Source organism: Cornus florida, unplaced genomic scaffold, assembly GCF_030987335.1.
Source record: "Cornus florida cultivar Cherokee Brave unplaced genomic scaffold, ASM3098733v1 CherokeeBrave_3.0.0_Hap2_Chr01, whole genome shotgun sequence".
Taxonomy (NCBI): domain Eukaryota; kingdom Viridiplantae; phylum Streptophyta; class Magnoliopsida; order Cornales; family Cornaceae; genus Cornus; species Cornus florida.
In genome coordinates, this window is record NW_026775571.1 from 28,176,648 (window position 1) to 28,248,736 (window position 72,089).

At 38.1% G+C, this 72,089-nt stretch overlaps 1 non-coding gene across 1 annotated transcript; it reads right to left on the bottom strand.

Annotated features, from left to right (window-relative positions):
• Positions 1–8,862: 8,862 nt before the first annotated feature.
• LOC132283750 (small nucleolar RNA R71) lies at positions 8,863–8,968 on the bottom strand. The gene has a single exon (XR_009472126.1). It is a non-coding gene; the product is annotated as a small nucleolar RNA R71 (small nucleolar RNA).
• Positions 8,969–72,089: the final 63,121 nt, after the last annotated feature.

Below are 72,089 nucleotides of genomic sequence, written 5' to 3' on the forward strand. Positions count from 1 at the left end.
ATTGAATAAACCTTCCATAGCACAATGCAGCTTCAACTGAAGTACACACTAGGTTCCCGCAACCTTTTTCATAGCACAATAAACTTACTCAAAACATTAGTAGACAGTGAATAGCAAGCTCACATCAGATTTCTTCAAATAAGGCTTCAAACCCTAAAGAAGGGTATTTTAGTCAAATTACTCTGTAGCTTTACCACTGACTGATCCACAGCCTTGAAATCACACTAATCACTTGCTCAATAGGTTACAGCAATAATTAGAGCAAGGAATGACAAATTCAGCTCACAATAGGCTTGAACAACAATAAGCCCTAAACTTCAGCTCTCAAGGGCAATTCTGTCATAACACCTGAACCTTGAGCAACTGTAGGTTCTCACAGCTTCATATGATCATTAGACACTTGCATAAATAATGTTATTGAATAGCAAAGCAAGTTAAGTACACTTCAACACAAAATCAGTGACAAAACAGCACACCTCAAGTTCAGTTTTGCAGCTACTGTGAAGCCTCTGAATTACGGACATAAATGGTATTCTATAAGGTCTCAGGCCTAGAATACACTCTCACATACTTGGTTCTTCTTCTCACAAAAGCTCAGAGGTTAAGCAATTCATTTCACAATTTAATTTCAGCCTCAAAATCAGTTATAGACCAGTTTCTGTAAAAACTCTGCACTCAGGGACAAAACTATAAAATCACTGCACCACTGCCTTGAATTCGAAGCCCTTAGTTATATTTCATGTTAATACACTTGCTCAGATAGTAATTACATCAAGATAAGCATGGTATACAATTTTCGCAGTTTAATTCTTAGATTTTCAAGCCTTAAACCTTAACAACTTAGGCTTACTAGACCAAACTTCAAGTTGGTTAGTTTTATTGTAACTTCTGGACTTCACTAGCCTCTATTCAACTATAGAAACTTGCTAGAATGATTGAAAGATGAATCCCAGCAAGATGTTAACACTTCCTTACACAAATCAGAGGCTGAACCAGAAAATAAGCTTAAATGAGGGTTAGGGATATGAAAAACTTACTTCAGCTCAACTTTGTTCAAGTGAGCACCTCCTGCAAATGTAAACATGATATAAGAGCTTGTTTAAACCTTCTTCAAGCTAAGATAGTGATTCCATCATATTTAAGTCCTTCCAGTCACCTTTTGCACCAGATTTTCAATCCATTAGGCCTCCATCATCACTTCAATGTATTTTATACTTGGTCACTGATTTCTGAGAATGTATTCAGCTTTCATTCTTGATTAAGAACTCAGGAAATCATGTGTTCATATGGCCTCTCGAGACACTCTCATTTAGCTTTCTTTTCTAGGGTTTTCTTTTTACTTTGAGGCTTACCCTTTTAATTTACTATAACAGCCTTTATATAGACCACACACTTCCAACCCTACTATGGATAATGCTGAGCTATATTCCATTTATCACAGTGAGGAAATACACATGATCTTCCAGTATGAGAAAGGACTACAATATCCTTGTATATTTCAGCTGAAAGCACCTCATTTAGTAGCCTTTGATAGATATTGTATACACATAAATGTATATATGTGTAAATAAGAAATGCCTTGCAAACTTTAGGCTAATGAATGGTATTCTGTCCATATCTTATCTTGGCAGGACCACTGTCCACGTGTCAGCATTTGTAGCTACAGAGAATTACAAAAATATCCCTGTAGATTCCCCTTTTTGATATGCCAGCAAAAATACTGTTGTCACATTTGATTGAGCTGGTATATAAATAATTCTAGCTCAGCTGAACAATGTAGCTTCATGGACATATATAATATGAATATAGTGATATGTACAAAGACAAAAATGCCCTTAATAAGGGTTGTAGGCCAATTGAGTGTGCTGTCACAGCTTTACAAAACTGAGTATAACTGAGTACAATGTGCCTTTAACAACATGAGATTCAACCTCCAGTACAATGTGCCTACAATGTGCCTTTAATGACATGGGATTCAACCTCCAACATATCAATGTACCAATGTCAATTTGCTAACACATCAATGCACCAATGTCAAATTGCTTTGAACCTTGTTACTTGCATTTTGTCATTAAAAGAGCAAACTTCAAGATAAGCATCCAACAGAAGATGCAGATTAGGCGAAGATCAACTTGAAGGCAATGAGTGCAATTCGATTAACATTGGCGGATGATATTATGTATGATGTGATAAAAGAAGATTCAGCAGCGGACATATGGAAGAAGTTGGAGAATCTGTATATAGGAAAGAATCTCACCAACAGGTTAGTTTTAAAGCAAGAGTTGTATTCCTTCAAGAGAAAAGATGGGGTAAGCCTTTAAGAACATCTTGGTGAGTTCAAAAAAATTATTTGTGATTTGTCTAACATTGATGTCAAGTTAAGTGATGAGGATAAAGCAATTATTTTGTTGACATTAGTACGCTCTAACCATAAGCATTTATTTAATACTTTGCTTTATGGGAGAGACACCATCTCGGTGGAACAAGTTAAGAGTGCTTTGTTCTCTAATGAAAAGTTGAATGATGAAGAGAATCATGATGATCAGGCTCAAGTTCTTATTGCTCAAGAGAAGAAGAGATTTGGAGCTTTAAGAAACCTTGTGCCATTATCAGAGAAAAGATGTTATAAGTGTGGAAGAAAGGGGCATATTCAGTGGTATTGTCCAGAAAGAAAGGAAAGTGCATCCGCTGCCATTATTGTATCTGAAGATACAAAAGAAGAGAGTGATAATGATGAAGCATTATCAATCATTGATAATAAGGGAGAAGTTAAGGAATGGATACTTGATTCTGCTTGTTACTTTTATGTGTGTCCTCATAAAGAATGGTTTGGTACCTACAAACCTATAGGTGGTAAGGTATTTATGGGGAATAATGCCTCTTGCGATATTATCGGAATTTGAACAATTAAAATCAAGACAATGAATGGTTTGGTAAGAACCCTAACGAATGTACGCCATATTCTAACTATTAGAAGGAATGTGATCTCTGTGGGAGCATTAGATTCCAAAGGTTGCGGGTGTGAAGTGAAAAATGGATTGATGAAGATTAGAAGAGGGTCACGTGTCTTGCTTTTGGGAAGGAAGGTCAACAATCTCTATAAGGTGGAGCAATTGCAAAGACGGAATGGAAGCCTATTTTGAGATCTACTAGAATAAAGAATCAAGAATAACAAGAGAAGGAAGAAGTCTTGACAATTGCAAGAGTACTAGCCTTTATTCTAAAAGCAAGAAGAGTTCAATTTGGTGATGCGAAAGTAGATTCCAAGTTTAATTATTTGAGCTTGGAATTTGCTAAGAATAGATGAGTATAGTGGTGCAGCGAAGAACGACAAGAAGAAGAGTGATGAATTTGAGAAAAGGTGAAGATTGTTAGTTAGTTTCTCAATTTCATCATAGTGATTTATTTGAGGTGGAAAAATCTTTGTTCAATGTGGAGCGATCTTCATTCAAGGTGGAGCTGTAGAGGAGCGTGTGAAGACCAATTTCAAGCCAAGGTGGAGAATGTTGGGTTTGTGGCTCAAAATTGTCTTCAGAAATTAATTTCCTTTTCTGTTTTGGAATATTGAAATTAATTTCCTTTTTTTTCTGTTTTGGAATGTTGAAGTTTGTTAAGGAAATTGTGTCCCATAAAGTTCCTATTTTAGAGTTGGGATTGATATGGTAACTCCTTATAGGCAAGTTGGGGAATACTTGTCCAACAAGAATTTGGGTTTGAAGACTTTTTAAATAGATATGGGTATGAGAAGAGTAAATTGTAGAGAGAAAAAGAGAGTTGAGATTGTGAGAGAGAGAGAATAGTGTGTAACCAAGTTTTTGAAGTAAAGTTAGTCGTTCTTCGCCCGTGGACTAGGCAATTTTCCAAACCACGTAAATCTCATTTTTGTTTGTGTGTGATTTTTTATCTGTTATATTTGCCAATTGTGTGTGTGAAACCCTAACACTAAGGCAGATGCAGGTTTTAGGTTAATTAAGGAAGGTTGCTCAAAATGATAAAGCTGCAAAATGTTGTTTGTCTTGGGAGTTCATTCAACGAAAAAAAAATAGGTTATTGGTGTCTTGGCTAAACATCTTGTGAAAGATAAAAACTTTATAACCCTTGCTTTGTTTCAAATTTTGGATGGTAGATCCTTGAAGTGATTTCTTGATCCTTAGTGGTTCATCCTTGCACCAATCCTTTTGTCATAGGATTATTAGAGTTTGATTTTCCATGGGTTGCTAAATATCATTGAGGTTTAATGTTATAAGTGGAACTTGTCCCACATCGGATTTGGATGGGAGTTGAAGTATGTATAAATGGGTGGGTATGTAGCACTATTCAGTAACTTGAGTTTTATGGTAAATGGGCAAAATCCCACCCGTTACATTTAGCATAATGGTAGTTTGAAAGACCTAACTTCTTGGCTGATGCTGAAAACATAGACATAGGGAACACCGTCTTCATCATCATCATTATCCTTTTCTTTATCCCATATGGATGGGGTCTGCCTTATGAATTCTCCTTTTTCATTCTTTTATATTATGGACTATGTCTTCCCTTAAATTTAAGTTTTTTAAGTCCTAAAATTGGTTTGAAATGGATGAAGACGCATCAAGTTATGCACCATGTTTTATCATAAAAGCAAAATGATTAGACCGATTTTACTTGTGTCATTTGACAACTATGGAGGACTAGAAAGTCCTCATGATGTCAACTATGGTGGACTAGAAAGTCTTCATGATGGTGCATCTTTTATAGTTCCTCAGGTTGCTAGGCAAGGTACATGAAATGGTGTTGATACTTTGGGTGTCCAGTTGAATGATTTGGTTGAAATGTTCCTCATAGTAGCATTACTCTTGGTTGAAATGTTCTGTTGATGATCCAAGACTTATGCCTGTGCATTTTCTTTGGTATAGTATTTTTCTCCTTTGTATAGTTTTGGTGGTTATACTAGAGAGCTGTGACTCTGTGTTCTGTTTTGCTAGTTTGTTGCCTGTTTGTAATAAAGTGCTACTTGGGGGTGAAAAGGATCATCATGTCTATGAACATCTCCAAGTATAAATAAACAGTTATCACTTTTTTTAAATGCAATCGACGCAAACTAAAGATGTAATAAAATTATAACCCACATGATTGAGTTAAACTCAAATAATATATATCTCTAATCAGCACCCTCTGGAAAAGACTATTTTGCAACATAATATAATTCTGACCCCTTAGAAAATCAAAGTCTCGTTAGGACCGGAAATGAACCAAATGTTCAACGAATTCAACGAATTCGTGTTCGTTTGATTAATAAACAAACCAAGCTCAAACAAAAATTTTAGACTCGTTTATTAAATGAGCCAATGTAATGACCTAAATCCGGAGATTCGGCACGATTTTGAAGTGCTTGTTGTTCTTTGTTGAATTTTAAGAAGAATGACACGACTTTAGATATGCTTGTTGTTCTTCGTCTTTAGAGAATTTGTTGAAGAATAGCACGACTTTGGATGTGCTTGTTGCTCGTCTTCTTCAAGGCTTAAATGTTGGGGATGAATTTCGGTAGAGTTTATTAAAATTCTGGACTTCTGAGTTTCTGAATTTTTGCACTTTCTGGATTTCTGAGTCTCTGGGCTCTAGATTTTTGAGTCTATTAATTTCTGCCCCCTTCCTCCTTCCTCCTTGCCTCTATTTATAGGCTTCTTAGATTAATAGGATGATGACATGTGTCCTTTCTTGATAAGGACATAACTATAATTGGGTCAGGCCGGTTCTATTGTCATAATTATCTATAAAAATAATTATTTCAAATATATTTTTGTAACGACCTGAACCCGGGGGTCCGGATCATTATTCGGGTCTTTAACCGAACCCGAGGTTAACTAAGGGCTAATGAACGCTGAATATTACATATTCGAGCCCCTAAATATGCATATGTTAAGACCTAAAGTGATATATCTATCCTATTTTCTACCAATTTATGTTTATTTCATGTTTTTAGGTGTTTTCCAAAAGAAACAGTTAAAACCAAGATTTTATGATGAAAAGAATGATAATGAAGTTTACCGCGTCGTTGCCGGTCATTCAGAGCAAATTGAGAGCTTAAATGGTGAAGTTTGGAGGAATTCAGAATCCAAAGATCGAGCATAAAACATTGAAGCTCGAGCATTGTACCTTGATGCTCCAGCATTACCATAAGGATGCTCGAGCATAACCATAGGGTGCTCGAGCCTTGACCCTCAAGCTAGAGCAGTTGATGCGTCAGAATTGACCCAAGCTCCCAGACCTCATGCCTCACCTCCATGATTGAGCACTATCAACAAAGGATGGAGCATCAGTTCCTTAAAGCTCGAGCAATGAGCCCCAAATGCTCGAGCATGGTACCTAGTGATCGAGCGATGTTAAAGCAAAAAGACGCTTCAGAAAAATAGTCCAAAGAAATTGGCTAAGTGTTAATATGGTGATCGAGCACCATCCACTGAAGCTTGAGCATCCATCCAGTATTGTTCGAGCATTTGTTCCTAAAGCTCGAGCATGAGTACTAAATCTCTAAACCTGCTTCAGTATTTTTGCCATAAGTTTTGACTCGGAAGTCCAAATTGAGTAAACTCAGTGGCTCTGGAAAGAAGACTCGAAGCTTAACGTTTTTATCTATAATAGCCATCTCCAAATTTGCACTTTAAATGGGTCAACATTGCATTGCAAAGCCGGATAAAGTTGCTGGCAAGTGATGCTCGAGCCTGAACTATTGATGCTCGAGCATCGGACCCTGATGCTCCAGCCTGGACGTCCTGGAAGTCGTAAAAACATGCGGGAATGAACAAAAATCATTATTCTTTATTTCCTTATGGGCCTAGATGACCCTAGAAGACCTAAAAGCCCGTCCAACCCTTATTAGAAGTTAATTCTTCTATAAAAAGAGGTACAAGGCCATCATATCGGGGATCGATAATCCATCCATCTCTCATATCTCTCTCTCACGGCGGCTTTTAAGGTTTAGAAGAAGAAGATCCAAAAGGAGTTTTGGCGGTCCATGGAGATGAAGACCACAACAACGAAGATGATATCTTGCATTGTCATGAGTAGCTAAATCCTGTCTTAGGGCATTGATGTAGCCCGAATCCGAATACTATGGTTTGATTGTTCTGTACTTTGGGAATTTAATATATTATGTATTTTGATTGCATGATTATGAACAATTGGTTTTTAATGATTAATAGTTTTTGAATGATTAATACCTTGTCTTAGATTTAATTATTCTTAAATTATATTAAACCCATTCTTATGGACGATATCTGGCGGAGCCCTGTCGGAAATAAGAATGGAGATCATGCAATGGTGTTCAAACTTTTTTCATGAATGAATATTTTCATAGTCTATGCCTAGGGAAGATGAGTTATACTGCAAAATTAGTTAGAAGTAGGTAGGTAGATAATTCGTGCCAACCGAAAATATGTTATTATTAATTGTAATTTATGGAACATCTTTCTTTAAATCTGAATTAAATGAATGTTATTGAGTTTAATTCAGATTTAAAGAAAGATGTTCCATGAATTTCAATTAATAATAACCTATCTTCGGTTAGCACGAATTATCTACCTACCTACTTCTAACTAATTTTGAATGATAATACCTTGTCTTAGATTTAATTATTCTTAAATTATATTCAACCCATTCTTATGGACGATATCTGGCGAAGCCCTGTTGGACATAAGAATGGAGGTCATGCAATGGTGTTCAAACATTTTTCATGAATGAATGTTTTCATAGTCTATGCCTAGGGAAGACGAGTTATACTGCAAAATTAGTTAGAAGTAGGTAGGTAGATAATTCATGCCAACCGAAGATAGGTTATTATTAATTGAAATTCATGGAACATCTTTCTTTAAATCTGAATTAAATGAATGTTATTGAGTTTAATTCCATATGATATATAATTATTGAAATTCCAAGGTTGAACAGTTGACCATAGTATGAGGTTCGTGGTGAAGTCAATCCTGAAGTATTTCTTCTCTTGATCTCAATCCTTTTATTCCGTTTATTTTATTTTATTTTATTTATTTTCTGTTTATATTATTACACAACACACAAATCAAATGCTTTTTTTCTAAATTAAAATAGTATTAATTAAAGATTCAATAAACCACCACAGTCCTTGAGGTTTGACACCCTCAACATAGCCTTATCTTACACAGATTCGTTCTATTGCGAGTGGTATTTTATTATTGATAAATAAAAACTGACATCAATTTTTGACACCGTTGTTGGGAATTGTGTCACGATTTTGTTGAGTTTGAGATTAGTTTTATTTTAATTTATAGTTTTAGGACTTTTTGATATCTCACCTTATTTCTTTTTCTTTTCAAGTACAGGAATCAAGGAGAAAGGGCGACGAAGCTTAAGGAGAAGAAGCTACGGTTTTATGACCTTTTGTGAGTTCTTTTTAATTTATTTCTTTGCTTAAAATTTTTCTTTTTATTTGTTACCATTGAAATTAGCTTAAATTGATAGGGTATTCTCTAAATCAAATATGGCCACCATAACCCCAATTGAGGGATCACTTCATTCCCACGTCATATATATCCCCTTGTTGCTTTCAATTTCCACAATCTGATGCAACCCACTTTGAGATCAAGCCAGCTATGATCCAAATGCTTCCAACTTTCCATGTGTTTGCTACTGAAGATCCCTATAAGCACATAGATGAATTTCTAGAATTGTGTTCAATTACCAAATTGTCCACTCTTTCTGATGATGCTTTTAGGATGAGACTCTTCCAATTTTCTCTCAAGGAAAAAGCTAGAACTTGGTTGCACTCCCTACCTCATAATTCCATAAACACATGGGATAAGTTGCAACAAGAGTTCTTAAAAAAATATTACACTGTGGGTAAAACCACACAAATGAGAAAAGAAATTATGGCGTTCTCCCAAATCTCGGGTGAACAACTCCATGATACTTGGGAGAGATACAATGATCTTCTGAGAAAGTGTCCACATCATGATATTCCTAAATGGCATTTGGTGCAAATCTTCTATGATGGATTACATGATCCACATAGGAATATGGTAGATGCTTCTAGTAATGATGGTTTCCTTCATAAGAGTCCAGATGACGCTTGGGAACTGTTTGAGGCCCTAAGTGAAAATTCTGTTTAACATGCTTCTCCTCTAGGTCTAGGTCCACTCTTGGTATCCATCAGGTTAAAAGTTTGTATGAAGCAGAAAAATCTAGAGAGCTTGCCACTCAAATGGAAGTGTTGAATCGAAAGTTTGACCAAGTTTTATCAGTTGTCAGTACTACTAGTTCTTCTCAGTACTCCTTTTTGCTAAAGGAGGTGTGTTCTGTCTGTGCTAATCCATCTCATTATACTAATAGTTGTCCTTTCTTGGGTCAATCTTTTGAAAATCCACAAGCACAAACTAATGCTGCATTCTCCAGTTCGGGTTACAATCCAAGTTCTAATACTTATAACCCTGGCTGGAGAGATCATTCCAATTTATCATGGCAGAATCAAAGCCAAGGCAATACTGTTCCCCAATTTCAGGGACAGTACCACAATTCATCCAATCCTCTGCAAAATAATTCTTTCAATCAATTTTCCATCTGTTCTCCTCCTCAATTTAGGAACCAAGCTAATCCTGATCCTCCTCCTCCTAGGTACTCGTCTAAATTTGAAGAGAAGGTTTTGGCTGCAATTAATGATTTCAAGTCCACCACTCAATTGGTACATTCCCATTCCCAATCTATAGTGAAGATAGAGATTCAAGTTGGGCAAATAGTTAAAGTGTTGACTCAAAGAGAGAAAGAAAAATTGCCTAGTCAGCCAATTGCAAATCAAGTTAGGCAAACTTACATGATTGATGAGACTATTCCTTCAAGTTCTTGTCATGAGCAAGTTAATGCCATCACTACTTTGAGGAGTGGAAAAATCATTGATAATCAAGTTGAGGAAAAAGAGGTAGAAAAAGAGAGGCATAGGATTCCTATTAATCCCAATTTTCCAATTCCACATCCCACAGATGTTCCCTCACATCCTATTCCATCAAGTTCCAAAGAAGTTGAAGGTGAAGTCACTTTTTCATCTACTTTCAACCTTGAGACAGCTTATGAGCCAAGAGTGCCTTTTCCTGAATGTCTCAAGGGACCCTCTTACTTTGGTAAGCAAGGAGAGAAAATCCAAGACATGATGGATGTCTTCAAACAAGTAAAAGTTAATATTCCTCTCCTAGATACCATCAATCAAATCTTTGCCTATGCTAAATTTCTGAAGGACTTGTGCACCCAAAAGAGAAAATCAGAAAGCCAAGTCTCTAAGAAAATCTATCTCACTGAGCAAGTCAGTGCACTCATTCAGCATAGCACTCCTCCTAAGTTCAAAGATCCTAGTGCTTCTACCATATCTTGCACCATTGGAAAAAATGTCATAGACATAATATTTCTTGATCTTGGAGCAAGTGTTAATCTTCTTCCTTACTCAGTGTATGAGCAATTATGTAACGACCCAAACCCAGAGGTCTGAACCGTTAGCCGGGTTCTTACCCAAACCCGAGGTTACCTAGGTCAAAACTCAACATTTATAGAGTCAAAACGTCATTAAATAGGTCATGGCTATGCCTTACAGCGATTCATTTCAAATTCCCAAGGTTTTGGTTAGGATTCACTGAAGAGAAGAACAAGATAAGTCAAAATAGGTGCACTTCGGTCGACCGAAGTGGAGCTTTGATCGACCGAAGTAGACCCTCCAGAACCGGTCGACCGAAACCCTCCTTTGATCGACCGAAAGATGAGATCCTGAGAGCTTGAAGAAGGTTCAGTCCAGAACCGGTCGACCGAAGCCCTCCTTCGATTGACCGAAAGATGAGATCCTGAGAGCTTGAAGAAGGTTCGGTCGACCGAACCCCATTTCGGTCGACCGAAACAGGAGATCCCAAGAGCATGCAAGTGGTTCGGTCGACCGATGTGCCATTTCGGTCGACCGAAATGGCTCTACCGAGCCTTAGACCTGCTGCTGAGTGCCTGCACTTGCGAGGATGAATAGAAATTGACTTAGGGATTTTGTAGCTTGCTCTAAGCTGATCTAAAGACATTACCAACGACAATACCACCAATCCTAATTTAGATCATCAACATTTTAATTGAATGCAACGTCTTTAAAGAACTTTCAAATAGCAAAATATACATAGTCATTACATCTTGAACAAATTTACATCAAAATAGAGCTATAGCTCATGGTTGGATTGCAAGGCCATATATGTAAGCTTAATTACATTTCCAAAATATTGAATATACAAAAGAATGGCCTAGTTACAAAAATAGCAAAATAATGGACTTCAAGCATCCCGTCAAACTTGTAGTGGATGGTCATCTGCCACCTCTTTTCCATGACCTGAAAATGTTAAATATAGTAGGGTGAGAAATTTGCTCAGTAGGTGACACCTAAGACACACCTCTTATGTCCCCGTGAATCCAAACAAAGAATAGAACAATAAGGGTCGGGATCACACCGTGTCGAGAAAGCACAATATAATAACCATTCTCAATATAAACAATACAATGCTATGGAATGCAATGCATGCCGATGCCGCTCCCCATTTTCAACATTCATAACCATCACTTTCAAACTGTTAATATAACCCGCCCTTTGGTGACCCCGCAGCGACACGAGAGAAGGATTGGCTAGTGTCCCTGACCCTTGGTACACCCGCAGCGTCATTTTGGGCCCAGCTAGCTCAACCACACTAAGGCAATCTCCCTAGTTCCCTCTAGGCTATATTAACGCTCCGGCCCTTTGGTACCCCCGCGGCGACCTAGTTTTCTCATAACCAATTTAATTGAAATTCTCCTGAAAATCCACTTTTTCGTTTCAAAACAACTTTTCCCATTTTTATGCCCAATGACATGCATGAACATTACATACTTTCTCAATGCTATGACAAATGAAAGATTTTCATACTACACAAAATAACATGCTTCTATTTAGCAATTTTAAGTAAGTTACTAACACCATAGGCATAAGAAATTAACACATAAACATACTTTCCACATAGTAAGTTTTAACAAGTTGCCGAGCACACAAGTATATAAAGTCAACATTTAAGCATGTTTTTCACACAATTCCACTTATACACATAATCATGAATTCCATATACAAGACCAAATCATTTTAGAGGTTAAGCATGCTTAGCTATAACTAACAAAGAATAATTCACAAGGGAGTAAGAATCTCATGGATTAGGAACCCCTACCTCAAGTGTGATGCAAAACCCTCAAATGGGGTCAAGAATTTCGAAATCCAAAGAAAGGCCCAAAGCTGAAATTGTTGGTACTCACGCGTAGAGCTCGTCGTGCTCTCCGTTTGGCCTCAAACGGCGCTTAAAATCACTAAGTATTGAGGGAGAAACCTTAGATCAAAGCTTGCTTCCAAAAGAAAAGAAAAATGAAGAGAAAATTGAGAGAGAAGAAGAAGTTATAGGAGAGAGAGAAAAATGAGGAAGCAAGGTGGTCTTTAGACCATTAATTGGATAGTGGTGGGTCCCTCCACTATCTTTTATTTTCTCTTTTTCTTTTTTTACTTCATTCCGCACCACATACGTGCATATGCTACATCACCATAATAATGCTACATAATTCACATAAAATAAAATGTATGAAATGCAAATGGACCCAATTAAAATCCCACACTCAAGATGTGAAAAGACGAAAATGCCCTTGCGGCGACAAAATTCTCGAAAAATGAAAAATGCTAAAAATTAGAAACATCACAAATTAGGCTTGGGAGAGCTTAAAGCCACAACAATGGTGTTGCAACTTGATGATCGATCTATCAAGCAACCACGTGGGTTAATTAAAGATGTTCTCATTAAAGTGGATAAGTTTTATTTTCCGGTTGACTTTCTTGTCCTAGATACAGAACCTGTCCATGATCCCAATAGATATATTCCTGTGATCCTTGGTCGTCCATTCTTAGCTACAGCGAATGCCAACATTAACTGTAGGACTGGGGCTATAGATATTTCTTTTGGGAACATGAAACTCAAATTAAACATCTTCAATGCCACTCCATATTCCTCAGAGAAAGATGAGTGTTTCTTTCTTGATGTCATTGATGAGGATCCAAACACCATCTTTCCAATAAAAGATCCTCCTCCTTTGATTTCGAATCTTTTTTGTCCTTCTTGTGAGTCTGCTCACAAACTTGAGCTTAAGCCACCACCGGATAAGCTTGACTATTCTTTCATGGGTCTGGATGGAACCCCATTGGTTCCTCCTATTTCGAATTTCATAATCATTCATAGGACTGATTTTGGGATGAGAGAGGTAGTTGAGTTATTGGATGCAGGCTAAGGAGTGGTATGCTGTCAAGCTAGCGACGTTAAGCTTAGCATTTGTATGTTTGTACCATAGTTTATTTTTATTCTTTTAAGTTTTTCTAGGTTTTTAGTTTATTTGTTTATTTTTCTTTTATTTTTTTTATTAGGATAGTTTAGGTTTATTTTGATTAAAAAAAATAAAAATAAAAAATAAAAAAAAATTTAGGTTAGCTTATTTGTGTATTTTTCTTTTATTTTTAGATTAGGTTACTTTTGTTTGAAAAAAAAACCAAAAAAACAAAAAACAAAAAAAAAAAAATTGATTGACTTGTGCATAATGATATATATCTGTTTTACTCCATATACTTGATACTCTGATGTGTGCTGTGGAGTGTGATTATCTTGTCAGGTACAAAGGACTAAGTTTGGGGGGTGAGGTGACGATTTCATTCCTCTGAGCTATCAATTCTTGATCCTTGCTGGTTCTGCGTATTTGGTAATATCTTTCTAACTCTACATCTGTTTTCACACATTGAGGACAATGTGCATTTTAAGTTTGGGGGTAAGGCAGTGCCTTTTAAAATTTTGTTGTTGATATATTGTGCACAAGAGGATGCAACTTAACTGTTTAAGCATTATTTTAATTTTGTTGATTGTTTTGATATCCATATGTAGTCTGATATTGGCTAAAGATGACTTATATGTTGAATTCATGCTAAATATGGATTTTTGAAATTTTTTTATATCAATTGGTGGCCTATGGTCCACTTTGTCAGGATAGTTACAATTTGATGATTTTGATTCCTAGAATACTTCACTTTGCACATGTTCACACTTACATGAATTCTGTAGGGTATAAACTTGAAATCTTATTCTGATTTGTGTTAAACTGAAATTTAGCAGGTGAATTTGATGATTTTGAGAACCAAGGTATAAAAAAAAAAATGAATGATGAAAAAAATGTTGAAAGAAATAAAAAGGTCTGTATGTAACAAAAAAAAAAAAATGTTCTTCACCAATGTGAAAGGAACAAATGAAAAGAGAGAAAAATGGTCAAGTTTGGTTCTGTACCTAAATGACTTGAACAAATAAGTCCTTAGGGGTGTTTCAACACCTAATACCCTAAAGCCATCTGGTTTGGGAGTCATTGGCTGAAAGTTCATTACATAAGAAGTTTAGGTTTCCTGGATTACTTGAGCAATTAGGTCCGTAGGGGTGTTTTAACACCTAATGCCCTAAAGCCATCTGGTTTAGGAGTCATTGGCTGAAAACTCGTTACAGGAGTGATTTAGAAAGCTTAATAGACTTGAGCATTGCACGGTACCCTTTTGAAAAAAAAAAAAAGAGTTGAAGAAAAAAAAAAAAAAAAAAAAAGAAAAAATTGAGTGATGAATGAAATAAATGCATACCTGTAGAAAAGTAGGAAAAATACGTTGGGGATCAGAATTTGAAAGGTTTACTTGTGAATTGAGGGATAACATGAGTTAGATGTAAGTATGGATGTTAAGCCACATGTTTAAAATTGTAAGTTTACTATTAAAAAGGATTTTGGGTATCGAGATTGTTAAACGTGTGATTAAACTGACATATGGGGATCATGGCTACTGATATGATATTAAGAGTTGGAGATTTTTCCTGTTTAATATAGTTCCTTATACTTGTTGTAGTTGACTAATTGATGCATTGCTGGGACATTATGATATGAAAACAGGTTTAAATGAGCTTACCGTGTAAATTGAGGCACTGATTTGAAGTTTGTGGGTATCTTCACTGGAAACCCTCACGAGACTACAACTGATCCACTAGGGGTAACCTAGGTGTATAAAGGCTTGTTGCATAGGCTAAATGCAACTGTGATTCCCACGAAAGTGGCTTTTTAGTTCTATATTGCTAAGGGACTAGCAATATGTAAGTTTGGGGGTGTGATGAGCGCTGAATATTGCATATTTGAGCTCTTAAATATGCATATGTTAAGACCTAAATGGATATATCTATCCTATTTTTATACTAATTTATGTTTATTTCGTGTTTTTAGGTATTTTCTCAAAGAAGCAGTTAAAATCAAGCTATTATGATGAAAAGAATGATAATGAAGTTTACCGCGTCATTGCCTGTCATTCAGAGCAAACTGAGAGCTTAAATGGTGAAGTTTGGAGGAATTCAGAATCCAAAGATCGAGTATAAAACATTGAAGCTCGAGCATTGTACCTTGATGCTCGAGCATTACCATAAGGATGCTCGAGCATGACCATAGGGTGCTCGAGCCTTGACCCTCAAGCTCGAGCACTTGATGAATCGGAATTGACCCAAGCTCCCAGACCTCGTGCCTCACCTCCATGATCGAGCACTATCAACAAAGGATGAGCATCATTCCTTGAAGCTCGAGCAATGAGCCCCAGATGATCAAGCATGGTACCTAGTGATCGAGCGATGTTAAAGGAAAAAGATGCTTCAGAAAAATAGTCCAAAGAAATTGGCTAAGTGTCAATATGGTGATCGAGCACCATCCACTGAAGCTCGAGCAACCATCCAGTATTGCTCGAGCATTTGTTCCTGAAGCTCGAGCATGAGTACTAAAGCTCTGAACCCGTTTCAGTATTTTGGCTATAACTTTTGACTCGAAACTCCAAATTGAGCAAACTCAGCGGTTCTGGAAAGAAGACTCAAAACTTAACGTTTTTTTCTTTAATAGACATCTCCAAATTCGCACTCTAAATGGGTCAAAATTGTGTTGCAAAGTTAGATAAAGTTGCTGGCAGGTGATGCTCGAGCCTGAACTGTTAATGCTCCAGCATAGGACCCTGATGCTCGAGCCTGGACGTCCTGGAAGTTGTAAAAACATGTGGGAATGACCAAAAATCATTATTCTTTATTTCCTTATGGGCCTAGATGACCCTAGAAGGCCTAAAAGCCCGTCCAACCCTTATTAGAAGTTAATTCTTCTATAAAAGAAGGCACAAGGCCGTCATATTGGGGATCGATAATCCATCCATCTCTCATATCTCTCTCACGCAGCAGCTTTTAGGGTTTAGAAGAAGAAGATCCAAAAGGAGTTTTGGCGGTCCATGGCGATGAAGACCACAACAATGAAGATGATATCTTGCGTTGTCATGAGTAGTTAATTCCTGTCTTAGGGCATTGATGTAGCCCGAATTCGAATACTATGGTTTGATTGTTCTGTACTTTGGGAATTTAATATATTATGTATTTCGATTGCACGATTATGAGCAATTGCTAATTTCAATTGGTTTTTAATGATTAATAGTTTTTGAATGATTAATACCTTGTCTTAGATTTAATTATTCTTAAATTATATTCAACCCATTCTTATAAACGATATCTGGCGGAGCCCTATCGGACATGAGATTGGAGATCATGCAATGGTGTTCAAACGTTTTTCATAAATGAATGTTTTCATAGTTTATGCCTAGGGAAGACGAGTTATATTGCAAAATTAGTTAGAAGTAGGTAGGTAGATAATTCGTGCCAACCGAAGATAGGTTATTATTAATTGAAATTCATGGAACATCTTTCTTTAAATCTGAATTAAATGAATGTTATTGAGTTTAATTCCATATGATATATAATTGTTGAAATTCCAAGGTTGAACTGTTGAGCATAGTATGAGGTTCGTGTTGAAGTCAATCCTTAAGTATTTCTTCTCTTGATCTCAATCCTTTTATTCCGTTTATTTTATTTTATTTTATTTATTTTCTGTTTATATTATTACACAACACACAAATCAAATCCTTTTTTCTAAATTAAAATAGTATTAATTGAAGACTCAATAAACCACCACAATCCTTGAGGTTCGACACCCTCAACATAGCCATATCCTATAAGGATTCGTTCTATTGCGAATGGTATTTTATTATTGATAAATAAAAACACACATCAAGGGCATGATGATCATTTCGCATTAAATTAATACTTTAAGGCCCAACAAGGAAAAAATAGTCCTTTAACACACACACACACACATATGTATATATATATATATATATATAATGATTTCAAAACCCAAAAAGGGTAAAACAGTCATTTACTAAGGTCATCTAATGATTATGATGAAATCCGGGGGTAATACGGTCATTCCCTTAGCTAAATATAATTAATGTGTTTTATTGGGTCATATAGTAAATACTCGCAACTTTAAATGAGTGACAAATGATAATTAGAGAAACTAAATCACAAAATGTGTAAAACAGGAATCAGTCGACGTGTGAACAGAACACGTCGACTGGTTTAGGACAATCCGTCGACGTGTGAGAACTTCACGTCGACCGGTTTGGGTCATCGACATTGAAATTGCAATTGCTCACTACCAAAAAATAAGATAAGAGATACTGGTTGACGTGTGGGAAGCTACACGTCTGGTTCTTGCCAAACATGAATTTATTCGTTTCGATTTTTTGTCAAACAATTCCACTCACCACCAAATCACAATCACTAAAACCACCACCAATACATTATAAATTTACACTAAAACACTACTGTTGCCCAAGTAATGACCCTAGAGGGGGGGTGAATAGGGTCATTGTCAAACTATGGAACTTTTTCGATTTAGCTTCTCTAAGATCATTTTATTTGTCTCTATACTTTATAGCCAAAAATGATTCATTGTGATTGAATGCTTTTCTAGTGAGTTGTAGTATAGATACCATTTAATATTTGGAATGTAAAATAATGAGCTTGCTACACATGAGAAGATTGCTTTAGCAAATGTCAAATTCATTTTGTACATTGAATCATGGTAATTAGTCATGCAACTAAGTGTGATCATCATTGATTCAAATAAATGAATTCCTTTAAGCTTCAATGCATTCAATTCAACTAATAATTTAGAATTAGCATTTGCACAATATTGAAGTGATTAATATTCAAGGTGCAAATGTTATGAAAACATTATCATAGAGTTTATAACAAGTTTATCAAACACTTGGTGTGCATATAAACTCTAAAGGTGAATGATGTATTGAATATGCATTTTGTCAAACACTTGGTATGCAACATCATTTTAGCTATATATGAATCAAATATAGAACATATAGTCTAAGCTAAAATCAATCACTCATTAAACTTAATCCAAGCATTCATCTAATCCTCCTCATATAATCAATTAAGCTTCACGTACTAGTTAATTGATTTATATAACTATACTACTCAAAATAAACTAAACATTTGATATACGAAGATTGAGTAAATAAATATGCAATCAAATGTAAAGAGAGTAGAGATTAGAGAGTAGAGAAAATGCAAACCAAGGGACACACGATGTACATGGTTCGGCACAATCTCAGCCTACGTCCATGCCTTGAGAAAACTTCTCAAGGATTCCACTATGGCTCCTCTTTACGGGTGGAGAGCAAACCTTTACATGTTCTTGCTTGCGGGTGAAGAACCGACCTTGTAATGAAGCCATCTTGCTTCTCCTTCTTTTAATGGCTAAGAAGGAACCATTGCTCACTCTTATAGGTGGAGAGCTCTACCAATTCCTCTCATTAGAGAGACACCTTCTTTCTTTTACGGGTTTAGAAATAGAACCCTTACAATAGCTTAAACAAGCTTTCCCTTGCCAAGAGCACCTCTTGGTCTTCTTCTCTCAAGAATGGATATAAAATGAAGCTTACAATGAATGTCTCTCAAATAGACAAATATACAAGTCAAGGCTCTCATACTTAGAGTTATAATTGAAATAATCAAATGAAAGCTCAACTTTAAGTTTGCAAGATGAATCACATGAATGATATGTAATGGATTTTAATAGTGATTCCTTGTGTGGACATCTAGAGCAAAAGCTCCACAAGGAGAGGGAGGAACTAGAGCAAAAGCTCTGTAGAAGTTCCTTTTAAGAGCCTCAACTCGAAACCAGAAAACCCCAACTTTATTTATAAAGTTTCTAATGCATCTGATATCAATAGAGCTGTTGGGCAAACGGTTCGAGAGGAAATAACCGTTCAGATTCAAATCTTTGCAGGTTTGGTCGACTGAACTAAAACACCATTGTGTTTCGGTCGTCCGAAATGGTCTGAGGTTGGCCATCATACTTGTTTCGGTAGACCGAAGAATTCTTTCTTTAGTTTCGGTCGAACAAAACTCCTTCCTCCATTGTCCTAAACCATTCTGTGAGAATCGGCTCGTCCGATTCATTTGGTCCTTTATTTCGGTCGACCGAAATAACTTGCCTATGCATTTCGGTTTGCGGAAATGAAACTGCAATGTAGAAATTCAGTTTTAGTACAAATTTGGATTTCCGACAGTTTTGGTAAAAAGAATCCTTTTGTAGACCAATGTAGACTTGGTCTTCTGATAAAATCAGTTTAGGCTAGTTTAAGTATAAAGAGTTATTATCGGGAAAAATTATTTTGAAATAATCATTATTTCAAAAATCCATTTTTCACACTTAGCCAAAAACACAGTTTTTCATGATGTGCATTCTGGGGTCCTAATGTCCGTTACCAACTCATGGTAATGAAGGCTTCTCATGCCTTAATTGTTGACCAATATGAATTATATGATTGATGTGCATGGTCTTAGCATTTCTAGCACAAGTGATGAGTTCTTTCAAAGCTTATGCAAGTTTGAACTAACTCACTCTTTAGCAATGATTTCATGTACAATTATATATGAATGAAGTGCATAGTATATTGCTAATGGATATAGGAGCATATGAATGATGATATGATATGCATGGTCCTATAGAGATGAGCTTTTAAATGAAGTTACTTCAAAAATAACTTTACAATTTAAGCTAGCACTCCCCAAGCTATCTACCCCTTTTTTCAAGCTTTCTTCATGATCTTTTAGGCTTTGAGGTATTCTTGCTTTCTTCCTTTCTTTAAGTTGTTTTCTTAATCATTGATGTCTAAGTTGTCTTTGGATGGAATTTGCATTTGGTTCCTTGCAATTTCTTGTCTCCTTTGTTATCCATAGATATGATCTTGAGTAATGGAATTCTTGGAATGGTCTTTATGATCTTCATTGAGGTTCTTCTTTGAATGTGAATCATCTACAACACTCAATGTGAACATTAGTCCATAAACACCATTAATGGTTTGTTATCATCAAAACACCTAGATTGTCCTTAGATGAAATCCTTAAGGTCAACAATCTCCCCCTTTTTGATGATGACAAAACATTGATGTGTTCATAAGCAAGTGGAGTAGCAATTGAAAAGTGCTCCCCTATCAAAGTGCATTCAATGAACATAATGTTATAAAATAGTATGCTTGTACATTCTTCATGAATTTTAGACATAAACATGCATATAAGAACATTTTTCTTTTCAAGAGATTTCTACAAATCTCCCCCTATCAACATGCTTCTATCAAAAGATATATATCATTCATTTGACATATAAGCGCAATGAGATAATAATATATATAACATCAATCATTTGAATCACATCACACATATTTCTCCCCCTTTGTCATCTCAAAAAGGTGGGAGGCCTAGACAACTTCATTTGGCATAGATCATTTAGCATAGTGAAGTAATGGTTATCATGAAATGGCAATATATTAGTAATGACTATACTATGCTTTAGAATGCAACATATAAGCAATTATATCATAAGATACCAATTTCATTGATAACATGAGTTCAATAGATCATTAAGGTTCATGGTATATACAAAAGTATACATAAGACATAAACCAAAGATGAAACATAAACTCAAATAGGCAAAAGTATATAAAAGTATACACAGTAAAGCATAATAAAAATGAAGCATGTATTAGAATAAATCAAAAGGCAAAAACCTTATAAGGCAAATCTAGGAATTTAAGTGTGCTTCAATCCTAAAATATTTTTCCCATTTGATATTTTCAAGAAGAAGGGAAAATTATCAAAATCATGAAAGCTCATGGGTATGAATATGATGACTAATAAGTCATTTTGAAGCATGCTTGACAATTTCCAAAATAAGTCAATTAAGTATAACAAGTCATGCAATAAACATTCATAAGAGATTATCAATAATCTCCCCCTATGAGTGTGCTTCTATTTATATCATATATCAAGTATTGCGGATATGCTAGATAATGCAATAAAACAATGATATATGGAATGAGCCATTGATGCCAAAGATTTTCTTTTTATAAACATATGATTGAATGATCAAAATCTTATAAGGCAAGAGACATACAAGGCATATATACAAGTGGTGGCATTACACCTAGTCATATGCAATAGACTCCTAATTATGCAAAAACACATTTTCTTAGATATATATGATTAGAGATACTTGGCTACATGAGTTGGATGAGGTCAAACTTTTCTCTTATACATATTTTTCAAGGAGTCATGTCAAAACATCTTATGGAACACTATGGTGCTAAGAATGATAAATAAAGTATGGCCTTGATACCAAAATATCTTCTTTAAGAGATGTGGTGAGAGATTTGCTACATGAATTTCCATGTGAATAAGCTAACTATCTCTTCTAGACACATTCTTTAAGAGAACATCACATGAAGTTCTAAAGTGCTAAAAGTGGATATATCAAAATAGAATAGCACTTGATATCACATAAATCATCTAAGCTAGAACAGAGTGTCTTTTGAATGTCATATTCCCAAGACTAAAGAGTCAAATAGATATATGAAATTTAAGTTCATGACACTTGAGGAGTTTAAACTCTAGAAGAAATCAAGTTTACTCATCATGCTAATTTCAATGTATTTTGAATGCTAAAGATAATCTTCTTTGCACAAAACATAAATGTTGATTCAATGATAGTATATAAATTCAATCAACATATTTTCATGAATGGTTTTGAAAACACATATATATTAATTTAGTCAAAACCATCAATCTTGAGAAAATCACTAAGCCTTTCAAAGAAAACTCTAGGAGCTTATTTTAATCACATAAGGCCAAAGATAATTTTAAACATATAGTTCAAAATTTTATACCTTTCAATTTCGGGTGATTTTTCTTCATAGTCTTTTTTTAAAAAAAATAATAATAAAGTCAATTAAAAATCATTTCATGCAAAAACATGTAGCATTTTTATTGCTTCAATTGAAAGTCATATGTGCACAAAGACATGTATTCAATTTCTTCTTCTTGGTGTAACCTTTGGGAGTAGTCTATCTTAGTTGCAAATGATACTCAAGATAGCTATCATGATGTGATCACATGGCAAAGGAACATGGTTAAAAGTATATCAACTTTTAAGAAATAATTAGTTCCTTTAATTAGAACAAAGAAATATTCACCATTAAATGATCAAATGAATGGTGGTGAACATTATTTAACTCTTGGGAAGACATTAGAAATTCGCATTCTTATTTTTCATGAGATGGCTCTTCCAATGAGATTTGTTCATTTAGGTATTCAAAATAGGACCTATATGATTTATCACTTCTCAAGTCCATCTAAACCTTTTCAAGTTGAACAACTTCATTTTCTATATGCATGGAGGTGACACAATAAAGTATGGATAAAACATTTAAGATCACAAAAGCATATAGATGACTTTTTAAATATTGCTACTTTAATAGATTTGATAAGGTTCAAATGAATTAGCACTGATGGTCTACATGAGATAATGTATGCTTTCCTTTGATGGTATATCTTCCAAAAAGCAAATCTTTCACAAAGATTGGTCATTTTTTAATCTAAAGATTATTTAAAAGATAGAGAATCATTTCATGTTAGCATGTTCATAACTCATATGCCAAAACACACTACTTGTATGTAAATTACCAAAATCTATAACATAGTCATTTTTATATGTATTAGCAACAAGTAGCATATCAAGAGCGTCACGCTTAGAATTTCATATGTGAATTCTTCATATAAAAGCAAATTAATGAGAAAGGAATTCTTTACCCATAGTACTAACTTCATTAGCTTGGGAGATGTTTCTCAATGTAATGCATCCTTTCCATTTTGTGAGTTAGATGAATTCTTGGCCTAATATTTCTTTTGTGCTATAGGCACCAACTTGAGAATCCACTTTCCTTAAGTGAAAATTATTTTTATACCTACAAAACATACTCAAGTAGCATTCTTTGGTACCCCAATTCCTTAGGAGTCCATATGAGTTAGCACATATTGATAAAGTTCCTTTTGGAATTAAATTCAATAAAATGCACAAGTGAGTTACTCCATACAATCAACATGTTTCAATTTAAATTGAATCTCAAGTGATCTTAGCATGCAAAAACATTGCCAATTCAAAGAATAGATATGCTTACGGTTACATACAACTCAATGAACCAAAATGAAATAAATAAGAAACACAATTTCATTTATGGATCATAACAAGAGTACCATGTGCATTATCCATGATAGAATCTAGAAATGACAAAATGAGCAAAATTCTTCCTAAATGGGTAAGGACAAGTAAGGTGCCCAAATTTGAAATCCTTAAAGGATTCAACAATTATAAGGAAGATACATTTCTTTTCATAATCAAATTTACATTTCAAGAAATGATAGCACATTGGAAAGTAATGTTTCTCTAGAGACCTACATTTTTCAAGGCAAATTTTATCTAATTCTAAGTGTAGTAATCCAAGAGCAATAACAAGATTGTAGTGCATGAGTAAAACTATTTTCAATCAATAAATGATACTTTAAACACAAAATTGCATATTCAATGAAAACTTGTACCAAGTAAACAAGAATCCCATAATACATGAATAAAGCACATCAAGATCTAGAGTTATCTTTTGGGAAATGAGTATCATTTATGGTCTTTTGGGTACAATGAAATCATTTACGAAGACTCTCCATATATAATGATATAAGGCTTGAAGATAAATTTTCATTTAGCCTTTTAATGATCATAATTGGCACCATGGAGGTCAAAAGTCATGAAACCCTTAGTAAGACAAGTTCCTAAAGAGTTTGCTATGGATCAACTCTAAACCGGTTAAGGCCAAAATTAAAGACGAGGCTCTGATACCAATTGTTGCCCAAGTAATGACCCTAGAGGGGGGGGGGGGGGGGGTGAATAGGGTCATTAGCAAACTATGGAACTTTTTTGATTTAGCTTCTCTAAGATCATTTTATTTGTCTCTATACTTTAGAGCCAAAAATGATTCATTGTGATTGAATGCTGTTCTAATGAGTTGTAGTATAGATACCACTTAATATTTGGAATGTAAAACAATGAGCTTGCTACACATGAGAAGATTGTTTTTAGCAAATGACAAATTCATTTTGTACATTGAATCATGGTAATTAGTCATGCAACTAAGGGTGATCATCATTGATTCAAATAAATGAATTCCTTTAAGCTTCAATGCATTCAATTCAACTAATAATTTAGAATTAGCATTTGCACAATATTGAAGTGATTAATATTCAAGGTGCAAATGTTATGAAAACATTATCATAGAGTTTATAACAAGTTTATCAAACACTTGGTGTGCATATAAACTCTAAAGGTGAATGATGTGTTGAATATGCATTTTGTCAAACACTTGGTATGAAACATCATTTTAGTTATATATTAATCAAATATAGAACATATAGTCTAAGCTAAAACAATCACTCGTTAAACTTAATCCAAGCATTCATCCAATCCTCCTCATACAATCAATTAAGCTTCACATACTAGTTAATTGATTTATATAACTATTCTACTCAAAATAAACTAAACATTTGATATACGAAGATTGAGTAAATAAATATGCAATCAAATGTAAAGAGAGTAGAGATTAGAGAGTAGAGAAAATGCAAACCAAGGGACACATGATGTACATGATTCGGCACAATCTCGGCCTACGTCCATGCCTTGAGAAAACCTCTCAAGGATTCCACTATGGCTCTTCCTTACGGGTGGAGAGCAAACCTTTACATGTTCTTGCTTGCGGGTGAAGAACCGACCTTGTAATGAAGCCATCTCGCTTCTCCTTCTTTTGACGGCTAAGAAGGAACCATTGCTCACTCTTATAGGTGGAGAGCTCTACCAATTCCTCTCATTAGAGAGACACCTTTTTTCTTTTACGGGTTGAGAAAAAGAACCCTTACAATAGCTTAAACAAGCTTTCCCTTGCCAAGAGCACCTCTCGGTCTTCTTCTCTCAAGAATTGATATATAATGAAGCTTATAATGAATGTCTCTCAAATAGACAAATATACAAATCAAGGCTCTCATACTTAGAGTTACAATTGAAATAATCAAATGAAAGCTCAACTCTAAGTTTGCAAGATGAATCACATGAATGATATGCAATGTATTTCAATGGTGATTTCTTGTGTGGACATCTAGATCAAAAACTCCACAAGGAGAGGGAGGAACTAGAGCAAAAGCTCTGTAGAAGTTCCTTTTAAGAGCCTCAACTCGAAACCAGAAAACCCTAACTCTATTTATAGAGTTTCTAATGCATCTGATATCAATAGAGATATTGGGCACACGGTTCGAGAGGAAATAGCCGTTCAGATTCAAATCTGTGCAGGTTCGGTCGACCGAACTGAAACACCATTGTGTTTCGGTAGACCAAAGAATTCTTTCTTCAGTTTTGGTCGACCAAAACTTCTTCCTCCATTGTCCTAAACCATTCTATGAGAATCAGCTCGTTCGATTCATTTGGTCCTTTATTTCGGTCGACCGAAATAACTTGCCTATGCATTTCGGTTTGCCGAAATGAAACTGCAACTCCAAGAATTTTGTTCTAAGTACTGAAACTCCTTCCTCCATTGTCCTAAACCATTCTGTGAGAATCGGCTCGTCCGATTCATTTGGTTCTTTATTTCGGTCGACCAAAATAACTTGCCTATGCATTTCGGTCTGCCGAAATGAAACTGCAGCTCTAAGAATTTTGTTCTAAGTAAATGTCTTTACAGTATTTATATGTCCATTTACTTTAAGTTTAAAATATGAATAAGGAAGTACCCCCCAATTGTATTCAATAAAAAATACTAAAAAATTAAAATCCAACTAAATCAAAATGTAGAAATTCAGTTTTAGTACAAATTTGGATTTCTGACAGTTTTGGTGAAAATGAATCCTTTTGCAGACCAATGTAGACTTGGTCAAAAATTCTGATAAAATCAATTTAGGGTAGTTTAAGTATAAAGAGTTATTACCGGGAAAAATTATTTTGAAATAATCATTATTTCAAAAATCCATTTTTCACACTTATTCAAAAACACAGTTTTTCATAACGTGCATTCTGGGGTTTTAATGTCCGTTACCAAATCATGGTAATGAAGGCTTCTCATGCCTTAATTGTTGACCAATATGAATTATATGATTGATGTGCATGGTCTTAGCATTTCTAGCACAAGTGATAAGTTCTTTTAAAGCTTATGCAAGCTTGAACTAACTCACTCTTTAGCAATGACTTCATGTGCAATTATATATGAATGAAGTGCATAGTCTATTGCTAATGGATATAGGAGCATATGAATAATGATATGATATGCATGGTCCTATAGAGATGAGCTTTCAAATAAAGTTACTTCAAAAATAACTTTACATTTTAAGCTAGCACTTACCAAGCTATCTACCCTTTTCTTCAAGCTTTGTTCATGATCTTTTAGGCTTTGAGGTATTCTTGCTTTCTTCCTTTCTTTAAGTTGCTTTCTTAATCATTGATGTCTGAGTTGTCTTTGGATGGACTTTGCATTTGGTTCCTTGCAATTTCATGTCTTCTTTGTCACCTTTGTTATCCATAGATGTGATCTTGAGTAATGGAATTCTTGGAATGGTCTTTGTGATCTTCATTGAGGTTCTTCTTTGAATGTGAATCATCTACAACACTCAATGTGAACATTAATCCATAAACACCATTTATGGTTTGTTATCATCAAAACACCTAGATTGTCCTTAGATGAAATCCTTAAGGTCAACAACTACATATATATTTATATAATATTATTACAACGTTAAAACAATACTTTGTAAAAATTACATTATAGGGAAACAATACTTTGTAAAAATTACATTATAGTGATGCAATATCATCGCTACCAATTACATACCCCAAATAATAAAAATTACATTGCCATTGGAATAAATACAATTACAACATGATTGAACTCAGAACACTACAAATATTAAGGATTATAATGACATCAAATGTCATTTTCTAAATGTCTACAATGGTGAAGATCAATCGTTCACTCTGCCTCTTCCGAGTCCTGAAAAAAATGATAATAATGGGGTGAGTACAACGGTTCAATAGGAAGTGCCTAAAACGCACTCCTTAATGACCCCGTGAATCGAAACAAATAATAACACATAGAGAGATGGATCATACTCGTTTAGGAAAAATTAATCAATAAACTTATCCATATACAATCCAAGCGTAACAAGTCCAATACTATGCAATGCCTATGAAATGAGATGCCACTACCCATTTCCAAAACCTTTATCCAAAGAAAATTCCTTTCCTTTCCAAGAAATCAATTCCCCTCTTTCTTACCCAATGCCAATGTATGAACATAACATGCCTCTTGATGCCATGAAAATTCATACTTTCCAACCCCAATTATATAGCATGCTTTGAGGAGAAACATATACAACAATTTGTCAATCAATTAATCATTAAACATGGCATTTTAAACAAGAAGATCATAGCATAACACACATTAAATACTCATATTCACAACAATTCACATAAACATGGCATTCAACACATTTCACCACATATGACATAGATGTTATGCTTTATAAATCATAACTTTAGCATATTATAACACAAAATGAGAGAAACTCACGAAAACCCAAGGAATTGCGGTTTAGAAACCTCTACCTCAACAAATCTAGCCAAAGCTCCCAAAAGCCCAAAATTCTCGAAATCCAAAGGTGCTCCAAATGAAGATCGGCTCCGATCAACGCGAAGCTCTCGTCGAGCTCGTAAACTTTGCCTCCAATGGCAAAGTCAAAATCCAAATGGAAGAGAGAGATCAAAGCTTAAAGATGGAGATTATAGAGAGAGAAAGAGCTTTAAGGTAGAGAGAAAAAAGGGCACCACGGTTTGGAAGAAAAATTAGCCAGAATTGGGGTATGTGGTGGTGTATTAGGGACTTAGTCACTGTGGGTCCCACATGTCACCAAAAAATCTCTTTTGTAACAGCCCCAAAAAATAACTCCCGTGTACGACAAATTCGGTTGCGGGTCCCGTATGAAACCTCTCGGCCCGAAAAATTGAGAAATACCAAAATGGCCAAAAATGCATTTCTAAGAGTTCTGAACTTGAAAAAAATACTTCAAACAACTCTCAGAAATCAATCGGCACACCTCACGGTGTTCGACACGCAAAACGAGGCGATAAATAAATAATTCAAAAAAATAAAAAAATCCCCGAAAATGAAAAAAAGGAAAAATCAGAAACATCACAATTTTATTAAGAATAATTATCTTTTTATTTAATCACCTGGACTGGGTTAATTAAATAATTTAAGTTGACTAATTTGGACCAATTAAATAATTTAAATAAACATGAGACCCATATTTGATGAGTAAATTTATTTAGACAAAAACCCATGAAATTTTAATGTTTAGACACCAACAATGGTTGCAACTAATAATTTTCCCCCTTGGTCTCCTCCCTATTTGGTTCAAACTTCAAAGTTATGGGCGTTTTTGTCAACAGACGTGAGGGAACGGAAAATTGAATTACTCTTGATTAAACAATGGTTGCAACTAATAATTTGCCCCATTGGTCTCCCTATTTGGTTCAAACTTCAAAGTTTTGGGCGCTTTTGTCAAGAGACGCGGAGGAATGGAAAATTGAATTACTCTTGATTAATGGAAGTCCATCGGCAACAAATCATAATATATCACATCTTCCATCTTCACAACCAAGAAGCACTGAACAAAGTTAGTGGGACTAGCCATGGTAAAAGCCTGTGATGAACCGAAGATTGACCTGATAACGGATCTGAATGCGGAAGCGAAAACAGAAAACAAGACTCTAAAAAGTCAAAGTGACCTTCCATGAGGTCGTGGAACTCAATGAGAACTAATGCGGAAGCAAAAGACCGAAAATATGACAAATAAGCCCCCAGGGGCAAAATAGTCATTTTTGAAAACTGTGCACTCGGGTGCCACCGAGCACACCGCTGGAAGGAAAATAAAAAACTAATCAAGATGGACTCAAGAATCGCATGATTCGGAGTTCGGACGAAGGAGAAACGACATGACGAAGAAAAATGAGCATTTAAGGCAAAAAGGGTAAACTGGTAATTATCCAGGAAGATCCGGGTGCAAACGACCACATCGTTGGAAAGACAGCGAAAAATTAGTCAAGTTCAAAAAAAAGTTAACTCAATTTGGAGTCCGGACGAGGGAGAAACGACTGTTTGAAATTGTGACGTCGCGGCGGGCCGAAGAAGGCCATGACATGCCCCCGGCGCCCATGCCGAGCCCATCGGCGCCCAATGGCATGCACATGCTGACAACAAAAAAAAAAAATTATGAGTTTCCAGAACCGAGGCTTGAAACGGAGGTCGAAACGAGTTTTTCTAGAAAAACACGAAGAAGAAACCCCCCCTAAAATTGAGTTTTCAATCCGACAACTCGAAAGGAAACGAAAAAACCTCATTGTAAAATCCCCAAAATGCCCCTAGATCAGAACTAGACAAGAGGGCAAAAATCTGCTACAGGATCTGAGATCGAAAACGGGCTACCAAACGAATTTTTCTGAAAAAACACAAAGAAGAAACCCCTCCCGAAATCAAATTTTATACCCTGTAATACGGACGGAAATAAATAAAATGCACTGAAAAATACCCAGAATGCCCCTCCATGAAATCTGGTAGTGAGGGTGAAAAAGCTGCTACATTGCAAAACTGGAAGCGGAAACTTCACGAGGGATTTCCGATGCCAAGATAACATTTTCTGGAAAAACACGAAGAAGAAACCCCCCCTAAAATCCCATTTTCTAAGCGACCATGTTGAAAGAAGAAAATAAAACTGATGTAAAAAGTCTAGAAAGTGCCTAGATTAAATTATGCAACAAAGTTTCAAAATGAGTCCATAGGAGGCTCATTTCACCAAAGAGGAAGGTTTGCCCGGAAACAACCATGCACGCAAACGTAACTTACCTATTAGGACGTGCTACAATGGTCCATGTTTTAAAAATACCACCAATGCAAAATTCGACCTCCCGACGGCCAAAAAGGCAAAAATGAAAAAGAAATGAGAAATTTGAAAACTAAAATTAACAAATGATTTTGAATTACCATTTGACCCTTGGCCACACTTTATACATGATTTATGAGACCCTATGAAAGAATAAAAATGCAATTCCCACACCCGATGCAAACATGGTGAGCCAAAGCTTGCCATTTTTCAATATTTTCATAATATTTCATGAAATCAAAAATTACATAGGATACAAATTAGATGTCATTGGCCTATGGCCTCATCTCATACATGTCAAATACATTGTAAAGAGTGTACTTATGTACACATTACATGATTTGAATCAAATATACACATTTTGACATATAAGGCTACAAGTGGCCTTTCAAGCCAACTTTTACAAGAATTGAAACCTTCAAGGCTACAAATCATCCAAGCAATATGAGAATTTTGAACCTTGATTCCTGTACCTGAAAAATGTCCCCACTACGTGGGTGAGTAACCTAAAGCTACTCGTAAGAAATGAGCATGCGTCGACCTAACGTTTTACAACCTTATCACCTTAAGGTGAAACATGTCAAAGGGGCTCATGCCACCTAACGTCTATGTCAAAGTGAGACTCAGGGATCAATCTAAGCTACTCATGCAATTGAATTGAACAACGACATATAAGTATACATGCTCAACTACACTAAACCGTATTAAAACATGGTACACGATATACAAGCATACATGTTCAAGTACTCTAAATCATGTCAAACAAGAAAGGTAATATCCAACATACATACACAAGTATTCGATATACATAAAGAGTACTCATAGATCAAGTATACGAACATGAGTATACTAGGCTAACAAAATCCGTATAAGACAAGTATACATGGCATAAGTATACTAAATGCAATCTAAACTCATGGAGCAAGTATACAAGTCCAAGTATACTAAATAGGATTCAAATATCCAAGGCAAGCATCAATTCTCAAGCTACAAGTAATCCATGATTAACAACTTGAAATTAAATGCGAGATCAAATAGTGGAAAGACTAGGATATGCGGTCACTAGACCAAGCAAGTATTTTCGGGTAATTACGACCCACAAGGTACCACCTAGTGCGCACATATGACTTAGAAGACATTTGTCTCCGTACTAGTGCCAAACCCTAGGCATCACATAAATTATGTCCTCACAAGCTTTCCAAAACCAATAAGTTCAAAACTTATACAAACTTAAATGCAAGTTGCCACATTCCATGTGCAAGTAAGGTTGATTCCACACAAACCATGTCCTAGAATTCAAGTCTAAATAGCATATGACATGTCAAGTCTCCAATATGCAATTTATACAAAAGACAAGAATATTTAACAACAATTGAGCCACATTACCATCCTAAGCCACAAGTACTAAATAGGCTACAATTTAGTAACAAGCTTTCAAGGTAAACAATTGCGATATTTTAATAAGTTATATACCTACACAAGATATATTTAAATAAGTTATGCAAGTCAATAATATTCTATATCATGCTAAGTCCTATTACCATTTCAAGAGGTTACAAGTACTAATTCTACATCCAATTAGTAATATGCTCACAAGGTGATTAAACGGACTACATTTTAAGGGATTATCAACCTATTACATCCAATATCAATTCAAGTGACCAATACACTTAAAATAAAATTAATTAAACTCTTTAATTAATTTTTTTCTCTAGATTTTTAATCAACTCCAAATGTCCTCAATTTAAAGTATGTTAGGGAACGTGCCAAGGCCTATTTAAGTATCACATTACAACATGATTTCATGCTTATTATAACCATGTGAATTAAACTTTCACAAAAGATAAATATTAAATAAGTTTTGCAATTCTTATTCAAATGCTCCAAATTTAATATATGTGAATCAACATATCAAGGCCAAACTTTCTAGCATGCCACAATTTAATTCTAAGTTATATACATCCTTGAGAATTAAATCATATACAAAGAAAATAATTAAATTAAATCTAGGATTTATACAAAACATGCACACAAGTTGTATAAATTTATAAATCATCAATACAACACAAATAAAATCCTAAGACACCCCCTACCTTAATTTGAGATGAAAATCTCAAAAGCTACCAAAATGAAACTGCTCCAAATCCGACAATACTTCGGGGTTTTGTCGGGGACAACGCCGTGAACGATAAACTCCAAAGAGGACCTACCAAAATCCTAACTTGACCTCAAACCCGAACTCAAAAATTGGCCAAAAACGAGTTCTAATAAGGGTGAAAGAAGCACGTAGTCAACACAAACACAAAACGCGAAGGCACTATGACTTTATAACAAAGGGAAGGAGGTTTAAATGAGTAGACACGGGTGGTAGCCCCCCTTGGGCTGCCATAGCAGGTTCTGGTCATGCATGGAGAGGGGAAAAGATGACTTTTTAATTCTAAGTTCCCCTATTTATAGAAAATCTCAAAAAGTGCCCTGAACGGGCCCCGCCAGGTCCGAAAAAGTGGAATTCATGCAGATGCGCTCAAACGGCAAAAATCTGTGAACAAAAAAGATTCCAAATGAGAAAATATGAATAACAGAATAAACGGCGTCAAAAACTGAGTCCCGAGTAACTTGGGTCAGAAACTTTGAAACTGGAGAAAAATGACCAGAACGGAATTCTATGAGTATACAACTCGACGAAAAGTGAAAATGAATCCCGTACGAGGATCCAGGCTCCAGATGAGGCATTTTTGCAATAACTTTCGTTAATTGCACAATGGGCCCTCCAAAAAGTGAAAACTGCACTAATGGCTCAGAATGAAAATATCTTCCAAAAATATTTTCTTAAAACCCCCTGAAATAAAATATCTTCAAAAGATATTTACGAAAAACACCCCAGGAAAAGAAAATAATTCTAAAGAACTTTGCATCCATGCCCCTATGGACACCAGAAGCAACCAAAGTACTTTCTTGCAAAAGTAAAGATACGTATTTCGTGGAAACCACTTAGAATGAAGATACGTGAAGTCAAAAACCAACTCCGAACACAAAGAGTGAGGTTACGCCAACAAAGTGACAAACGGGGAAAAGACAAAATAGGGAAAAGGACGAAAAGTGAATAGTGTCGAAAAATGAAAAAACTGGAAATGACTCGGTCCTCAAAGGAAGTTGTCAATCCAAAGGAAAGAGTCTCAGAAACCGTTTTTGAGCACTCGAGACGACACTTAGCAACGAGAAACTGAACTCAGACAAGAAATTTCAACGAAAAAAATTCATCCGTGAAATTCTGAGGAAAAAGAAAAGGAAGGAAATTACCGGGTCATTACGACCTACCCTCCTTAAAGTTATTTCGTCCCCGAAATCAAAAACATTCCCAGAAGAACCGAAGAAGGACCGTACACAAGGTCACACCAGGGAATAGATCATAAAGTACCCAAGGACAACTCCAAAGGTCTCAAGATCAACAAAAGGACACGAAACCACAAACCGTGAGACACCTCTCCAACAAATTGACATACTAACCCAATGTCAACCACCCCAAGGAGATCAAGGCAACTACACATCGAAACAAGGAACACAACTAGAAGTAACATGGCAGCATGAATACTAACTAGAACCCGCCCACAACGTACCCAAGGTGTGGTAGTATCCACAGTGTCAAGTGCCCGCCCACACTCACAATACTAGCTAGGTAATGCAAGGTAGCATCGACGACAACTAGCACTCGCCCACACACAACCTGTACGGTAGCATGACAGTATAAAGCCCTAATTCATCACCTGCCCCCAACAAGCTTACCCGTGAAACCTATCGATACAAATGACATCAATGTCAAAACGATCATTACCAAAAGTACCACAGAAACCAGGCATTCTGTGAGAGTTGCGATATGGTCCAAAATGTCCGGCCGGACCATTCTGGCCAATCCAAAACTCTGACAATAATGTCATATGCACCGCTACTCTTAAGGCCTTAAATCCTCAATACTGAAAAAACTGACAACCACAAGCCTCAAAACACTGTTGTCAACCACACCAGTCACGAATCCAAAGCCTGACAAGTTTATGCCTTCAAGCTAATGGATCGGACTTCACAAATCAAATAACATCATTTTTCGCCTTAGTCACAATGACTCCCAACAAGACAATGCACCCAAAATCCTCCACATCATGCTAAAGCTGGCCTACTACAAGGCTACGCCTAAGAATCCAGACATTGAATCAAGCTCACACACACAATCCTGATAACTAAGGTTATATAACCCCAAGCACAGTACCGGAATGATAAAGGAAATGAACTAATAAAGCAATTAGTTATGAAACATATATACATATGCAAGTATACATTCACAAGTATACTAAGAAATGTTAAAACGGAAACGCAACATATGTATATGTACAAGTATACACTCATAAGTATACTAAGCAGTACTAAATCTATGGTAGACAAGTATACGAGCTTAAGTATACTAAACCAAAATGAAATGAAATAAACAAAATGCAAGCATACTAGGTACAAGTATACTAAATGTAAATAAATGTCCACGCACCATACAACTAAACACATAGTGTACAAGGGCAATTAAATATGCTACCTATCACATAGGGGTCAAGCATCAGAGACACACTACACATCACCTATGACGCTAGCATGACAAATAGATATAGAAAATGAAAACACATCACCTATATCATCACATAACTACCAAATAGTCACATCCCCTAACATATTTCTAAGGCATTCGCAAAACAACAAGGCATATAAACATGTAGGAATGACTATGCAAATAACAATCCCGCAAAATCACAAGCAAAAAGGGATAAAATGCCTCTCAGAAGAACAAACTCACTAAAGTGAATCCCAAAAACCCGGATAAGTCCAATCACTCACAGCAAGGAAGTGAATCATCTCCTAGAATGAATACTAAGGTTCCCGAAACAAAGAGTCTACAAGTCTTTCCCAAGATTGGCTCAAACACAAGGTGGAATCCTAACGCCACACAAGATAAAACCACCACTCTAAGAAGAAAAGGCATGGGAACCTCGCCGTTAAGGCCTACAAAGACAAAACTTCCAATCCCCAAGGAAGGACTTGAGTCAATCCGACTCGTCGTCCCATGACGTTAGAAACAAGACCCCAATGACGTCACCACATCAAGGTTACCACGAAACCCCAAGAGATGATGCCCTAGCATCAATCTCAACCAACCAAGCTGGAACAACCCACAATGCCTAAACAAGACATAAAAGTAAGCAGTTGACACGTAACATAGCAATAGACTACATACTCACACAAGTATTAAGGTCATATAAGGCATGTCAACGTATGCATTATACAATCATGCTAAGGATGACAAGCACATGCAATACGCTAAGGAAAATAAGCATAACCCACATGCTAAGTAGACAAGCGTAAATTGAAATGCTAAAACAGACAAGCATAGAGAAGGAACTGAAGCCGACAAGCATATATAGTATGCTAAGGCAGACAAGTACATACAACAAGCTAAAATTTACAAGTATACACAATGTACTAAGGTAAACAAACACATGTATCATGTTGAGACAGTTAAGTAAACTTCTAAATATACGTCCACATAAGCACGTAAACATGTTATCAAGAAGCAACTAAACACATAGAGCATGGCAACACAAGCATGACATGCACCCAAAACCCATCGTCCTAAGGTTTTCGAACCTAGGAGCTCTAATACCACCTGTGACGGCCCTGGTTTCTCAAGCCAGTGCGTCCTGTGATGAACCAAAGATTGACCCAATAACGGATCCGAATACAGAAGCAAAAACAGAAAATAAGACTCTAAAAAGTTAAAGTGACCTTCCATGAGGTCATGAAACTCAATGAGAACTAATGCGGAAGCAAAAGATCGAAAATATGACAAATAAGCCCCCAGGGGCAAAATAGTCATTTTTGAAATTTGTGGACTCGGGTACCACCGAGCACACCGCTGGAAGGAAAACAAAAAACTAATCCAGATGGACTCAAGAATCGCATGATTTAGAGTCCGGACGAAGGAGAAACGGCATGACGAATAAAAAAGGGCACTTAAGGCAAAAGGGTAAATTGGTAATTATTTAGGAAGATCCGGGAGCAACCGAGCACACCGTTAGAAAGACAGCAAAAAATTAGTCAAGTTCAAAAAAAAGTTCACTCGATTTGGAGTCCGGACGAGGGAGAAACGAGTGTTTGAAGTAGTGACATCGCGGCGGCCCCACGAAGGCCATGACATGCCCCCAGCGCCCATGCCGAGCCCACTGGTGCCCATGCCAGCGCCCAATGGCATGCACATGTTGACAACAAAAAAAAAAATTATGAGTTTCCAGAACTGAGGCTTGAAACGGAGGTCGAAACGAGTTTTTATGGAAAAACACAAAGAAGAAACCCCCCCTAAAATTGAGTTTTCTATCCGACCACACACAAGAGAACGAAAAAAATTCACTATAAAATTCCCAAAATGCCCCTAAATCAGAACTGGACAAGAGGGCAAAAAGCTGCTATAGGATCTGAGATCGAAAATGGGCTACCAAACGAATTTTCCTGGAAAAACACAAAGAAGAAACCCCTCCAGAAATCAAATTTTCTACCCTGTAACGTGGACAGAAATAAATAAAATGCACTATAAAATACCCAGAATGCCCCTCCATGAAATCTGGTAGTGAGGGTGAAAAAGCTACTACATTGCAAAACTGGAAGCTGAAACTTCACGAGGGATTTTCGATGCCAAGATGATATTTTCTGGAAAAACACAAAGAAGAAACCCCCCCTAAAATCACATTTTCTAAGCGACCATATCAAAAGAAGAAAATAAAACTGATGTGAAAAGTCTAGAAAGCCCCTAGATCAGATTATGCAATAAAGTTTCAAAATGAGTCCATAGGAGGCTCATTTCACCAAAGAGGAAGGTTTGCCCCGAAACGACGATGCATGCAAACGTAACTTACCTATTAGGACGTGTTACAATGGTCCATGGCTTAAAAATACCATCGATGCAAAATTCGACCCCCCGACGGCCAAAAAGGCGAAAATGACAAAGACATGAGAAATTTGAAAACTAAAATTAACAAATGATTTCAAATTACCGTTTGGCCCTTGTCCACACTGCATACATGATTTATGAGACCTTATGAAAGAATAAAAATGGAATTCCCACACCCGATGCAAATATGGTGAGCCAATGACTTGCCATTTTTCAATATTTTCATAATATTTCATGAAATCAAAAGTTACATAGGATACAAATTAGATGTCATTGGCCTATGACCTCGTCTCATACATGTCAAATACATTATAAATAGTGTACTTATGTACACATTACATGATTAGAATCAACTATACATATTTTGACATATAAGGCTACAAGTGGCATTTCAAGCCAACTTTTACAAGAATTGAAACCTTCAAGGCTACAAATCATCCAAGCAATATGAGAATTTCGAACCTTGATTCCTGTACCTGAAAAATGTCCCCACTACGTGGGTGAGTAACATAAAGCTACTCGTAGGAAATGAGCTTACGTCGACCTAGCGTTTTACAACCTTATCACCTTAAGGTGAAACATGTTAAAGGGGCTGATGCCACCTAACGTCTATATTAAAGTGAGACTCAGGGATCAACCTAAGCTACTCATGCAATTGAATTGAACAACGACATACAAGTATACATGCTCAACTACACTAAACCGTATTAAAATATGGTACACGATATATAAGCATACATGTTCAAGTACTCTAAATCATGTCAAACAAGATAGGCAATATCCAACATACATACACAAGTATTCGATATACATAAAGAGTACTCATAGATCAAGTATATGAACATGAGTATACTAGGCTAACAAAATCTGCATAAGACAAGTATACATGGCACAAGTATACTAAATGCAATCTAAACTCATGGAGCAAGTATACAAGTCCAAGTATACTAAATAGGATTCAAATATCCAAGGCAAACATCAATTCTCAAGCTACAAGTAATCCATGATTAACAACTTGAAACTAAATGCGAAATCAAATAGTGGAAAGACTAGGACATGCGGTGGCTAGACCAAGCAAGTATTTTCGGGTAATTACGACCCACAAGGTACCACCTAGTGCGCACTTATGACTTAGAAGACTCTTGTCTCCGTACTAGAGCCAAACCCTAACCATCACATAAATTATGTCCTCACAAGCTTTCCAAAACCAATAAGTTCAAAACTTATACAAACTCAAATGCAAGTTGCCACATTCCATGCGCAAGTAAGGTTGATTCCACACAAACCATGTCCTAGAATTCAAGTCTAAATAGCATATGACATGTCAAGTCTCCAATATCTAATTTATACACAAGACAAGAATATTTAACAACAATTGAGCCACATTACCATCCTAAGCCACAAGTACTAAATAGGCTACAATTTAGTAACCAGCTAATCGGTTGATCAACTATACATCAACCTTCGCAATAGCACGAATCATTGTAAAATAGGGCTATTGGTCGGGTAAGTCGAACCACTGGGACTGCGCTAATCTATGGCAACCTAAGTGTCTAGAATTGTTCTTAGAATGATAAGGGGTAATAAGGGTTTGTTTGATGGTCACTTAAGCTAAGAATATTGAAATTGCATAAATTAGAAACTTGCAAGAATTAAAAAGAAATGAAATACAAGTAGAGAGAAACTAGGGAAATGAATCCGCTCCAACCCTATACAAATTCTAGATTGAGATTAAATTGGGAAAATCAACATAAATGATGGTCATGACACATAACAACCCTTGGTTGCTATACTATCCTCAAGAGGTTCATTAAATCAAAAACAAGAATAATCCATCAAAGATTCACATGCTTGAACTACCTAAACTAGGGTGTAGTCTTCAACATGCTCCCTAAGCCAAAGATTATCAAGCCCTTAATTAAATGATGAGAGCACACAAAGTTAAGAATCAAGTATAAACCATCAAAGGGCATCCTAAGCAATGATTTATCAAAGTTCTCAAACTCCATGCCATTAAAACCATTCTATGATCTAACTTCCATTGTCACTATGGAAATGCAAGCAATATGATTAGGAAGAGAAACCATCTAAGACAAGATGAATAGCTCAAAATAATCATGTATAGACATTAGAATTCATTACAACACATATGATGCTCTAGATCATAAAATCACCAACATTAATACATTGAAATCCCAAAAGTAAAATCTACACTAGAACATGCTTACAAGGGAGGGGCTTCATCACCTCCCAGAGAAGATTTAGTTACCCATAGGAGCAATGGAAGAAGGAAGAAGCTTGAAGACCTCCTCCATTTTCGTGCTCCCTTCTTCAAGCTTGAAGAACTCTATCTCCTTGCTCTCTTCTCTCTTTCTAATCTTGTAGAATATGGGATAATGATATGTGTGGCCTTCCTTGCCTTATCTACCACCAAAAGGTCACCAACCAACATCTCCAACCACTTCATTAAAGAGGAAAGCAAAGTGAAGAAACCAAGGTGCAAGTGGGCTGAAATGAGCCATTTCCGAAGGGCATTCTGCCCAAAATTCGAGCACTCTAAGCAAGGCCTCGAGCACTCGAATTTAGTGTAAAAATGCCCATGCTTCACTTGCTCCGCCCAGACCTACTTTGGTTAAACAGCCATAACTTTGTACTCCGAACTCCGAATGATGAACCGTTTGAAGATTTAGAAAGCTAATTCAGAGCTCTAAATATTTCATGTTTTGGTGGAGATCCAATTCTCAAGGATGGTTGGTCGAAAATGAAGATCAAGGCAGAATTTCATTGCTGCCAGGCAGTTCTGCGCGCCTCTGGTAACAAGGCCATAACTCTCTGTTCTGAGCTCCGAATGACAAACCGTTTGAAGATTTAGAAAGCTAATTAAGAGATCTAAATCTTTCATGTTATGAGGGAAGTCCAGTTCTCGAGTTGGAAGGTCAAAATGGCAAGCAAAATTCAGGTTCTACTGCTGCCAGAATTCAGCATTGGCACCTTTTGTTGCTCAAGATTCCACAAGGCCTTATTCTTGTTCCATTTTGGCCAATGAACCTGAACATGCATAAAAACATAGAAATGAAGATAATCTACATAAATTAACATACAACGGACTTTACTAATGCAATTTAGGGCGCTTGAATATACAATATTCGGCGCTTATCACACCCCCAAACTTACATTTTGCTAGTCCCTTAGCAAAACTACAATGAAAAACTTAATGAAAAGACAACCATGGGCTTGCTACTACAAAAATATCGTCCATGGTAAAATAAGATATATACATTGCTCAAAAATAACTTGAAATAGAAAAAGAGCTGGAGATGGAGTCATTGGGAAGACTACCTTGCATATATGAAGCATTGATACAAAAATTGGCTAAATACATTTCCACATACATGCATCAACATCAAAGTCTATATAAATAACTCAATTATCATCTCTTGAATGGAAATCAACTCTAGCTTCAGTGAAAGTGAATTGGATTCTCAACATGCGGCTTTTACTTTCTTTTCCAATTCCAAAGCACAAGTTTTCAAATCATTGAATTCCCCTTTAAATGAGGTCCCTAAGGCATGATTTTATTTACAAGAGAACTTTTGTTGCTTATTGACAATTTATTGTAACTCATAAGCGAAACATAGAATGGTTGTGCAATGCTGAAGTCCCTTAAGCTTTCTAACCAACCTATGTAGCAAGCGTTAGGCCAACAACTCCCAAACCAGATGGCTTTAGGGTGCTAAGTGTAGAGACACTCCTAGGGCTTAATAGCTCAAGTTGGAAAGGCTACGAACTCCAACAAACCATGTTTATTACCAGTTTATTTTTTGAATGACCGTGCAATGTTTAAGTCCCTTAAGCTTTCTAACCAACCCCTGTAGCAAGCGTTAGGCCAACAACTCCCAAACCAGATGGCTTCAGGGTGTTAAGTGAAGAGACACTCCAAAGGGCTTAATAACTCGAGTTGGAAAGGCTACGAACGTCAACTGGTCATTTTTTTCTTTCTTTCTCAGTTTTTTTTTTTTTTTTTTTTTTTTTTTTTTTTAGACAACTTAAATCATGCCAAAGATATTCATCTATTAGGTTCATCAAATCAGATTAACTAGGCCAAGGTCAAGGTCGATTAAGTTGCATGCCTCACAGTTAAGTTTCCAATGTGCATCTGTGCATTGTGAAGCTTAAAAGAGTGTCAAATCCAGCGAGAATTTAATTGAGACATTTATACAGACTAATTTGAATCTACATGATCATTTCAACTCAAATTTTTCTTTATTTTCAAAAATTCAATTGCTTCTATATACAAGGTATCAAACATATGCTTCATTCCCGACAAGTTCAAATCATACTATCATTGCTTAGCAAAAATGTGAAACCAAAAATGTCCTATTGCACCCCCAAACTTGAATGTCACATTGTCCTCAATGTGTGAAGACGAGTGAAACAAAATAAGAGCAAAGAAGGTAAAAGAACAATATTACCAAGTGGAGTGACGAATGCAAAAATATCCATCGATGTGAATGCGCAAAGGCGTCCCCCAAACTTGGACAGGAAGACCTGTCAAAACATAACTACTATACACAAGTAAAAGCATAGGCTTCATAAGAAAAACCAAAACAGAAATAAAAATACTAACCTGAATTTTAGTGCAATCTAAAAATCTAAAAATTTTTGTTTTTTTTTTTTTTTTTTTTTTTTTTTTTCTTTTTAATTTAGTATAGTTATTATTGTTATTATTATTTTATTTATTTATTTTATTATTTTTTTATAATAATATATATATATATATATAAAGTATTATGTATTTTTTTTTTGTTTTTTTTTTTTGAACTTACATGCCAAAGGTGGGGGGGTGGTGCATGTTTGCATGTAAGGTGGGGTGAGATGAGGGTGGTTGGGTGGAGGGGTTGCCGAGAGAGAGAGGAGGGTTGGTGGGGTTGTCTGCAGAGATGCCGAGAGGAGGTTGATGGTTTGGGTTGTGGTGAGCATGAGTTGGAGGGTGGTTTGGGGAGTTTGGTTTGAAGTGGGTTGCGTGGGAATGCATGGTTGTTGGGTTAATGAGAGCATGGTGGATTGTGGAGGTACCGAGAGAGAGAGGAGGTGGAGCTTGGTTCGAGCACTCGAAGTGGGTCTTCGAGTGCTCGAAAATCCGGCAGTGGGCTCGGCTGTTGTGGTTGGGGTTACTTGAGAGTGCTCAAGCACTCGGTAGGTGGCTGCATGGGAAGGGTTGTGGTGGAAACCGAAAGGTGGTAGTGTTGCATGGTGTTGGATGGTGGGTTTGTGGAGGCATGCATGGGCATGCATGGTTGAGGAAGTGGGTTGTTGTTGTGTTGCAAGAGGTGGTGATGTTTGGTTTGTAGAGGCCGAGAAAGAGAGAAGGTTGGAAGGTTGGTTGGGTGCGTTGGGTTGAGGAGAGAGATAGGAGTTGAGGTTTGAGTTGATGCATGCATGGTTGCATGGTTCTATGTGTGTGAGGTGGTGAGGTGGTGCAAGCATGGGTGAGTTGAGAAGTGGGTTGCAGAGAGTTGGGATGGTGTGGATGATGAGTTGCGAAGCTTGCATACAGGGTGTGGTTTGCATGGGATGGCTGCGAGGGCTTGGGATTGAGTGAGCTGAAAGCTGAATACAGCTGCAAGCACTCGAAGATTGGCTTCGAGTGCTCGAAAAACAAACAGAGAGGTGGATGTGAGTGTGGGATGGAGTGGTTTGTTAGATCGAAGCCGAGTTGGTGGGTGGTGAGGGTTGGCATGGTTGGTGGGTTTTGAATGGTGGTGAGTTGAGGGAGCTTGAAGTTGCCGAGAGAGAGAGAGATGGTGAGGGTTGATGCAGGTCATGAAGTTGTGTTGGGAGAAGTGGCATGGTGGTCGTGGTTTGGGTTGGAGCTTGCATGGTGGGTGGTGGCTTAGGTTGGTGCCGAGAGTGGGTGAATGGGAGGGAGGTTGATGGTGGGGTTGATCGAGCACTCGGCATACAGGTTTGTGGGTGGATGTGAGATGGTGTTGGGTGGTGGTGCGTTGGTGAGATGGTGTTGGAGAGTAGGATAGAAGGTGGTGGAGGGTTTGATGAGTTGGGTTGGTTTGGAGATGAGTTGGGTTGGTTTGCATGGGTTGGGAGAGATGGATCGGTGTCGGGTAAGATGGTGGTTGGGTTGGAGAAATGGGCTTATGGTTGACAAGAGAGTGAGGAAGCAGATTCGAGTGCTCGAACTGAGCCTGCGAGCACTCGAATTGAAGGCAGTGGGCTCGGCATGGTAGTGCAGGAAATTCGAGCACTCTAACAGGAACTGAGAGTGCTAAAAAATGAGGCAGTGGCTGCAAATGAAGGGCTGAAAATTTAGAGCACTCCAAATGGAAGCTAGAGTGCTCTAAATGAAGGCAGTGATGCATGCAAAATTGGTGTGGTAATTTGGAGCAATCTGAATGGGATTTAGAGTGCTCCAAAATTAGGCAGTGAGCTTGGGATTGATGGTGAAGACATTTGGAAAACTCAAACTGGAATTTGGAGGACACGAAATTGGCTCAGTAGCTTGGAAATGAATTGGCACTTGGAGATTGAATGTTTCAGCCAACTTGAATGCATGGAAGATCTTGCATGGATGGATTTGCATAGCTGGATTTTGAGTGCATGGATGAAATGGATTGAAATTTTGCATGGATGGAAAAAATTGAAATTTTTCATAGGAAATGAAATTTTTTCATGGAAATTTTTCATGGAAATTTTTTTTCTTTAATGATGCATGCATGAATTTAAATTGCATGGAAAAATTTACAACTTTTACAACATCACACAAAGCATGAATGAAATTTCTGAAGAAAATTTTTAAACGTTGCAAATTCATTCCATTCCAATGCATGGATGAAATTTTTTTTAAACTTTGCACTGCACACAATGCATGGATGAGTTTAAGAAAATTTTCAAGCTTTTTGCAACATGATGCAAAATGGATAGAATTCTCAAAAATGAAAATTTCAAGCTTAAAACATTTCAACATGATGCAAAATGGATAGAATTCTCAAAAATGAAAATTTTAAGCATAAAGAATTTTTGAAAATTTGCATGTCAGTCCTAAATTCAAGCCATGCATGGAAAATTTGAAACTTGACACATTATTCCAATCCAATGCATGGATGGATTTTTAGAAAAATTTGGAAAACTTTTCAACTTCTTTCTAATGCATGGATCAAATTGGAAATTTTTTCAAAATGTAACACCTCTCCAATGCATGGATAGAAAATTTTTGGAAAAATTGTCAAATTGCTCAACATTTCTAATGCCTGGATGAAAATTTTTCAAACTTTGCATTTCATCTCCAATGCCTGGAAAGTTTTGAGAAAATTTTCAAACCTTGCAGCTTCTCTCTAATGCATGAAAATTTTTGAGGAACCATGATTCAACAATGCATTGAAAAGGAGAGGTTGTGCACATGAGTTGCATGCCAAAGATCCTATGAAATTGCTCAAAAGCGATAGAAATTTCCGGGAATGAAAATTAGAGCTAAGAAGGTCTAAGAGGCCAGTCTAAAATTGCGAAACACAACTGAAGACCATTTTAGAAAAATCAAATTTTTGGCTTATCGAAACCATTTCCCAGAAAATTTCAAGGCACGAGCAATTTAAGAAGGTAGAGAAGCTTGGAACATCGAAAGAATTTATTCCCTTGCTTTGCTAAATTTAATGTCGATAGCTAGACGAAGTTAGAGCAGGCACTAATCCTCAAAAATCTCGATAGCTAGACACACCGAGATCAAGTTAGTCCTCCTTACCCTATACCATGTCTCTCTAGAGATTCAAGCTTCCCTAAGTAAGAAAGTTCTTTTGGAAGCGGACGAAAAAGAGCTTGAAGACAAAAATTGGAAAGAGGTAATGGAAAGACCTCAATCCACTCTTCATCCTCAATGAAGAACTTATGATTATTTAGGCGCTGATTTGGATGAAGGAAAGGTGGATCAAATGAAGGCACATCAAGCAAAGACTTGTGAAGGGTCATATTGAGCACGGGTATGCTCGACCAATTATCCTTCAGAATTTCAACATCCTCCTCACACTTATCCGGCGGCTCGGGCTCAACAACTTGAGACAACTCAAGTGAGGGAATGGGATGAGATGCAAGCTCCCAAGAAAGAGATACATTTGATGTTGACCAAGGAAGAGAATGAATAGGTGGATGAATATTAAGCAAAGAATTCACCTCCGAAATGGAATTGTCAACATTAAAATCCTCACAATTGAAATGAGCCAAACAAGCTTTTAGAGGATCCTCCATTGAAGGAGGTGTATCAAGCAAAGGATTATGTAGGGGCTGTTTTGGAGTAGGGTAGACAATCTCTACATCATTATTTTTCCCATTTTGAGCCACAATTGCTTCATTTTGATGTGGGGCAACAATTTGATCTTCCACCACCATTTCATCATTTTCACATGTAATAACCACTTGATCATTCTCATGATGAAAGTTACTAGGAGTAATCTCATCATTCATAGAATTTTCTTTTGGATTGGCCATAAATTCAAATGAAAATGTTTCCTCCTCTTCATAATTTTTAGCATTAATCCTTTGTTGAATTTGAGATATTTGGTCATCTATCATTGCACTAACTTGGGACTGGTGATATGGTACCACTTGATTGATAGACTCTACTGTGGATTGCATGCTAGCAAGGGAAGCCAATAGTTGATTGTTGGAGTCCATCATTTGCGTGTGCATAGACTCCATCATTTGTTTGTTAGCAACAATTAGCTCATCCAATGGAGACGGTGGAAAAGGAGAAGAGGGCGGGAAAGGATGATCATTGGGTTGAAAAGGTTGCATATGAGATTGTGGGGTTGAATTTCCTATGTCATGCCACAAGAAGTTTTGTTGGTCTCCCCAACCCGAGTTATAACCATTGAAGTATGGATCACTACCCGGTTCAAAGAAATTTTCATTTGGTTGCTCTAGATAGAAGTCCGAGAATTGTCTCGTTGGAAGACAATCTCTTGTATGATGTGTATTACTAGAGCAAAAAGCACAAAACGCATGTGGTGTGTAGAATTGAGTTGGGAGATAATTATTCTCCATCTAGGAGTAATTCAACAACACACAAAGCAATCGACACAACACTTCATCACCATAACCTCCACATATGATATTCCCTTTCTCCTCAATTATCAAGACGAAAATTAAAATGGCCACGACAAGGACCGATGCTTGGAATTGAAAATACACAATTGAAATAGCCTCGACAAGGGCTTGCAATTTATCTACTTCTAAGCTTAACACATGCACGATATCCACAATTCGAAACTAGAAGTCACGAGACTTACCTGGGTTCCTCTAGACTTACAATTTGCTAGCATTCCCACGGCGAGCTTCGAGTCCCTAGAATCTTACAACACTTAAAACACAAAGGTGGTCAAAACACACAAGGAATATTCACAAGACACAATATTCACAATCAAACTAAATTTAACCCTAGAAACTTCGGTTGCTAAACCGTTTGCAGTCCCCGGCAACGGCGCCAAAAATTAATCGGTTGATCAACTATACATCAACCTTCGCAATAGCACGAATCATTGTAAAGTAGGGCTATTGGTCGGGTAAGTCGAACCACTGGGACTGCGCTAGTCTATGGCAACCTAAGTGTCTAGAATTGTTCTTAGAATGATAAGGGGTAATAAGGGTTTGTTTGATGGTCACTTAAGCTAAGAATATTGAAATTGCATAAATTAGAAACTTGCAAGAATTAAAAAGAAATGAAATACAAGTAGAGAGAAACTAGGGAAATGAATCCGCTCCAACCCTATACAAATTCTAGATTGAGATTAAATTGGGAAAATCAACATAAATGATGGTCATGACACATAACAACCCTTGGTTGCTATACTATCCTCAAGAGGTTCATTAAATCAAAAACAAGAATAATCCATCAAAGATTCACATGCTTGAACTACCTAAACTAGGGTGTAGTCTTCAACATGCTCCCTAAGCCAAAGATTATCAAGCCCTTAATTAAATGATGAGAGCACACAAAGTTAAGAATCAAGTATAAACCATCAAAGGGCATCCTAAGCAATGATTTATCAAAGTTCTCAAACTCCATGCCATTAAAACCATTCTATGATCTAACTTCCATTGTCACTATGGAAATGCAAGCAATATGATTAGGAAGAGAAACCATCTAAGACAAGATGAATAGCTCAAAATAATCATGTATAGACATTAGAATTCATTACAACACATATGATGCTCTAGATCATAAAATCACCAACATTAATACATTGAAATCCCAAAAGTAAAATCTACACTAGAACATGCTTACAAGGGAGGGGCTTCATCACCTCCCAGAGAAGATTTAGTTACCCATAGGAGCAATGGAAGAAGGAAGAAACTTGAAGACCTCCTCCATTTTCGTGCTCCCTTCTTCAAGCTTGAAGAACTCTATCTCCTTGCTCTCTTCTCTCTCTCTAATCTTGTAGAATATGGGATAATGATATGTGTGGCCTTCCTTGCCTTATCTACCACCAAAAGGTCACCAACCAACATCTCCAACCACTTCATTAAAGAGGAAAGCAAAGTGAAGAAACCAAGGTGCAAGTGAGCTGAAATGAGCCATTTCCGAAGGGCATTCTGCCCAAAATTCGAGCACTCTAAGCAAGGCCTCGAGCACTCGAATTTAGTGTAAAAATGCCCATGCTTCACTTGCTCCGCCCAGACCTACTTTGGTTAAACAGCCATAACTTTGCACTCCGAACTCCGAATGATGAACCGTTTGAAGATTTAGAAAGCTAATTCAGAGCTCTAAATATTTCATGTTTTGGTGGAGATCCAATTCTCAAGGATGGTTGGTCGAAAATGAAGATCAAGGCAGAATTTCATTGCTGCCAGGCAGTTCTGCGCGCCTCTGGTAACAAGGCCATAACTCTCTGTTCTGAGCTCCGAATGACAAACCGTTTGAAGATTTAGAAAGCTAATTCAGAGATCTAAATCTTTCATGTTATGAGGGAAGTCCAGTTCTCGATTTTGGAAGGTCAAAATGGCAAGCAAAATTCAGGTTCTACTGCTGCCAGAATTCAGCATTGGCACCTTTTGTTGCTCAAGATTCCACAAGGCCTTATTCTTGTTCCATTTTGGCCAATGAACCTGAAAATGCATAAAAACATAGAAATGAAGATAATCTACATAAATTAACATACAACGGACTTTACTAATGCAATTTAGGGCGCTTGAATATACAATATTCGGCGCTTATCACCAGCTTTCAAGGTAAACAATTGCGATATTTTAACAAGTTATATACCTACACAAGATATATTTAAACAAGTTATGCAAGTCAATGATATTCTATATCATGCTAAGTCCCATTACCATTTCAAGAGGCTACAAGTACTAATTCTACATCCAATTAGTAATATGCTCACAAAGTGATTAAACGGACTACATTTCAAGGGATTATCAACCTATTATATCCAATATCAATTCAAGTGACCAATACACTTAAAATAAAATTAATTAAACTCTTTAATTAATTTTTTCTCTAGATTTCTAATCAACTCCAAATGTCCTCAATTTAAAGTATGTTAGGGAACATGCCAAGGCCTATTTAAGTATCACATTACAACATGATTTCATGCTTGTTATAACCATGTGAATTAAACTTTTATAAAAGATAAATATTAAATAAGTTTTGCAATTCTTATTCAAATGCTCCAAATTTAATATATGTGAATCAACATATCAAGGCCAAACTTTCTAGCATGCCACAATTTAATTCTAAGTTATACACATCCTTAAGAATTAAATCATATACAAAGAAAATAATTAAATTAAATTCTAGGATTTATACAAAACATGCACACAAGTTGTATAAACTTATAAAATCATTAATACAACACAAATAAAATCCTAAGACACCCCCTACCTCAATTTAAGATGAAAATCTCAAAAGCCACCAAAATGAAACCGTTCCGAATCCGACAATACTTCGGGGTTTTGTAAGGGACAACGCCGTGAACGATAAACTCCAAAGAAGACCTACCAAAATACTAACTTGACCTCAAACCCGAACTGAAAAATGGCCAAAAATGGGTTCTAATAAGTGTAAAAGAAGCGTGTAGTCAAGACAAATACAAAACGCGAAGGCACTATAACTTTATAACAAAGGGAAGGAGGTTTAAATGAGAGGAGAAGGGTGGCAGCCCCCCTTGGGCTACCATAGCAGGTTCTGGTCATGCATGGAGAGGGGAGAAGATGACTTTTTAATTTTAAGTTCCCCTATTTATAGAAAATCTCAGAAAGTGCCCTGAATGGGCCCCGCCGGGTCCGAAAAAGTGGAATTCGCGCAGATGCGCTCAAACGGAAAAAACCCGTTAACAAAAAAGATTCCAAATGAGAAAATATGAATAACGGAAGAAACGACGTCAAAAACTGAGTTTCGACCAGAGAGATATACCCCGAACAGGTTCGGTGGCAACTAGGGTCAAAAACTCTGAAACTAGAGAAAAACGACCAGAATGGAATTCTATGAGTACACGACTCGACGAAAAGTGAAAATGAATCCCGTACGAGGATCCTGGCTCTAGACGAGGTATTTTTGCAATAACTTTCGTTAATTGCTCAATGGCCCCTCTAAAAAGTGAAAACTGCACTAATGGCCCAGAATGAAAATATCTTCCAAAAATATTTTCTTAAAAACCCCTGAAATAAAATATCTGTAAAAGATATTTGTGAAAAACACCCCAGGAAAAGAAAATAATTCTAAAGAACTTTGCATTCATGCCCCTATGGACACCGGGAGCAACCAGAATACTTTCTTGCAAAAGTAAAGATACGTATTTCGTGGAAACCCTTAGAATGAAGATACATGAAGTCAAAAACCAACTCTGAACACAAAGAGTGAGGTTACGCCAACAAAGTGACAAACGGGGAAAAGACAAAATAGGGAAAAAGGACGAAAAGTGAATAGTGTCGAAAAACGAAAAATGTGGAAATGACTCGGTCCTCAAAGGAAGTTGTCAATCCAAAGGAAAGAGTCTCAGAAACCATTTTCGAGCACTCGAGATGACACTAAGCGACGAAAAACTGAACTCAGATAAGAAATTTCAACGACAAAAATTCATTCGTGAAATTCTGAGGAAAAAGAAAATGAAGGAAATGATCGGGTCATTACAATAAGCTAGCTTGATGACTCTTCTTATAGTTCATGTACTCATATTTTACTGTTCTTGCAGCATACAATTTTGTAACGCCAAAGACAATTACATCAACTCAACCCATCAATGACCCTGAAACTATAGTCTCCAGTGGTGCCACCTTCAAACTGGGATTTTTTAGTCCTGGTAATTATACTAACCGGTATGTTGGTATCTGGTACAATGAGATCTCTGTGAAGGCTGTGGTATGGGTTGCCAATAGAGATAAACCTCTTAATGACTTTTCTGGGACTCTGACAATATCCGAGGATGGCAACCTTGTGGTCTTGGATAGACAGAAACAGATTGTTTGGTCATCAGATGTTCCAAATTCTTCGGTGAATTCAACTGCCCAGCTTTCAGATTCTGGAAACCTTATCCTGCGAGATGAGTCCAATGGAAATATAATATGGGAGAGTTTTGATCATCCTTATGATTCTATGTTGCAGGAGATGAAAATTAGTACCAACAGGTTTACAGATGTAGGGGTCCTTTCTTAATCAAACAATAAATAATAATATAATGGTGATATGAGAGGCACAAATATCAAGGAACCAAAGGAGGTGCTTGGAGTAAGAGGAGGAGAAGAAGACCAACAGTCAAGATTGAGATGGTGGTAGGGTAAGTATACAGATATTTATGACAGCTCCTTCTTTTGAGGGTTGGTTATTCCTTCATAAGACAATGCTATTTATAGGCCCAGATTCCCCTGGTCATTATCCAATGGTCTCTTCCATGCGTGCTTTCTCACATGCATCACCTCTAATTCAGATTTCATGGGTAATCCCGGAGGTTTAAGAGTCTGAAGGGTCTAATCCCCTCATTGAGCCTTGCATTACATTGATATGTCATTTCTCCCTTAATCAATGGCATTAAATGTTGCTTGGCCGCCGGTTGGTAAACCTGACACATCATTAAATGTGATTTTAAGGTTTGTTGTCATAACGTGTATAATCTCATCATCTTGCTAATTAGGCCTTGCTAAGAGCGAAGGCACCTCTTGACTTCTCATCCACCAGTCCAAGATCCTCCTAAGTTTCCCAAATTCAGATTCTTTATAGCTGTGAAGATCCTACCTTCTCTTCGCGCTATGTGTGAATTTTGCCAGCGAGCCCCTTAAGGCTTTACTCTTTCGTGATGGTGTTACTTGACATGATACCCAGGCTTTGAGTGCTCGAGGATCGGTTCCTCGAGGCCTGGTGGGCTTGGCTAGAGGCTAGGGCCTAGAGTGCTCGAGGGTTAGCTTCTCGAGGCTTGATGGGCCTGGCTCGACTCCAGGACTTAGGGTACTCGAGGGTTAGCTTCTCGAGGCTTGATAGGCCTGGCTCGACGCCAGGGCTTAGGTGCTCGAGGGTCGGTTCTTTGAGGCCTGGTGGGCCTGGCTCGAGGCCAGGGCCTAGAGTGCTCGAGGGTTAGCTTCTCGAGGCTTGATGGGCCTGGCTCGATGCTAAGGCTTAGGGTGCTCGAGGGTTAACTTCTCGGGGCTTGATGGGCCTGACTGGATGCGAGGGCTTAGGGTGCTCGAGGGTTAGCTTCTCAAGGCTTGATAGGCCTGTAGCGATGCTAGGGCTTAGAGTGCTCAAGGTTAGACTCTTGAGGCTTGATGGGCCTGAAGCAATGTTAGGGCTTAGAGTGCTCGAGGGTTAGCTTCTTGAGGCTTGATGGGCCTGCAGTGATGCCAGGGGTTAGAGTGGTCGAGGGTTAGCTTCTCGAGGCTTGATGGGCCCGTAGCGATGCCAGGGCTTAGAGTGCTCAAGGTTAGACTCTTGAGGCTTGATGGGCCTGGAGCAATGCTAGGGTTTAATATGCTCGAGAGTTAGTCTCTCAAGACTTTTGACTTTTCAAATTGCCACGAGGGATTTGGTTCGGATCGTGTTGACTTGTCAACATGCCATGTCAGCTTTCAATAGATGATACCCACATTTTATCCCCCTGTACGTGCGACGATTCATAAAGGATTGGTGCGCGTGCAAGGTTTGGTTGTTAGGGCATTTACTTCTTCGAGGAGATTGAAAGGACGCGAGCCTGAAATGTCACCTTCAGTCATCAATGCGCCGTCCGTTGCCGTTTCGATTTTGGGGGGTTCCCGAGGTGAGACAGTTATTAATAAAGGGGGAACGATGGTGTGAAGGGTCATTTGTGAAAAGGAGGAACTAAACGCTTATATGCTTATCGTTGTTTCCATCATAACCGACGAAGAGAAAGGTTTGCAAAACTTAGAATTCCTATTCATGTGTGTTCAATTTGTGGGACTGCCATCATGGTTAGTAAGAGACAAGAGTTATGCAAGAAGGATTGCCCTCCCCCCAAGGTGCCTGCAGATCTGGAATGGCAACGGGCACCTTTTTTTTGGGACAAACGACTTGTTTTGGCACCGGGCAAGTAAGGCTGTGGTTGCCGGCGAACCACTGGAGGTGGTTAAGTTGATGGAGGAGGAGGTGGAGATTGGCCTAGCTCCTCACATCCCTACTGATACTTTTGTGAGATTTAGGGTCGAGCAAGGACAATATCCCTGGTCTTTTGTAAATTTTAGCAGTCACATTAGTCTTGCTCATAGTTGGGAAAAATGGATTGATATGATCCTCGCTAACCCTGCGTACAAAGCAATTCTTGATACGACGAGCTTGACACCGTGTATTAAGCTATTTCGCCAACTACAGGTTCCTCGCGACACTGCCAGTTTATGGGATTTGACCTCGCGGTGGAGCTCGAGCTCACACACTTTTGTCACAGCGTGGGGAGAATTTACACCCACGATTGAGGATGTGAGTCAACTATTGGGCTTACCTTTTCAGGGTGTCGCGAATCCTGGCTCTTGGGAACTCTCACAAACTTAAGAGACCTTAGCTCAGGACCTCGAGCTAGCTTTAGCACAGACCAAAGATTTTAAGATATTATAGGGGCGTGCAGGGTGTTCACCATGCTGATCGAGGCAAAGGGACGCGCAAATCCACCCTTGGAGCTTTGGTGCGATACTACTTCAGAGATTTTCCAATGTCAAAGAAAAATCTCTCAAACGAGGGGCGTAAAGGAATTCCAGGTCCTTAATGTGATCACTCGTCCGGTCTAATAGCCTACCTATTGTGCTGGCTATCGATATACATACTAGAAGGCAACCCTGAAGATGCTCCACTACCACGTCTTTTAGACCTCGTGGTTAAGTTAGCGAGTGTTGTGAAAGTGGCTCTCGTACCTCTATTCCTGGGTACCTTGTATCACCGCCTTGATATGGTGGGAAAGGATATGGTGCGCTCTGTGGGTCGTTATGTCCATGCCTCTTATGCTTCTACTCTCTTCTTACAAATGTTTCTGTATAAGAGGTTCCAGTCGTATGCCCCCTTCCCAGCTGACTTGGCTGTGGATGAAGAGGTAGTGCGAGGCATGAGGTGGCAGGGGCGCTCTCTGCGAGGACACCTCAGCTATGCCTTGGATCAAAGCTTCAAATTTATTGCTCGCCCTTATGTTGCAGTCCTACCTGGGGTATTAACCATGCCCAAGTATTTTGACGAGGATGAGCATATTCCAGCAGGTGCTCATCATCTGAATGCAAACGAGGTACTGGTATTACTACTAGTTATAACCCCTGGCTACTTGCCTGCCCTATGGGAAGGAAACAAGTTTTGAAGACATACAACCCTCGCAGAGTGCCTTTACAATTTGGCTATGATAGAGGGGTGCCTTCATAATACATCTTTGCCGGGGGCGAGGACTCCTACAAAGGTAGCTTTTCGAGGTTTGTAGCGAACAACATTGAATTGCTGCACGAAGGGGTTGGCGCTTTGTTCCTTCCAGGGAGGGGTAGGATTCCTATGAGTACAGAGACAGTTCGCTCTCTTTGGGCCATAGAGGTAGCAAGCTGGAAATATTTTTGCCAAAGTCCTGCTCAATATGCAAAGGCACGAGTGATCTATGCAGGGGACCACAAGTTGAGGCCCCCTATAGTGTTTAACAGGGGTGCGCGCTGTAGCTTCGCGCCTGATCTCGCACCGGTTGCGATGCAATAAGGGGAATCCTCACAACCTCCTGCATCGACCATTAACCCTGAGGTCGAGGCGGCCCCAGCATCCACCCGTAGGCGTAAGTCAAGAGCCCCCTCACACGTAAATGTTTGCCCCCTGGCAAGCGAGCAGCGGGGAGTGCTGCAGAGCCAGCCGTTGCTCCCGCGCAGGAAAGAAATTCCATACCTCTGCCAACCAAGGCAACTCGCTCAATGCCTTCAACAAGCAGGATTCCACTTAGAGACGAGACTTCAAGCAGTGTGGAAGTGGATACTGATTCTTCATCTGAGGGCCTTAAAGAATAGCCCCTCACTGGAGAACATGGCTCAATGGGTGCTGCTTTTGGGCAAAGTCGAGGTGGAATGCGAAGGCTGCACCGCGTGCGAGATGGTGGAGTCGATACCACCATTCACAACATAAGTTCTGGTGAGGTATTGGCTTCTGATAGTGAATTTCCCTATTTACCTATTTTTAACTTTGAACGAGCCTTAGGCGAGACTGCTATACATTGTTGTGCTCAGGAGGAGACATCAACAAGGACAAGGGAGGAAGAGTTAGAAGCCCTAGCGATGAATGTCTCGCCTCTTATTACTGTGTGAGACATGCCTGTTCGTACTCACGCTGCTGAAGTAGCAGAGATGATGCGAGGTTATGTACATACATCAGAACAGCCTTGAGATGCTATAAATACTAAGGAAGGGACAGGGCTTGCGAGGGTAGGAATTGACATTGCTCGAGATAACACCCAGTTGCCTGATGAAGTTGAGCACTGTGGGTCTCCAACTCCCGAAATGACAGGAGGCTTAGGCGAGGACTAATCTAGGGCAAACATGGGCAAGGACGTTGTGACATCTCCTCGCCATGTGTTCGGTCAATCTGAGCAGCCAGAGGAAGGTCATTCCTCCCCTCTGAGAGAGACAGGGCCTCGGCATTTGGAAGAAACACAAGAGGCAGAAATGCAAGGCGTAGTTCAAAGCTTTATTGCCCTTGGGGTTAATGAAGAGGTGAGGCAAAGTTCATCCCAGGAAGATTTGGGAGTCTCGCTTAGCCCCTCTGTGCTTGGGAGAAACGATATTGATGAGCAGACGAGGCAGGCTTCGCCTCCCGGTGATGAGCAGAATTCATAAGCAACAAAACTTCTAGGGAGTGAGGAAGGAGAGCGTGGTGCTACTACCGAGCTTGGAGCTGAAGGAAGAAATGGCGTAGAGCAAACTATCACTCGCGCAAAAGTAGAATGGATGGGTATGCCATCATTTCCTCAAGCCTATGTGAACTTGCTCGAGGCTGCCCTTGCTCATCATCCTGAGGTGGCACATTTCCTGTCTTTGTGCCATCCACTCGTGCGACAATCTATGTACTTGTGAATTGGGAGAATTTTGGAAATTTTTGTGAAAATTGAACAGGGCTCGATCAACGAAGATCTCGTGGTGGATGCCACACTGCTTCTGGACGATGTTCAGAAGCTCGAGGTTCCTGTTTCATGGCTGCGACGAAGACTATACGTGGCTGAGAAATACCTACAACAACGACTACTTGCACCGCGCCTTCAAGAAAGCAAAGCTCGTGTTGCAAAGTTGGAGGGGAAGCTTGTACAGGAGCGAGAGAGTTTGGCAGTGATGATGGCATACTCTCAAGAGCTCAATGATGACTATTCATTGTTGACCTCGTACATAGATTAGGGTTTTCGCTATATATATCTTTTTTTTTGTTTTTTGTGTTTTGTGTAAAATGTAATGGTCGAGATGTAATAGTCGAGAACTCAGTAATTATAAGGCGAGAAAATGAAAAGAAAATTCCCTTTTATTGCTGTGTCTTTGTGGTCTCTCCCCCTCTTTTGTTTGCTGTGAATTGCAATGATCATGTATTGAACAAGGGTTTTCTTGCAAAATATCAATTTGGTACAAACACTTAACAAAAGTAGGGCTTCAACCAAACATTGTTAATTAGGCTACGATCAGAGCCCTCGAGAGTGCAATAGCCACTATCCCTAGACATCCTGACAACGTAAGGACCTTCCTAATTTAGTGAAAACTTGGGAGCTGAGAGGCCTCGTATGACATGTGAGGCAGTTTTAAGAACGAGCTCACCTGGCCTGAACTGTCAAGGTTTGACATGCTTATTGTACGCCCGCACTATGTTGCGCTGATACTGTTGGAGGTGCTGGAGGGCTACCTCGTGTCTTTCATCGAGGGCTTCTAATTCGCTATCGCGGGGTATGTGAACTCCGCTGCGCGAAGTGAGCTGTGCCGCAGGGATAGCAATGTCTACAGGCAAGACGGCCTCGAGCCTATAAACAAAGGAGAATGGGGTCTAGCTAGTAGAATGCTTGTTGGAGGTGCGATAGGCCCAAAGTGCGAGGGGCAATTGTTCGACCCATGTGGTAGGGTTTTCTTTGAGTGCTCAACTCAGGATTCGAAGGATGTTTTTGTTTGAGGCTTCAGCTTGGCCATTGCCCTGTGGGTAGTAAGGCAATGAGCGTACATGCTGGATATTGTATTACGCGAGTAGCCTTTTGACTTTGCTATTCACAAAAGGGGTACCATTGTCGGTGAGAAGACATTGAGGAATCCCAAAACAACAAATGATATTCTCACGTATGAATTCTGTGACAGCTCCACCAGTTGCGTGCTTGAGAGGGACGGCCTCGATCCATTTGGCGAAGAACTCTATTGTGACGAGGATCCACATGTGACCGTGCACTGGCGGGTGGATTGGTCCAATGAGATCTAACCCCAATGTGTGAAATGGCCAAGGGGCCTCAATGGGATGGAGGGGTGTAGCCGGAGTATGGATTTGATGATGGTGATGTTGACAAGGCCTGCACTTTTGCACATGAGACTTGGCATCTCGCTCCATAGTGGGCCAATAAACTCCTGTGCGCAGCAAGTGTGCAAAAAGTTTGTGCGCGCCTTGATGCTTAAACTGGTGAGCCTTTTTGAGAACCTCCTCAGCTTTGCTTTGGGACAGGCATCGCAAGTACATGCCATTGAGAGTGCGGCAAAAAAGTTCACCCCCTTTGAGCTCAAATCTTGCCGATTTTCTTTTTATCCGCGCAGCAGCTTGCTTGTCAACTGGAAGAGTACCGTGCGCTAAGAATTTGATGAAAGGGCGCAGCCAATCTGCAACCTCGAGGATGCAAGATTCTGTCTCATCCATTATGGCCTGACATCGTGGGCAAGTACGCTTGAGGGTGTTGGCCTGCGCAGCTATATCTAGCCAATAGTAACCTGACGCTGGAGCAGTCGATATAGTGTAAGGGAAGTAGCACAATACTGCTCGTGAGTTGTTTTGAGGGCCGCTTCTTGAGAATCCAGGCACCTGGCCAATGTCCCGCATGGTAGACGGAAGTATAACAACCCCTGCAGCAGTTGGAATGATTTCAAGTGCATAAGAGGCAACGGTCCCATCTTTTGCTTGAGTTGGCTAATGATTGGTGCTTGCCAGTCATCATCCGGAATAGTTGGGGCTGGGAAAAGCTCAGTGATTGTAGCTGGACCGATGCATTTGGTAATGTAGACCTGAGTCTCGTCATCTACGATTGTTAGTTTAGAGGCCAACGTTGCAAGCACATCCGGGTACCTATTACTGGAGCGAGGTACATGCATGAACCACACAGAAGAGAAACTACTGAGGAGCCTCTGGATGATGGTGCAGTAGGATACGAGCGAAGGCTCGCGAATGGCATACTCGCCAGTCACTTGCTTAACAACTAATTTGGAATCCCCACAGATACGTAACCTCGAAATGCCCTAGTCGAGGGCTGCGAGGAGGCCAAGAATAAGCGCTTCATACTCAGCCTCGTTGTTAGAACAGCAGAAGGCGAGCTTAAAAGCCGCTGTGACTTGCTCAGCTGGAGATGTGAGGATGATTCCCGCGCCTCGTCAAAGGCGAGCTGCCACTCTTCATCACGATTCTGTATGGCTGCCACTTGGAGTTCATCAAGGGGTAGCGCCTCGTCAAGGGGTTCGTGTCTTTGTTCAGGAAATTAAGCGAGCAGATCAGCTAAGGCTTGACTTTTGATGCCCCGCGGTGTATGGCATGTGATGTCGAACTCTGAGATGGTCAAGAGCCATCGCGACGCCTTTCCAGAGATGATGGGCTTGGATAGGAGATGTCTGTACGGATCACAACGTGTGATCAAATGGACAGGGTGGGCCATGAAGTAATGTCGAAACTTTTATACGGCAAAGACGAGCGCGAGACAGTGGCGCTATGGCCGAGTAGCGAGTTTCGGCCTCTCGAACAAGTCGGCTGAGATAATAAATTGGGCGCTCCTGCCCCTCGACTATCTGTGCGAGGAGGGCGCCAATAGACTTGTTAGTCGAGGTGAGATAAAGCAACATGGGTTGCTCTCTGATAGGTGGGTGCATCGTGATCGAGGAGCTGAGGATGGACTTGATTTTTTCAAAGGCCTCTTGATGAGCTACTGTCCAAATAAACTTGGCATTACCCTTGATTAGTGAGCTGAAAGGGTGAGAGACTTTTGCCAGCGCTGGTATGAATCTACGCAAGTAAGAAACCTTGCCCAAAAAACTCTTAAGCTGCTTGAAGGAGGAGGGGCGAGGCATGTCTAAAATTGCACGAGCTTTGGTGGGGTCTAGGTCAATTCCCTGACGGTGTACCGAGAAGCCCAAAAAGTTGCCTCGACTTACTCCAAATGCGCACTTAAGGGGGTTCATGCGTAGATTGTATAGCCGGTATCTTGTGAAGACTTGGCGTAAGTCTTAGAGATGACCTTCTGGCTCCTTGGATTTTACCACTAAATCGTCTACATAATCTTCCACTGTATGATGTAACATATCATGAAAGATGGTTGTCATAGCTCTCTGATATGTAGCGCCTTCATTTTTTAGCCCAAAAGGCATGACAGTGTAGTGGAAATTGCCGAGCGGCGTTCGAAATATGGTTTTATGGGCATCCTTTTCTGCTATTCGTATCTGATTATAGCCACTGTAGCTGTCTATGAAGGAAAAAAGTGAATGCCCAGCCGTTGCATCAACTAACGTGTCTATGATTGGGAGAGGGAAATCATCTTTCGGACATGCTTTGTTGAGATCACGAAAGTCAACACAGATACGGATTTAGCCATTCTTCTTCTTCTTCACAGGGACAATATTAGCCAGCCAAGTAGGGTGCAGGATTGGTTTAATGAAGCCAGCAAGGAGTAGGCTTTTAACCTCTGCCTTGATTTGAAGTTCGAGTTCTGGGCGATAGACTCAAGGTGCTTGCTTGACAGGGCACGAAACTAGCATGGTATTGAGATGTTGTGTCACAAGCTGGGCGTCTAACCCCAGCATCTCACTATAAGTCCAAGCGAAAGTGTCTGAAAATTCTTTCAAGTGACAGATAAGATTGTCACGTAATGCTGGGTCCAATTGCAAGGAAATAAAGGTAGTCCGCGGCTCTTGCCCAGCACAGGAGAGATCGATCTCTATAAGATCTGGGAGCTGCAGCGACTCCTCTTTCTCAGATGTAGGCTCGACAACTGGGCTCACCGAAGCTGAGCCCGCACACCATCGTAAACGGTAAACATATCGCCCATCCGATAGCCTGACTCGCTTGCATTCTCGAGGGGTAGTGACCTCTGTGCTGCAGCGAGGGATGTATGGTTGTGGAGGGTAAAAAATACCTTGTTACACTTCTTCCCACTTGGGTAACGGAGTACGAATGACATGCGCCTCTCCCTCTTCATCTTCCTCGTCCAAGTCGTCGAATAAGAGGGCCTCAGTGAAATGGGCCTCGTGCTTGGCAAAGGGCTTATCTGAGCATGGAACTGTAATGACTTTGTTGCCCAAAATGCCCTTGAAACACTGGTGATAAGTCGAGGCAACTATGCCAAAGCGGTGCATCCAAGCCCGTTCGAGGAGCACATGATATGAGGTGTCGGCCTTAATGACGTGGAACTTGGTAGGAGCATGAAACTTGCTGACCGGTAGATCGACATTCACATAATCGAGAGTTTAGTGGGACTCATTGCTGAAACCATATACCTCGATAGTCTCCTTGACGAGGCGATCTTGGGGCAGACCGGCTTTCTGGAAGGTCACCCAAGGCATGATATTAATCGAGGATCCATTATCGAGAAAAGCACGTCTGAATTCCTGTCCATTGACCTGCGTAGTGACATAGAGAGGGCGATTCTGTAGGTCAGTCACTTTCTTATCGGATTCAAAGAATGAAATAGTCAAGGGGCCTTGCTGGGAGGTGTGACGACTCGATGAAGCTACTGCGTAGCACTCTTCTTCACTGTTTTGTGTCTGAATCTTTGTTTGCAAGGGATGGGTTTCCTCCAGCTCGTCATAGTATGTGACCACGGCCACACCGCAGTGGCGAGGATAAGGATTACACCTCACATCCTTCGGTGCGGTCAACTCGAGATCACCACCCTTGAGTCTTTACTGGAAGATTCATCACAGGGTTCTGCAGGCACTTGTCGGATATGTGGTGGCTTGATGGAAGATGCAAAAATTTGGACTGGCGCGATCTTGCGCGGTTGGATTTTTGTGAGGAATGGGTAGCACGACTGCGCCGTATTTAACCCATTGCTCTAGGGTGTTAGCGACTTTTTCCATACATATTGGGATGGGGGGAGGATCATTAGCTCGCTCAGCACGAGATACCTTGGCTTTGGTATCTGTTTTGCAGCGCTTCTTTGCTCTGTCATTTCGAGGAGCAGCCGGCGTGTCTTTGCGAGTGACCTGTCCAGCGACCTCTGCTTTGGGAGGTGCAAGGTCCTTACAAACATTTCGTACATCTTTGGTGAGGTCGCTGAAGCTGTTGAGTCCCAAGTTGACCAAGTGTATCCTATAAGTCTTGCTTAAGCCCTGTATGCAAATGTCAACCAGGTCTCTTTCGCTGCTACCTTCAAAGCATTCCCTTGCACGGGCTTGGAAGCAAGAGATGAATTTAAGGGGCTCCTCGTGAGGCTCCTGTGTTTCATTGGTGAGTGAGAGGGTGGTGACCCTTTCGATAGCTTGGCCAAACTTGTCATGAAACTTTTGAGAGAGCTGCTGCCAGGTGGTGATCGAGTCTGGCTAGAGACTTCGAAACCATCTGTAAGCGAGTCCTGTGAGGGACTTGGAGAATTCTCGAATGCGCAGGATCTCGTCGTGGCTATGTTGGCCGAGAGACTCAACGAATCTCTGTAAATGCTCATCAGCATCCCCTTTAACACCGTCGTACTTGGGGAACTTTGGGATGATGTACCCCTGTGGGTACAGAGTCTGAGCGAGGCTTTTTGGGTACGGAGGCTCCGTACGCAATACTAACGTGCGTGCGGTGGACGGGGCATACTTCATGAAGAAATCACGTAGCATGGATTCAGTAACATACTCCGAAAAAGGGTTTGTCAGAAGGATAGCTTGAACCGGGGTGGGCTTTGGGGCTGCCTGGGCCTGCGTTGGTGGATACCATAGTGGTGGCACATAAGTGGATGAGCTGCCTGGTTGGTCGTGCTCAGGCAGGGCTACCCTGGCAAGAGAGACGGCTCTGGCCTGTGCACTTTCCATGATCATGGCCTCCAGTCTGTCAAGGCGGTCGTTAAGATCACGGTTGGACTACAACAACTCCTCATGAACGGAGGGGGCTGCTGAACTCTCCGGCATTGTGATGTGCGGTACATGAACATTGGAAGCATGTGACGGCACCTGAGACTGGAGGGGAGCATCACCACCTCCCCCAACAGAGGGCTCTGAATGGTGGGTTGGCACATCCTGTGATTCCATCTGCTTGTATTGATATCCCCAGTAGAGTCGCCAAAATGTAGGGGTCCTTTCTTAATCAAACAATAAATAATAATATAATGGTGATATCAGAGGCACAAATATGAAGGAACCAAAGGAGGTGTTTGGAGTAAGAGGAGGAGAAGAAGACCAACAGTCAAGATTGAGATGGTGGTAGGGTAATTATACAGATATTTATGACAGCTCCTTCCTCTGAGGGTTGGTTTTTCCTTCATAAGACAATGCTATTTATAGGCCCAGATTCCACTAGTCATTATCCAATGGTCTCTTTCATGCATGGTTTCTCACATGCATCACCTCCAATCCGGATTTCATAGGTAATCCCGGAGGTTTAAGAGTCTGAAGGGTCTAATCCCCTCATCGAGCCTTGCATTATGTCATTTCTCCCTTAATCAATGTCATTAAATGTTGCTTGGCCGTCGGTTGGTAAACCTGACACAGCATTAAATGTGATTTTAAGGTTTGCTGTCATAACATGTATAATCCCATCATCTTGCTAATTGGGCCTTGCTAGGAGCAAAGGCACCTCTTGACTTCTCATCAACCAATCCAAGATCCTCCTAAGTTTCCCAAATTCAAATTCTTTATAGCTACGAAGATCCTACCTTCTCTTCGCGCTATGTGTGAATTTTGCCAGCGAGCCCCTTAAGGCTCTGCTCTTTCGTAATGGTGTTACTTGACATGATACCCAGGCTTAAAATGCTCGAGGATTGGTTCTTCGAGGCCTATTGGGCCTGGCTAGAGGCCAGGGCCTAGAGTGCTCGAGGGTTAGCTTCTCGAGGCTTGATGGGCCTGGCTCGACGCCAGGGCTTAGGGTGCTCGAGGGTCGGTTCTTCTAGGCCTGGTGGGCCTGGCTCGAGGCCAGGGCCTAGAGTGCTCGAGGTTTAGCTTCTCGAGGCTTGATGGGCCTGGCTTGACACCAGGGCTTAGGGTGTTCGAGGGTTAGCTTCTTGAGGCTTGATGGGCCTGACTGGACGCCAGGACTTAGGGTGCTCGAGGGTTAGCTTCTTAAGGCTTGATGGGCCTGGAGAGATGGAGTGCTCAAGGTTAAACTCTTGAGGCTTGATGGGCCTGGAGAAATACCATGGTTTAGAGTGCTTAAGGGTTAGCTTCTCGAGGCTTGATGGGCCTGTAGCGATACTAGGGCTTAGAGTGCTCGAGGGTTAGCTTCTTGAGGCTTGATGGGCCCGTAGTGATGCCAGGGCTTAGAGTGCTCAAGGTTAGACTCTTGAGGCTTGATGGGCATAGAGCAATGCCAGGGTTTAATATGCTCGAGAATTAGTCTCTCAAGACTTTTGACTTTTCAAATTGCCACGAGGGATTTGGTTCGGATCGTGTTGACTTGTCAACATGCCATGTCAACTTTCAATAGATGACACCCACAACAGATAAGAAGACTCAGCTGACCTCATGGAAAAGCCCTTCAGATCCATCCACTGGAAAGTTCACTTCTGTCATCCATCCTCTGAATATTCCTGAAATTTATATATGGAATGGTAGTCATCCATACTGGCGCAGTGGTCCATGGAATGGCCAGACTTTTATTGGCGTAACTACAATGGTTCCTGTATATAATAAAATATATGAATTTATAGATGATAAAAAAGGAAATGCAATTTTAAGTTTCAATTATGTAAATGAGTCTTCTCTGTCATACCATTCCTTGAGTTCTAATGGAACTCCTGTGTGGAAGCAGAAGAGAAAAGGAAATGAGACTTGGAAAAATACGTGCTGGGTACCAAAAATTGAATGTGATGTTTATGGCAAGTGTGGTCCTTTTGGAAGCTGCAATGTGAAGGGTTCACCAATTTGCACCTGTTTACAAGGGTTTGATCCAAAGGATATGGAGGAATGAAGTAGAGGAAATTGGACCAGTGGATGTATAAGGAGGAGATAATTGCAGTGTGAGAGAAACAACAGTACTGGTGGTGGAAAGGGTAAAGAAGATGGGTTTCTAAAGCTAAAGACAGTGAAAGTGCCGGCCTTCGCTAAGTTGGTTTTTGCTGCTGAAGACAACTGCAAAAGCCAGTGCTTAAATAATTGTTCTTGTATAGCATATGAGTATAGTAAGTGCTTCTAATAATCCTCTATTGCTTCTTCTGTTTGTTTTACTTGTGAATTTGAACCATTGAATATACTACATGTTAGCCACCTGACATTTGTGCTCTAGTCTTAAGTATGCGTTTAGTCTATTTTAATAGCATGAGTATAATAATTTTTCCCATTTTCCCACAAAAGAAAGCCATGGAAATTGTCTAAACTTTTATTTTCTTAGTCCATATTAACTCAATCACAAATTTCCTTTTGTTTTATAAAGAAAAACAGAAGCACAAAAGTAGTAATCGAAATTGCAGTGCTCATAGGGTCAGTAACCATTGCATTCTGTACCTATTTTTTATGGAGGTGGATGGCTAGACCAGGAGGGTATATGCTCACTAAAATTAGCTAAAGAGATTAACACATATTTGCTGTTATTATATAGATTACCTACTAAACTCTGAATCAGGAAGGAAGAAAGAAAACGAGATGTCACTGCCTAAGAAAACGAAAGTGAATCCATATGGTTTGAATGAAAGCTTGCATGGAGAAAATCTAAACAAAATTAAACTCAAAGAGCTACCCATTTTCAGTTTTGAGATGCTGGAAATTGTAACAAACAAATTTGATGTCGCCAATAAGCTCGGGTGGTTTTGGTCCAGTGTACAAGGTAATACTTGTTTATCTCAAATTTACCAAAAATAAAAAATAAAAAATTCCATTGAATCTTTACTTTCAGGGGAAATTGCCATCTGGACTAGATATAGCTATTAAACGGCTTTCAAGATCCTCCGGACAAGGGCAGGAGGAGTTTAATTATGAGTGAGGTTGTGGTGATTTCTCAACTCCAGCGCCGGACAAGGGCAGGAGGAGTTTAATTATGAGGAGTTTAATTGTGTTGCTGTTTCCTTCATTCCAAATTAATTGTGGAATGAAGATAGGATTGAAATGCTAATAGATCCAACAATTTCTGATCCATGCTTTCAAGTTGAGATCTTGAGATACGTACATGTAGGACTGTTGTGCGTGCAAGAATTCGCAACTAATAGGCCAACTATTTTTCCATATGGTTCCCTTTTAATCATTCTAATTTCAACAGTTCATGGTTGTGTTGCTGTTTCCAAGCCTGGAAATTAATTGTGGAATGAAGATAGGATTGAAATGCTAATAGATCCAACAATTTCTGATCCATGCTTTCAAGTTGAGATCTTGAGATACGTACATGTAGGACTGTTGTGCGTGCAAGAATTCGCAACTAATAGGCCGACTATTTTTACTCTTCTTTCAATGCTTAGTAGTGAAATTGCTAATCTTTTAACTCCGAAGCAACCTGCATTTACTGAAATATTGGGCCTATCAAATAAACGGTCTTCTCAAATGACCCGAAGAAGGAGATTTTCTGCAAACAATGCAACTCTAACAACCATTGATGGCAGTTAGCATACAAATTCTTGTGATTTTTTCGCTTACTATTATCCCTTAAGAACGCTTTCATTGTATATAAAGACTATAGTTCTGTTCAAACATATTTATGTTCTCATAAGTCAGTGTTTGCCTATCTATTCTTTGTTTTTAAAAAACTTTTTGGGCAACCGGGAAAAGTATACAAGTCAACTTTACCATTGCATATATATATATATATATATATATATATATATTTCCCCAGCAGCCAAAGAAATAAAAAGAAAATCATCAAAGTCGTTGCCTTGTGATTAAATCATTTGATTTGATGTAAAAGTGGGACTGCCCTAGATGCAATTCAATGGTTAATATAACAAAAGCTGATTCAAGGAAGCTTCAAATGCAAGTTTAAATGGTAATTGTAATAATATAGTAGTAACAAATTAAATTGACTAAACACAATATGGATTTGAATAATGCTAGAGAACCGTGGTGGCTTCATTTCATTTCATTTTTTTTTTTTCGGGTAAATAAGGTGACTTCATTTTTCTTTTATGGCTTCATCTTAATTAGAAATATTTTTCAGTAACTTTCATGCCAATGTTTTTCAATGGTTCAAGGGTCTTGATTTAAAAGCTAGTTTGCAAAAACTGTAAGAAACTTCGGTATTACAAATTCAATGCTGGTTTTTTTTTTCTTCTTTTCGGATTGGTAATTTAATGCTGATTTTGGTATAAAATAAAATGCTTATGAGTTGGGAAAAAAAATTGAATGCAAATTTCAGTGTATTTCTTTAGTAACAATAAGCACTGGAATAGAGTTACCTAGTCTTCCTGTTACTACAAATCCAGCGAACCAACATATTGCAATTAGGAAACACTTAAGGGTAAACAAGCACCACACGGGTTACAGAAATTTTTGTAGTTCAACATAAAACCTACGTTCATAGTGAAAAGTCAACAAAAATTTCACTGTGTGAAAAATAGGAGAATGCAAGTCTGAGTTCTCAAATCATCCCTCTTTCTAAAATGAAAATTTTAATTTTATCTCGTACCATACTACAAACCCTAATTACCCTTATATACTGGGTTACAACATAGTCTACCCCCGATATACATTATTACAGATGATATAATCTCTTCTGAGTTAGACAATATGTGAGCATTTGCTTAAACTTTGAAAAAAAGAAAAAATTCAAACAGTTAACTTCAAGAAATAGATTTAGGCATGGCTGAGTCTAATCTCAAATGGTAAATTTGGCTACGACTGAATCCAACCTCACCCTCCCCACCTTAATAATTATAATGATAATTGTAATAAATAAATAAACTCACGAATGATTAATTATAATGGATTTCCAAAGGTATGGCCTCCACTTTAAGCCAATTTGGTGCTAGGCACTAAATTATTAGGGGTGGCAATTTGTGTTCGCGGGTTATAATCGTGTTGTGTGAACTTAAGAGTATTATACTAAACAACTCAACTCAAACACAACCCGTTTAATAATTATGTCAGGAACTATCAACACTAACACAACCTGTTTATTAAACGGGTTACACGTGTAACCCGTTTAATGACTTATTTACAAAAAAACAAAAAAAACAAAAATTATATTATTTAAATAATTAATAATACTCAATAAAATAATAAATATTAAAAAAATATAAGTTTTAATCAACCAAATTACTAAATAGTTTATAGTTTACAAAAGATTAAATTATAAGACACAGTTTATATAGTAATTTTAGAACTTAAATAGAAATTTATTTACGGCATATATAGTTAAACGTGTATAAACGGGTTACACGAATTGAACCCCTCGACCCAAACACGACACGATTAACTAAACGGGTTAATCGTGTCAACCCGTTTATGACCCGAACCCGTTTAAGGGTAACTTAAACCCGTTTAACTCGTGTTGTATTCGAGTCGTGTTGGCGGGTCGTATCAACTTTTGCCACCCCTAGCACTAATGAGTACTTGGGCAACCAACAAGGCCTCTGTCACGCGGCTGGCCGACTGAATTTTTTTATTTTATGCTATCTCTATTCCAAAATAAATGTTTCTTTTAGGAAACGGTGATGGTAAACAAGCACCACACGAGTTACAAAAATTTTTATAGTTCAACATAAAATCCAAGTTCACAGTGAAAATTCAACAAAAATTTCACTATGCGAAAAATAGGAGAATGCAAGTCTGAGTTCTCAAATCATCTCTCTTTCTAAAATGCAATTTTTAATTTTATCTCGTACCATACTATAAACCCTAATTACCGTTATATACTAGGTTACAACATAGTCTACCACCCGATATACATTATTTCAGATGATATAATCTCTTATGAGTTAGATAATATGTGAGCATTTGCTTAAAATTTGAAAAAAAAAAAAAAAAAAGAAAAAAATCAAACAGTTAACTTCAAGAAATAGATTTAGGCATGGCATAGTCTAATCTCAAATAGTAAATTTGACTATGACTTAATCCAACCTCACCCTCCCCACCTTAATAATTATAATGATAATTGTAATAAATAAATAAACTCACACCAAATGTTTAATTATAATGGATTTCCAAAGATATGGGCTCCACTTTAAGCCAATTTGGTGCTATGCACTAATGAGCACGTGGGTAGCCAACAAGGCCTCTGTCATGCGGCTGGCCGACTGAATTTTTTTATTTTATACTATTAGTGTTTTAAAATAAATGTTTCTTTTGAGAAACTATGATGGTAAACAAGCACCACACGAGTTACATAAATTTTTGTAGTTCAACATAAAATCCACGCTTACAATGAAAATTCAACAAAAATTTCACTATGCGAAAAATAGAAGAATACAAGTCTAAGTTCTCAAATCATCTCTCTTTCTAAAATGCAATTTTTAATTTTATCTCGTACCGTACTACAAACCCTAATTACCTTTATATACTGGGTTACAACATAGTCTACCACCCGATAAACATTATTTCAGATGATATAATCTCTTCAGAGTTAGACAATATGTGAGCATTTGCATAGACTTTATAAAAAAAGAAAAAATTCAAACAGTTAACTTCAAGAAATAGATTTAGGCATGGCTTAGTCTAATCTCAAATAGTAAATTTGACTATTACTTAATCCAACCTCAAGAAATAGATTTAGGCATGGCTTAGTCTAATCTCAAATAGTAAATTTGACTATGACTTAATCCAACCTCACCCTCCCCACCTTAATAATTATAATGATAATTGTAATAAATAAATAAACTCACACCAAATGATTAATTATAATGGATTTCCAAAGATATGGACTACACTTTAAGCCAATTTAGTGACAGGCACTAATGAGCACGTGAGCAGCCAACAAAGCCTCTGTCTGGCGGTGGGCCGACTGAATTTTTTTATTTTATACTTTCTCTGTTCCAAAATAAATATCTCTTTTAGAGAAATATTTCTCCTGTGCCAATTTCTTAAAAAAGACAATTATTTTGAAATAGAGATAGTATTAAGATACATTTGTTAACAACTTTTAAAGTATATTTTGTCCATAGTGTTTCTTAAAGATTTAAACTATCATATTGTGTTAAAAAATAACCTAGTGTCTAAATATTTTTATTTAATTCTTTTTGAATTACACTTGATATATGTTTCTTAATAAAGTAAATTATAAAAAAAAAATTCATACTAATTTGATACCATATGCATATTCTCCATTAAATTTTCATAAATTTATCTTTAAATTTTTAATTAATTATTTAAATAAAAATCTTAAGTAAATTTTTTAAAATAATTAATTAATTTCTTGATTTTTCATGAATAGATTGCATAAAAACGAAGGTATTTTTTATTTAAGTATTTTATGAATTTTTCATGAATATATTGTATGAAAAGGAATACATTTTTTATTGTTAAAAAGTTTAAACTGAGTATAATAAGCTAAAGGCACCAGCAGTTCACAACAGAAACCAACCATATTACTAGTAATAAATTTTAATAATAAGTTAACCATTTTAAAAAGTTTCAATTACAAATCTATTTTTTTTTTCTAATTTTATGATAAATTGATAATAATAATAAAATTAAGATAAATAGGATAATTAATATTTAGATAAGAGAAAAGATAACAAAAATAATTTAATAAATGACAAATTTAATTAAAAAAAGGGTAAAATAATCTTTTGTTATAAATTTGTCCTTAATTGTAACAAATTAATATTTTAGGGGGTAATTTATAGTTGGGGGAGTTGCCAACGTCCAGTGGCCTAGCGGTATCAGCTTCTTATCTCCCAAAGGGAGGTCAGAGGTTCAAGTCTCTGAAGAGACGTGTGTGTGCCAATTAGGAAAAAAAAAAAAATTGTAGTTGAGGGAGTTATTTGCAAAAAGGCAATAGTTTAAGATGGTTTTTTGTACTCCTCTTTTGCCCTACCTAACTTGTCTCTAAAATCGCCACAATCATCTTTTCTTGCTTCCTCTCTAAACTTAACAATTTTGAAAATTATTAGAAAGAGAGAAATAAACTTATGGGTCGTGGACCTAGTTACATGACAATGCTAGGGTTTGTAGCGTGGAAAGAGAGTGCGAATTTGGGGTTTGAGAACTTTATAATTTCGGCTCCATTTGTTTCGAAGTAAAATATTCTTTTTAGAAAAATTTTTTTTTTTCTGATAATTTTTTTTTTTTTTTTTTTTTTACTTTGTCGGTGTTTGACAAAGGTCTACGTATAAGTTCAGTCCATCGGGCAAGGTATATAAAATAACCTGCAAAAATATTGATGAATAAATTATTTTTGTTAAATTTCAATATTTATTATTTTTCTTAATTATGTTAGGAAAACCAAACACCAAAACGTCCAAACAAACAGAACATTCTTGTACCTGAATCGTAGGCTAAACTGTGTGTTTATTTATTTATTTATTTTTCTGATAAAGAAGGAGCCGTGAATTTAACGTACACGGTCTACAAATGAATGGGTAGTACTTTTTCTTGAATTCTGATGGAATTACATTGCCGAAAAACCTGGACATTGAAAAGGAGAATTGGGAAGATAAATGTGAAATCTATGGCAAGTGTGTGCGTTTGGAAGCTACAATACGCAGGATGTGTGAGAAGGAGACACTTGGAGTGGTGAAAAGGGCAAAAAATATGGAGTTTTGAAGCTAAAGACAGTGAAAATAGCGGCCTTTGCTGATTTGGTAAATGTTGCCTCCTATTTATCATGATCTTGTAATTTAATATGCGCTTCAAATAATCCACTTTTGCTTCTATTGTTTGTTTACTTGTTGATTCATAACATATAAATAAATATGAGTCATCACATATTCTGGACTATGTTTGGAAATCCTAACATATATTGACACCGTAGCGTGCAATTGGTGTTTTGAAATTGGAGAAAATTTAATTCAAATTCCAATTCCAAATCTAATATGCCACCAAACATAGCACAACACTAGTCTCTAATTTAACAAGGAAAAGATAGCCATGGAGTTGTATAATTAATTCCATTTCAACTCAACTCACTCAAAGACTATTTTGCTTTCAAGTGTACACACAAATTTTGTAATCTGCAAATAAGAACAAAATTAGAAGCAAATATAATATTTTATTAATTTATAAAAATTGGAGTGCAATCCTCTGTAATAATATTTTTTATAAAAAATAAGGTCTTCTGATTCGATCTCCTTTGTTGGTATTCAAGGGTTATACGAGTTTGACCTTGAATCACCGTGAAATTTGGATAAAGAACGTCACGATTTGATGTGCTTGTTATTGATCACTGCGGAATTTGATAAAGAACGACACGATTTGATGTGCTTGGTATTCTTCGCCTTTGGGTTTGGATATTGGGGATGAGTATTGGCAGAGTTTCTATATTTCTCTCTAGAATTCTGGATTTCTAAATTCTTGAATTTGTATACCCCGTCCTCCTTCCTCCAGACCTCTATTTATAGACTTCTTGGATTAATAGAATGATGACATGTGTAATCTCTTGATAAGGATAAAATCATAACTGAGCCAGGTCGGTTATATTATGATAATTATCATTAAAAAATAATTATTCCAAATATATTTTATTAGGAATAATTATCTTTTAATTTAATCATTTGGGTTGGGTTAATTAAATAATTTAAATTGACCAAGCTGGGGAATTAAATAACTTAATTAAACATTAGACCCATATTTGATGAGTCAATTTGTCAAAGCAAAAGTCCATTAAAATTTTAGTGTGTACAAATTGCCCCCACTTTGAGTCCCATATTTGACAGGACTTGTCTCCTTTTTTAAATGGGACTTGAAGTATCCAACTTAGTCTTTGAATTATAAAAGGCTTTCCTATACAACTTTGGATTATAAGATTTCCTTTTTCCCTTTTTTATCCAACTTTAGATTAGAATTTTACTTTCCCATTTGAAGTGAATTATACAAATTTCAGTACAAATAGAAGGTATTTTGTTGCCTATATATATAACCAATGTCAT